This window comes from Gavia stellata, chromosome 1 (genome assembly GCF_030936135.1).
Source record: "Gavia stellata isolate bGavSte3 chromosome 1, bGavSte3.hap2, whole genome shotgun sequence".
Classification (NCBI taxonomy): domain Eukaryota; kingdom Metazoa; phylum Chordata; class Aves; order Gaviiformes; family Gaviidae; genus Gavia; species Gavia stellata.
In genome coordinates, this window is record NC_082594.1 from 105,003,642 (window position 1) to 105,075,730 (window position 72,089).

General features: G+C 41.0%; 1 protein-coding gene across 1 annotated transcript; it reads left to right on the plus strand.

Annotated features, from left to right (window-relative positions):
- The first annotated feature begins 13,413 nt into the window (after positions 1-13,413).
- Positions 13,414-54,238, plus strand: ADAMTS5 (ADAM metallopeptidase with thrombospondin type 1 motif 5). Its single transcript, XM_059819631.1, has 8 exons — positions 13,414-14,364; positions 25,860-25,992; positions 40,495-40,662; positions 46,763-47,046; positions 48,293-48,476; positions 48,928-49,103; positions 49,956-50,131; positions 53,647-54,238. The coding sequence occupies exons 1-8, from the start codon at positions 13,414-13,416 to the stop codon at positions 54,218-54,220; spliced, it is 2,646 nt and encodes an 881-aa protein (XP_059675614.1). The 3' UTR covers positions 54,221-54,238.
- Positions 54,239-72,089: the final 17,851 nt, after the last annotated feature.

The window sequence follows — 72,089 nt, forward strand, 5'->3', positions numbered from 1 at the left end:
AAGAGCCCTTGATATGGCTTCTGGGTGTGACACGTGACTGCAGGCAGGGGGTTTCTGCTTGTTTTTCTTCTGATGCAAGTCTTACTTTTTTTATCTGTAAAGTATGTGCAGTAGGAAAGGAGTCCTACAGGCTTCGGCTGAGGACTGGATTTTGTCCAGGCCTGAGTGGGCACAAAGGAAGGGAGAGAAAGACGGGCCAGGGGTGGGGGCTGTTAGTGAGCTGCTTCATGTTCGCGGGGGAGGCTGCTCGGTGCAAGGAGGCTCACTGAAACTGGCGGTAGACTAAGCATCGGTTCTGCAGAAAAATCTGTTGGGCAAGAGCAATGGTTATGCCACATGCATAACAGAAAGCAGAAAAACACGTACTCCCTTACATGTTTTTCTTCTGAGGCAAAATTCCTCTGACATCCACGGAGGCAACACAACTCTGAATCACCTGAGGACTGAGGTTTACCTACAAGGCATCATCTCAATCCAGATTATTTCAAGGGCTTTGATATTAGCTCAAACACAGAACTGAGCTAACATGTCTGCAGGACCTCTAAATTAGAGCTGGCTCACATCCAGGCAGTTCGAAGCATAAGCAAAGGAGCCTCAGGTCTGTCTGAAATGTCTGTATAGATGGATTCTCAGATAGGATGCTCTGAAGTGTTGCCTCTTGTGGTTACAGTTAGCATGTGGGTGGCTGAGTTCTCTGAATCACACATTGTAAAAACAGCAGTTTGACAGTTCCATTAACAATATAGATGGGTTTGGTTTCAGTATGAAAACCCATCTTTTTGGAATTCCCCAGATCTGAGGAATGGGTTGAAGGCAAAAAAGAATCCGATTCAGAACTTGAAAGGAATTCATGTCTTTCCCACAACATTTACTACTGGGAAACATTACTAACTGTTACTATAAGAGCTATTGACCAATAACTCTCCTAGTGTTTCCCTGGTAGCCCAGCAAAGTGTAAGTAAAAAGGCTGGAGGATGAAAGTGTTTTGCTTTCCGACATTAAAAAATAAAATATACATGCACACACAGTGCCTTCAAATCTGCAGAAACAGTCTGAAATTCAAAATAATGGCAGAGCTTACTAAAATTCATCAGGACATGTGAACTGAGGGTACTCACACCACAACATAATGAAAGCCATCAGAGCTCCAACTTCATGTGGCTTTCACAGACCCACAGCATCTGCTTGCTTTGTTTTGGAATTTTGCCTCTGCCCCACGCGAGTCACTGCTTCAAGAGAAATATGTAAAGGAGTCACTCTGGGTTTACAGAGCAGGAACAGCAGGAACTTCTGAGCTGAACTGTTCCAGGTGCTTGTTAAAACAGGTTTAGCCAAATGAGAGAAGAGAAAGGTCCATGAGGGCTATACTGCCAAGAACAGACGGTCCAATATGCCACTGCCTTGCATTTTGTGCAGTCACTAATTTCCTCACGTGCAAACTGGGAGCAAGACTCTGCTGCATCATAATTCTTTGGCTAGTTATAATGGGGACTATTCCATATCACTGTAAATGAACATAGAGGTTAAAAAAACCCCAAAAGAATATAGGGCCTCACTCAGCCTTTACTTCCCAAGGAAAAGTACAGCTTATGCGCAATGATATGCATTAAGGCTTTTTGTCAAGGATATGCAGATTTTCCTCACACACTAAATGCTTTCTCCCTAATGCTTTTCACTAGAAATTGGTCTGAACTGGACCAATGCGTGGAGTGATGAGTTAAAGATCACACAAAAGTGTAGGCAGGTGTTCTAAGTAAGAGGGAAAAAAGCCTGCAATGAGAATTTACCAAGAATAGTTCTTCAAAAGATGCAAACAGGAAAAGACAGTGTTTTTTATGTCTCTGAAGTACAGGAGGGAGATGCTATCTGAGCCCTGTAAGTAGAAATGTGTATGAGCAGACAAAACAGATCTGGAGTGAGGTCACGTCTTTGTCAGTGCCACTCAGGAAACCTGACTTCACTCTGTGGGACCCCAACAGTGGTGTTCTAGATGGCAGCCCTGCGCCTGAATGACAAACACTCAGCAGACAGAGGATAAGAAGGAAGTGACTATATGACAGAGAACTATTATTCAGCCTTATTACAGTGTAGTTGCTCAGTGTGGTTCATGTGGATTTGCCTAGGCGTAGAAAATATGCAACAAACATTGACTTCATTGGAAACTGATAGACCTCAAAGTGATTGTAACGAAGTGCTCATTATCAAGCAAGACTTTTCTGCTGCATACCGAAGAACACAATTCTTGGCACAATACAATTTAATATTTTTATCAGTGACCTGGAAATAGACATAAAATCATAAAATAAGTTTGGGAGGCAGTCTAAGCTTTAAAATGGGCTGGACACTGACATGAAGAATTTAGGATTTTGAAGAAATAAGTATTGAGCAGAGCAGTACACCTGGAAGCAAAGTCTGTAAGCCATGACCTTAGAAGAGGAACATTCTCTCCAGAGAAGCAGGGACTCTGCAAAAGCAAAGGGAGAAGCTGCTACTGTTAACCAGCTATTGTGAGTTCCTGGTGTGGTGCTCTGCCCAACAGAGTCAAGTCAAGTTCTACGTGTATTTTATGCTGGCATGAGCAGCATTGCTTTGTCCATCTGCAATAGCCACAGCTTAGAGAGAATTTTGATAAATTGAAGGAGGCTAAGACGAGGACCCTGAAAATGACTGAAATACTGAAAAATAGATCTTTGCATAGGCACAAGGTCCTTAGTGTGTTTTAGCCTCCCAAAGAAAATGTTAGAGTGGCATGGCTATTGTCTATAATTTTACTAACTAGGAAGAAGAAGTAGCAGATTCTTCAGACTAGCAGGCAGAAGTTTAACAAGGTGTGATGGCTGGGCACTGTGGCTAAATGAATTCAGTTTAGAAGTCGGATGCAACTTTTTGACAGTTAAGGTTAATAAGCATTAGAACACCTTACCAAAGGTTGTCATTTCTTCCCTGGAAATATCAAAATCTTGGTTTTAATGAGTCAAGTGGGTCAAGCTGAGTATTTTGGGTGTGAACACGTGGCCCTTCTCGAGCCCAAATGTACATTGACTCAAAACTTTATTTGCACACTCCTGCACATACACCTGGAGGCTCAGGTTTGAGAGCTTCCGAGCCGCAGCAGGGGAAGAGGCTCAAGGACAAAATACCCCTTAACATCCTTCTGCCTTCCCCCTGCCTTGGGCATAAGTCAGTGACCAAAGAAGAAGGTGGCAAGGATGACAACAGGCTGACTTACAGCTGCCAAACATAAACACAGTGCCAACACTCGTCCTTCCTCACACAATGGCAACTGGAACCTTGTGGTAGACCAGGTGATTGCACTGGTCGGTTTTCCCGGATGAAAAGGGTGGGTTTTTGTTGGGAAGGGTCATGGGTGGGACAGTGTTTTGTTATGTTTTCTTTTAAACATGTCACCATATGGTTTCCGTGTTTTGAAGTAGTGAACTCCTGCTCTGTGCAAAGGAGAATGGTTTTCCTACACAAGGGATGGGTGAGTTTTTATGAACCATGGAAAGTCATGCTGTTCGTTGGCAAGGGCTTGAGTACACACATTTTTCAGTTCATATTGGAGAATATAAAACCCACTAAACATCAGGGAGGAAAGAAGGTTGCCTGGTGTGGTTATGATCTGGACCATGACATGCACATTTCAAAATGTGCTCTTGGGAGAAAAAAAATCTGAAAATATTACAGACAAGGGAGCAGAGAAGCAGAAGGGTTTTGAGAGAGAGTAGGTAAATTGGGAAACAGCCTTGAGGCTATGATGAAATCTCTGCAACTCAGACTACATAGGAGAGCAAAAGTTTGGGGTCATTTAGAGGTTTCTTGCCCTGTTCTCCTAACACCTTGAAAGGTAGGCTACCTCCATGGGTGCGTGTGTTTTGTATACTGCTTTGTAAATCTATTTCAGGTCACAAAAGATAGGAATGACATTTTATAGCATGATGTATAGCAAAGGTAGCGTTGTTGTCTAGTGGACCTGCTCTGGTTTTTCTCCAGCTGAAGATCATGATAGATGGATTTTGAAAGGACCAGTTGTTCAGATCAACTTAAGATCAAGCTGTTCTCTGCTCTATCTGTATGTTATACCTGCTAGGCACTTCATTTGTTTATTTCTTTGCAAATTTCTTTGCAACATGGCTGCTGAAGATTTTCAGGACTCATATTTGATGATATTCTGGGTGTCCAGTAAAGAGGGAAATAATTTCCTGTGGTATATTGCAGTATCATGTAATAGAGCTCCAGGGAGATTTACCCATTACTTTTAAACACACCCCCTCCCGGAACAATGGTGAAAATGGAGTCATGATACTTAGCGATTTCCACCATTTAACTTCCTGAAATGGAAACCATCATGAAATACTATGCACGCTATAGTACCGTACGGTCAGGAAAACTAGACAAAGTCTTCCATTGTACCAGTCTGGTTGTTATGGGAGAGGATCTGCCTACTTTGGTGTAACAGGATGTACTGCATATTTTGTAGTTTTGCCCAGTGCTCCAATCCCTGTGGGCTAAACCTTTTCAACAACAGCAATAAAAGAAGAAAAAGACTGAGGCCCTTCTCTTATACCACTTTTATTTTAGGGGGATATTAAATACAAAGAGTTTCACTCTCGGTGGAAATTGTCCAACTGACTCCAGGATACTGTGTAATCATTAGGAACTGGAAAAACTCAAACTGCCTGTCTGTAGTGGCTTGGATAAGACCTGCTGGGCGCATTCCAGAAATGAATATTGCAGCTGTGATGAGACTTATGTTTGGTCTCTTCTTTCAGGGTGAATTGTGCCCTTATGCCCAAGGCCAGCATAAGCCTTATGCACCATTTGAGGCCTATTTAAGCCCTTAAAATAAGACTAACATAGCATTTAAACGTTACATGGACCTCCTGGCCCTTTTGACAGAAGCACGTGCATTACAAGGGATGTGCTAATCATTAAAGTGTATGCTTTCCATTGTTAAAGACAATAAAATATATTCAGAAAACTACCTCCCTGTCATACATATGAGTTCTCTTATAATTTCTTCATACAGCATCCTAGCCTGCAAAAGTGTCTAGAACATTTGCATCTGAAAAGGAATGTTGTGTAGCCTTCAGCTGACACTGCTGCCTGTTCGTGTCCTGATGTTCCTCAACAGTAGTAGCAGGACTGTCTGCTCTAGGAAGTAGTGCAACTGGATAGGAGGAGACCTGGACAGCAGAACAGTTGGTGCTAAGGATGTGACATCCACTCCGTGTGCCTTCAGGTGGATTTATGTGGTTTAGCTCTAGTCTACTCCTGTGCCTTGTATGCCCATGGGAGCATATCTTCTGGTTTAGTTTCACAGAAACACAGAATCACTAAGGTTGGAAAAGACCTGTAAGATCATCAAGTCCAACCATCAACCCAACACCACCATGCCCACTAAACCATGTCCCGCAATGCCATATCCACACTTTCCTTGAACACCTCCAGTGATGGTGACTCCACCACCTCCCTGGGCAGCCTCTTCCAGTGTTTCACCACTCTCTCAGTAAAGACATTTTTCCTAATATCCAGCCTAAACCTGCCCTGGTGCAACTTGAGACCATTTCCTCTAGTCCTGTCGCTAGTCACTTGGGAGGAGAGACCAACACCCACCTCTCTGCAACCTCCTTTCAGTAGTTCTAGAGAGTGATAAGGTGTCCTCTGTGTGTCCTCTTCTCCAGGCTAAACAACCCCAGTTCTCTCAACCACTCCTCATAAGACTTGTGCTCCAGACCCTTCACCAGCTTCATTGCCCTTCTCTGGACACACGCCAGCACCTCAATGTCTTCCCAAAGGAATCCCATTTGGGTGCTCCATGACTCCTACCTGGTGCAAACCAAAGCACAGTAAATGGAGATGACAGGGAGAGTCACTCCAAAAGCACATTCATGACCGTACGCTATATGCACCCTGTGCGCACCTACATGCCCTCTTAGACAACATACGAGACAAAGTGCTCACAAAATGCTCCTACTTGAGTATTGACGTTACAGAAGTATCTGTGGGGAGAACAAATTGCAATGTCTTCACATTTCCCTTTCATGGCAAAGATTTCTATTTCAAGAGAGGACAAGCCAGGTGAAGCTTTGTGCCAGGCAGTGGTGCCACCTGACAGCGTTCCCCCCGGCTCCTGCCTCAGAGGACCTGCAAAGTTCTCTCTCCCCGAGATTCAGGGCAACCAGGATTCAAATGGAAAAATCTGTGCACACGGCAACCAGAACTTGATATCTTAAGTGGTGCAGCGTGTGTATTAATGCCAGGTGAGATCTGGCAAGTGAATGTTTGTTTTAAATTTCTCTTTAATCACTCTTACAGTTTTAACTTTGAAGTCTAGGGAAGTACATTTTCTGGTTTATGCCTCAGATGACATGGAAAAAGATATTCCACCTACAGTACTGGAATATCATTTATAGATGTGTAAATTCATAAAGCTGTGCCTCTAACAGTCTTCCTGCATGGAACTATCCCAATTTGCATCAACTCAGAACTTGACTAAAAAAAAAGAACATTTGAGGCATTTCTTTTATTGTAATTGCCCCAGTATTTCAGATGCAGCTATTTCAGAATATATGCAAGAACATATATCCAGCCTATGTGCAAGAAAGAATAAACAAGATTTGGGTAGAAGTGAGGGGAGGCTATTTGCCTGCTAAATCAGTATTGAATTAGTTTTTGTTTAGACGTGGCTCATGAAAAATTTTAAGGCACATAGCTGGCTGAAAGAGTAGATTCATGAATGGAGCTGGGAGGACAGGGAGAAGCTGAACATACAAATCTTTGGAAAAATATTTAAAGAAATAATGATAAAAAGCAGTAAGGTTTGGAGGGGTACAAGAATACTTGGATTTATTCAAGTTCTGTTTTTCTACTACAGATGTTCTGCTAACTAGAGCAGAGATGTTCGGAGACCACATATTGGCTGTAAAATTCTAGGACTGAGATTAATTAAATGTCTGCTGCTCCTCATACAAACTAGACTCCAGAGTTTTTCAGGCCTTCTAGTCTTCTGAAAGAACAGCTGTAGAATACATCATGTCCATATCTTGCACTCTTAAAATGTATTTTTACAACAAGTGTCATTTTTTTATAAGGAAAATTTAAAATCTTACCCTTCCTCTGATTATCTTGCTGCTGTTCAGAAAAAAAAGGATAAGGGTCCGATACTTACTATACTAACATCTGATACTTCCTGCATAACACTGCCTCCACCCAACATGTGTTTTTAAACAAAATTCATAGTAGGTTCAGTGGTCACAATTATTCACTTACGTTATAGTTTATGTGAGTTCATTTCTTGCAACAGTTGTCGGAAGGTGAGGACCCCATTCTGATCTATTCTCTAGGTCAATACCTAGGAAATATAATTTGTCATTTGCACCTCCTTTTCCTCCTGACTGGACAATGTCATAGCTTGTTTTGATCAGTAAACTCACCCCTCCTCTAGATCCTGCTATGCAGGCAAAAGGTATACTTTTATTATGTGATATATTTTTATATGTGATTAATCTTGCAGAAATCTCTTTTCCTCCTCATAAGTGGATACCCTAACAATTTGATTTCTAGCCAGGCCTCAGACAATTTCCTATTTTAATTTGATACGGTACCCACAAATTCACAATATTCTTGTGTTGTTACACTAAAACAATACAGCTATTTAAACAGTGCCCAACCCAGCTTTAACACTATCCCCCTTATGGTTGCCTCCTTAGCTTTTACAGAAAAATGAAGCTGATGTCAAATGTAAAATTTTCAGCCTGCTGGAACTGTTATATACTTGATACATTACTTACACATGCCACTTACAAAAACACAAACCCCAAGCCAAAGGCGTCTCCTTCGCTCCCACATGGCTGTAGTTGAAGAAGATGTCATTGACCATAAAGAAGCAAGTAAAACATTTTGCCTTAAAGCTGCAGTGCTTCACACCAAAAAGACTTACATTTCTTACCGAATATGACTGCTTTAAGTTCATGATTTTATTGTAACAGAATATACTTTTATTCTAAACCTGGCCAATTACAACAACTATGGGTGGTGGTCATATGCAGTGGTGGCTTGTGGAGGGCACAAAGGTACAACCTGATTAATGTCATCTAGGAACTTGCGCACTGAGGAACAGCCTGTGTCTTCATTGTGAAAATATTTTTTAATTGTTTTTCTGAGATAGATGTTACTTGACCTTTAAATAAATAATTTAGGGCCTACAAAAACTTTGGACTGGACTCCTTAGAAATGCCAGCTGTGTGTGGAGGAAATGCCAGCCATGGAAATGAGAGAACGTGCAGCCCACAGCAGGCTTCCCGCTACTGCCTTTGCCACATGCAATATGAGAAGGATGAAGAAGTTAGCTCAGTCTCCAGAAGCACTCAGTTCCCGATGCATCTGGTAAGACTGGCAGGAAGGATACACCAATAATGGTGATGTTGGCTTATTTGTCAACCACAAATCTATTTCAAAATGAACAAGCAAGTTAGAGTCAGTCAAAGTGACTGCCAGGAGGTCTCCATCTGAATGGGTTTTCATAGCATTCAAGCCACGTAAAGACACATAGTCCAAATAATGATGTTGATTATGCTGCTGTCCTAGGGTGGGGGTCAAAGGCTGTATAACTTATTCCAAATGCCAGTATATCTGGTCCTTTCCAGAACACTAACCAAAAATATTCATCTTAAAGAGTTCTTTGCAAAATTACTTATGATGAGTATTTTATTTAATAATGAGCACTTTAGAAATAAATGTCTTCAGTGGTTTTAATGCATGACCATAGGAAAGCTTTAAAACGAATAGACCTGAACATTGTAATCATAATGTTTTTATTGTTAAAAGTGCTGACAAGACCAATAAACCACAGTGGATTTGAGAGGCAGCAAAGTATCGCTGATAGGTTGCTGGGGGATAAATATTCGAACAGCTTCCTGTTGCAGGCAAGCTTGATCTTACTGATATGCATATTAAAAATGTCCCATAAAGTTAATAGAGGCTTTCAATTCTCTGGAGGGACAAAGCTGCCCCATGTTAAGAAGCACGTTGCTACAGTTAGATTCTTAGATAGGAACTTACCCAAACCTCGGTCCAGTTCCCAGCTATAGGCCTGTGTTGATCACAAGTCTATCAAATGTTGTTTGGTTGATATTACTTTAGAACATGTTGAACAGGCGATTTTCTTGGGTTTGATTGGATCTTCCTATAATCTTATAGAAAAAACTAGTATCTCCCATAGTAATTGCTATCTCCCCTGTGCAATTACATTGAAATGTCAGACCATGTTAGCACCAGAACAATAAAAGCTGAACAGAATTTTTTTTTTATTTCCAAGGAAAAAAGAGTTAAGTTAATGGTGAAAGACGGGTGGTGTTGGGTAGGAAATCTCAGCTAGGCCTTGACTACTATCAGGGGGCTGTAGGCAAACACAGGACTAATTTGCTGACACCTTGGATTCATGGTTTTCTACGCCTAAAACGTGACTGAGAATTGAAAAAGAGGTGATGTAAAACGGGACCCTTCTACCAGACAGTTTGAAGGACATGTGGATAAAATGATTAGCAACTTTGTCGTTATTTCCATGTCTCTCAAGCTATTCCTTCATGTGAGTGTGAATGTTTAGAGCAGTACTTCTTGTGTGGCTAAAATACTCTACAATCAAGAATCCCCAGCTACTGAGGCTGTTACTTGAAGCATCCTAAAGGTTTTAATGGACAAACCCAGAGGTGAAATACAACCTTAATGAAAGCAGCTTGAAGCTCCCAGAGACTCAAGAGGACTGCGTCTTTTTACATCAGGATTGAATTTGTTCCAAAGTGTACAAAACTTGTGTTGTGCCTTAAAGCTAGTTGAGAATTTGTGGCTCTCTGTCTCTCAGTTGGGAAAGGTCAGCTTTGAGATTTCCAGGTCAGAACTGTTTGACAAGGATTTAGTGTCGTCCACAACTTGGGACATGCTAACAGGCTTTCTTGTTTAAAGGCAATGCTGTAACTGTAAAAAGAGGCTAAGAGGGCAAAACGGGGAGGAAAAAGAAGATGGATTTGTTTAAGTGATTATCCTTACACTTCAAGAGTCTCAGACTAGAAGAGGGTTCCTCTTGTTGTGTGAGGCATGACTGACCTATCTTTCCATTCTTGCACTGCTGAGTTAGTACAGTTTTGAAATGTAAATAGGAAAGACTTCATAATCTATGGGGTAATCTGCATGGGCTAATTTGTACCTTCCTGGAAAGTCTAGATCCTTGCTCAGTGAAACAGGGCATTGTGGAAGCTTAGCCAACTTTTCCTGTCATTTGGGAAATCAAAGACAACACAAGAGACGAGCAGTGAGACGCACCATTTAATTACTGCTAACCCTTTTAAGCATTCCTGTTTTTCCTAGGCTATATGGCTGGACAGTTGGAATTATGCTGTAGCATGGGACAGCATTACACTGGCCTCTCGTGTACCATATACCTTTTCATTGACAAACTAACACTTTTTTAATGAGAGTTTCTGAGGTTGTTATCCAAACTACATTCCTTATCCCAGATCTCATCTTCAGCACCTCTCCCAGAGGTACCTGGGAGTTTGGACCCAGACATATATGCGAATCCAGGGCTTGATCAGGTCCCAGTGAAGTCAATAAAAACATTGTTGGTGCTGAACAGATATCCACTAGGCTCAAATGAAAAGTAAAAGCCATCCAAGACAAAGTGGGAGACAAATTACAGGTTCTTTTTTTAATCAAAATATGCCGCCTTCTTCTCTCTCCCTCCCTTTAATTTTTTTTTTTCGACTGTCCTAACTTTATAACTAGTTTAAAGTAACTGAGAAAATGTTTGAATTTTAAAATGTTGAATAGTCCTGGACCAATGCCCAAAAAATGTCACGTGACCTTCCTGATATATAACTCCTAATTTTGGAACTTACTGATTCCAGTCAAGAATTTTTGCTGATGATAAAGTACTGAAATGTAGAATAAGAAATACCAGGAGGCTGAGAAATGAACTTTTGTTCGCAGGTATCACCACTTCCAGAAAAATGGAAAGAGAAAAAAGAACACCTGCAAAACTTCGGTGCATTAAACATTTCATAAGCATAACCTCAGGGTTATGTTAATGTAATCATTTACATGGGAATATTCATTTTTGAAACATTTGTTGCATTAGTTAACCTGTTCTTTACGGAGTGTTAGACTCTCGAAGCAGCCTCTGGAAGCTACAGAGGCGGGCGCTGGTCTGCCACTCTCTGCGCAGCCCACCGCCACGGGCCCGATTCTGCGAAGTGTGACAGAGGTGCAGGTCATTCCCCTGCGACAGGGTGGCCGGGCTGAGACGCTGTTTGCGGGCCAGGGCGAGGCGGAAGAGCTGCATCCCCCTCGGAGTCCTGCAGCTAGAGAGCACCTGTTCCTGGCGCCCGTCTTGGGACGCGGGGAGGAAACACGAGACGGCAAGCGCGTTTGTTTCCCACCCGGGCGTGTTTGACCCGCTGCGAGACGAGGCCGCCGGTGACGGTGGGTCGCGTACCTCAGCAGGAGGGAAGCCAGCGGAGTGGAGTCGGACCCCGCCGGGTCCCGCTCCTCTCGCCTTCCCGGAGCCCAGGCTGCCTTCCAGCCCTTGATCTCGGCAGAGAGTGAGCTGCCTGCCAATCTCCTCTCACTCTGCGGGCAACGTTAAGGTGGAAAGGGCAGATGAAAACGTAAATGCAGACATCTGCCCTTTGTGGTGTCCCTGTCGGAGCGCGAAGCGGGGGAAGGAAGACGAGGGGACAGGGTGAGTGGATGTGTGTGTCAGTCAGCGGGGGGATGATCCAAGTATCTGAAGTCATTCAAAAGGTCAAAGCAAGCATTAACTCTTCCCCGCCCTCTCTCCTCCTCGGGGGCTCGGGGGAAATCACAGTCCGCCCAAACTAGATGACAGCTTGCCGGGACTTAATGACAGGCTGGGCGCAGACGAGCCGCGGCCGCCCAGACAAAGGGAGGAAGTTTGGTGCCGCCGCCGACCCGAGAAAGGTGCCGGGGCAGGGGACGAGCCGGGACACGGCGGGCAGCGGCGGGGGCGCGACCCCCGCTCCCCCCGGCCGCCCCACGGGCGCTCCGCATCACCGGCGCCCTCGGGAAAGCCCCGGCCGCTTCCCTCCCCTCCGAGAGCCAGGCGTAAACCTGCCTCCTCCACTGAAGGTTGCAAGAGGAAGGGCAGCGCCAGGCAGGAGAGAGGGGGAAGCGGGCAGGACGTGAGGTAAGCGCAGCTTCACCGTCCCCGGCCAGCGGTGACACCTCAGACCCCGGGTGACTCTGTGGCTTTAAGCGATTCCAGGGAAATCTTGCGCTTTCCATACACAAACATCTTTTCTCCCGGTCTCTCTCCCCTCCCCGGCTTCCTCCCTCTCTTCCCCTCTCCTGCCTCCCTCTCTCCCGCTCCCTCTCCCTCCTTTTCTCCTCCCCCCGCAGTTCCCCCCCCCCCCCTTTCCCCCTCCCCTCAAGTTTCTCCCTCTGTCTGATTAAATGAGAAGGAAGTGTGGGAGTGGTGGTTTTGAAGCTCTCCCTTTAAGAGGCAGCCTGCAGTGACGAATTGTTGAAATTGCCATTGCAGGATGGCATTCCGCTATAAATTCATTGTTCCACCTCCTCTCATCTTCACATTTCTCTCCCTTCTCCTCTTGTTCACATCGACAGACTGGGGATAACAACAACAACAACAGAAAAGATACAGGGAGGGGGCTTTTACAAAAATCCGGGACGTTTTCCGCTTCGTGGGCTTTTTTTTTTTTTGCCCTTTTTTTTTTTTGCCTTTTTAACCATCTCACCGGAGACGATCGAGGCGGTTTTTGGTGCCTGAATTTCTTCTCTCCCCTTCTCCGCCTTCTCTTCAAAAGAAAAGGGGGCAAAAGAAGGAAAGGGAGCCCACCGGAGCCCGAGAAAGTGCCGAGTCGCAGCAGACCTGCCCCCTGCCCCTGCTGCTGCTGCTGCTGCTGCTGCTGCTGCTGCTGCTGGTGATGATCCGGTGACTACAGCAGAGAAGTGGAAGAGGAGTGGGAAGTGCTCAAACTTTTCTACTTGCCGGGTCCGAGCCTCCTCTCCTCCTTTTTCTCTCTCCCCACCTTTGCCTCCCCAGCAGCAGTGATTTGGGATTTTTTGCCTCTCTTCTCTCCTTCCATGTGCTGCCGGCTCTTCCCTGCAGAGAAACACAAAGTTCACACGCGAGCGGCTTTTGTTGACATTTTTTTCTCTCCCACTCACACTTGACTCGAGTTTGGGAGGGAGACCTTGCTTTTTCTTTTTTTTTTTCCTTCTTTTTTTTCCCTCCTTCCCCTTTCTCTCCTTCCCTTAACTACGTTGCTGCACTCCGCCGACCGGCTCTTCCCACCACCCCCCCAACTCTTATTATTACTATTACTACTACTATTAATTACCACCACCACCGTGGCCGCTCCTGACGGCGAGGCAAGCATGCTCCTGAGGCTGGTCTCCCTGCTGCTGGCCGCCCAGCTGCACCTCGCTCTGGCCCAGCCGCCGGCACCTGCCGACGACCGAGCGCCGCCGCCCCCCGCCGCCGCCCCGCCGCCGCCCCGGCCCCGGCCCCGGCCCGGCCCTCCCCCCGGGCCGCCCCGCCGGGCCAGCGGCGTCGTGCGGCGTCTCGACCCGACCTACGCGGGGGGCGGCAAGGCGGGCTACGTCCTCTACGCCGGGGGCCAGCGCTTCCTCCTCGACCTGGAGCGCGACGAGGCGGTGGGGGCGCGGGCGCCGCGGGCCGGCGGGCCGCCGCGCTGCTACTACCGCGGCACGGTGGACGGCAGCCCGCGCTCCCTGGCCGTCTTCAACCTCTGCGGCGGCCTCGACGGCTTCTTCGCCGTCGGCCGCGCCCGCTACACCGTCCGGCCGGCGCGGCGCGGCGGGGAGGCGGCCGGCCCGCGGATCTACGGGGAGGGCCCGGCCCGCGCCCCGCACCTCTTCCGCAGGGACGGCTTCAGCTTCGAGACGGTGCCGGCCCGCACCAGCTGCGAGACCCGTGACCCGGCCGCGGCGGCGGCGGCGGCGGCGGCGGCGGGGGACGGCCGCGGGCGGCGGCGGCGGCGTCGCTCCGTCTCCCGGGCCCGGCAGGTGGAGCTGCTGCTGGTGGCCGACGCCTCCATGGTCCGCAAGTACGGGAAGGGGCTGCAGCACTACCTGCTCACCTTGTCCTCCATCGCCTCCCGGCTCTACGCCCACGCCAGCCTGGAGAACCACGTCCGGCTGGCCGTGGTGAAGGTGGTGGCCCTGGGAGAGAAGGAGAAGGGGCTGGAGGTCAACAGGAATGCCGCCACCACTCTCAAGAACTTCTGCAAGTGGCAGCACCAGCACAACCGCCTCGATGACGACCACGATGAGCACTACGATGCCGCCATCCTCTTCACCCGCGAGGTAGGCATCGCCCCGACCGACGGCGACTTGGTGTCCCTCAGACGATGTGTCGTGGGCTGACTGGGCTGTGAGGAGGCCACCCTGGCAGCCCTCCAGCCACACTGCCCTGCTTAGCCCGGTGGTTGCCTCCCCGCTCGCGCCTTTGGCCTTTCCGTTGGGTGGCACTGCGTCTCAGGGACGGGCACCCGCGCACACAGCTGCCGGGGTTGGAAGAGGGGTTGAAAACCCAACAAATTGTGTATGCGTTTGTGTGTGCCCCGTCCCCTGCAAGGTCATCCCCACTGTGGGTACGCAGTTGTTCGTGCCAGTGCAGTGCTGCGACTCCTGCCAGGGTGGAGAGGTGGTAATTTGCCTGATTGAGGAACTCAGCTGAGGCTGCCTAACTTACCTCTGCCTGAGAGATGACGTTGTTCCATCTTTCTCAGTGAGATGTTTCACACACGGCCTCTTTCTCACGGGGGAGGTGGCCCAGGCAAAGGGCTGATAGCATTCCCTAGCCTAAGTCAGTCCCCAAACAAACCTGCTAGTGAAAATGGTGGAAAACACCTTAAAAGTACACGCGACTTCCTTGTTGAGCGCGTTGAGATGCTATTTCCAGCGAGAATAGCTCCGCCACACTGGAAGCCGGCCGCGCTTGTGGTTCAAGGGTAGGACGTAAATGCAAACCGCAGGTAAACAGAGCTGCAGAAGTTGAGTGAGTTGGGCTGGTGGTAAGGGGATGCAGTCTCTTTCTCATTCCCCAAGTGAAAAATGGGTGTCCTGACCAACTGTAGGTTGCATCCAGATGGTTTTATCTATGCGGAGCTGTGCCTTGCTCCCTGCCTGGCTGTTAATTAATTGGATTGCCAGAGGTCGTTAAGGGACATTGCTGCAGTAGACATGTGGCTGAGTTTATGCAATGGAGTTCTGTAAGAATATCCCTTCAGCGGTTTGGGTTTGGTGTTTTCTTTTTTTTCCTTCCCCAAGTATGAAAAAAATAACTGCATGACTTTCCGTTCATTTGAGTCCTCCTGCTTTTCTACATCATAGGAGCCTGCCAAAAAGGATGCTTTGGATGGTTTGTGGGAGGAGTTGCTCCAGAAGGGGGGAAAAAAAGTGCTTGGCTTGCTTTTATAGCTGTAAATAGTTGAAACATTAGGTTCTGTGTCGGTCAGGCATCACTTGTACAGCAGGAGCCTTTTTTAGCAGTTTAAAGCCCATTGGTCCAATTTGCAAGCTTTCATTTTTTTATCATTATAATCTGAATGAAAGCAGGCTACCTAGGCTGGGTCAGAACGCTCTTGCTTTTTGCTATAAACATCCTTTCTAATGGCTTATTAATTAAGCCTGGGCCAGAATCCATCACTTTTCACTGAAGAGTGTTTTTCTCTGCCAGTATTCCCATTTATTTCCCTGGGATTTAGTACGATTCAGAAACTCTGAGGGTGGCAGACTGTGAATCTTAACATCAATTATTAAGTTAATTTGGATTGAAATAGGATGTGAATTTAAAGTGCACTTGCTTTACAGATGTTTATCTGTAATGCTTTGCATGGATGCTGTCCTGCCAGAATAAGAGTGTGCTGCTAATCAGTAATCCACTTTCAAAGACTCCTGAGCAATGCATCTTCCATGCGTAGGGTTACTTCTTTTGGATGTAAGTAGTACCTAAACTAAACAAAATGTCACAGTTCCTGTGGTCTTTTTCCACTCTTAAGATGCAAATATTGCATGCCCTGTTACTTAGGGATGCCAATGCTTTGCAAGAAAAAAGCACAGGCTTTTGTTTTCTTGGTTTATATTTTAACACGTTTAACTATGGGATTAGCTCCTCAGTGCGATTCAGTATAACTTAATCTGCTTTAATCATTTGCTGTGTGCACACGCACGTTGTTTGGCATTACATTTCAATATTTGACTCAATAAGAACAAGACTGTAGTTTCTTGCTACATGTGTTCATGATGTTCTTTGCAGGGAGTATGTGTGAGTCCACACGATTTTTATATGCTTACACTTGAAATGTCAACATGAATCTATTTGCTCCTCTTGGAATGTAAACACGAAAAGGGTTAAAGGATGAAAAAGCAGTAGAGATGTTTCTCGGAGAAAACAGCCCCACTTTGAACTGAAGAGAGATTTTTTCCAGTTTAGCTTTTCAATGAGAGTGGCAGGAATTGGCAGGAGGATCCAGCTTTTACAACTATGTTTTGAACGTATGAAGTACGTTGCTTAGCTACTAGACGCCAAGCCATGGCTGCATGTTTTGATGGGCTCTGAGTACCGTCATGCTAATTTTTGAACATCCAGATGTCTTCTTCTAAACGGCTTGTTTTTTAGGCATGGGGTAAATGTGTGAGGTACATTTTCCGTCTTTGTTTACTAACTGAGGCCACCTTGAACTTTGTGTCTCTGTGTCAACAGAATAATATTTGCAAATCGTTTGTCAGCCAAATGCATGTCCTCAGCTGTATGTAACTGTTTATATGTAGCTAGAATCTAAATTATGCATGCCTATTACCATACAAGTCTCTAATACAATAACTATCTTCATTCTGGAGTGACATTTACTTGGATGTTATTTTTGACACCAGAAAAGGCTGTCTGAAAAGATAGTAGCTTTACTCGGGTTCCTTATAAAGGAAGAATCCAGTCAGAATTCAGCACCATCGCTTCCTCCTCTTCTGTTGTCATTACTTGTTTAAACATAAATTAATAACCATTGATAAACTAAATGTGGTGGCAGCTTTCACTTACTATAACATTAGTACTGGCGGTTCAAATTATTATCATCGTCATCACTCATACGAGGAAGTACTTCCCAAGCAAAAAGATTTTTACAAGGAGATTTACTGATTACAGATTAGAGCATCCACTCACTTTTGATCATAATCTGTATTTAATTTGATAAGGGCTTTAAAGCAATCATGCTGCAGAGCATAGTAAATGAATATGAACATGAGTTCAGTTCACAGACAACTGATGTTAAAACTATTTTAATGCTCTGTATTTCTTATCAGTGGTGGCAAGGACCATGTAACTATCCATTAGCTGCAGTGAATCCTATGTTTACTCTGTAACTGCAAGGAAAACTACAGTAATGGGTCTGGTCATTATTATCACCTGTGTAGGAGAGTGTAAAAATCTTCAATGGGCACAGACATTATCTATCACTAAATATTGCAGAAACGTAGTTGGGTTCCACAGTTATTGAATTCCCAAAATCTAGTAAGGAGAAGTATCTTTTCCCAGTGGCCTCAATCTGTCGTTTTGACCCACAATGGCCACTATCAAGCCTGACAGAGATCTGATTTGTCAGTACCAAAAGGTGATCGCTTTCTAATAAATCCTGTGAGACCTCTCATTAAGGCGATTGGGCTTTAACAACCTTAGAGAATACTTGGGTTCCCTACTGTTCGACTACTTTGTGGTTGAGTCCTTGACAGCGGCTGTAGATTTTCGGGCCGCATGCATCCTCAGAGCATCCTCCACAGAATACGATGATGCAAGGATTCGATCATCTGGTAGCCAGGTGAGTCCTCTGCCCCGTGCGGCAGTAGAGGAGCGGCTGTGTGGTGGGGAGGAGGAAGAGCTTGTAAAGCCCTCTTCCCCTGGAGATTAGCTCGCTTTGTTCTCAATGGCAGTGAAGCCAACAGCAAACTTAGAATTTAGTCCATTTCAGGCTTTTTTATTGTCAACAGTTCTTGGAAGCTGGAAGCAGGTATCTTCAGTCTTCAGGTTTTTATGGGTGCAACAAAATACTTGCCAGATTATTTGTCACAGTAGAAAAACATATTAGACGTGACTTGCAAACTGCACTTGAACTCAGACTGTTCTTTTCTGAGGTCTAGCCTGCTCTGCAATTATCCTCTAGAATTCATCCAATCTATTTCATTAGTGACCCTTAGTTAAATTTCAAGTGAACTATTGAATGCATTTGGACAAAATCCAGTTCTCTTTCTTTCCTTTCCCCCAATTCTGAATCATGTGAAAATTAAAATAGATATTTCTCACAGTAGATACAGGCAACAAGAGCAAGAAAAAATACTTTCCTAAGTGCTTGTTAGCATCATCCGTGATAGTACCATCATGCCTGGCTCTAACAAAAAGTTCATGCTAGAGCTAAAGGCCAGTGTCCTGCCTTTTTCTACACAGTAATTATACGGGTCTTGTGTGTGTGATTTAGTTTAACTGTCAATCTGACAGTGCTGTTGAAATTTAACAGCAAGCTTTGGATTATCTCAGCTCTGTAGATGATAATTTCATTGTGTGGAGCACATGCTTTCTTTGGCTTTCATTCTTTTTCTTTTTTTCTTTTCTATCTTACCAGCTTCCCACAATTATTATCCCATATGAGTAAAACAGGTCACGGTACCAATGGTCAATAGAATATATTTCACCAATGTTTATTATTATTACTCTGAAGAAATTATAATATGATGTGTCTACCAGTTTCATGGCGTTTTCACCAATTTTGTTGCAAATCTAATACATTTAGATAATGTCCCGGGGGAAAATAAAGTGGGACATAATTTGTGTAGCAGAAGTAGCATGATTCACCATAATCTACAGAGATGGTGTGGAGTTTCCCCTCAGAGGAACTATGGGTTAGGCAAGTTAAATCACACTTTTTTCCTTGATCACCAGTCACCCGTTTCATAACTGAAACTTTGTTTCCCCTTCCCCTCTCCATGCAGAGTCCAAATGCTTTATGTGTGTTTTGTCAATATTTTTAAATAATTGGTGGTTTGCATAATGCTGCTTTATGTGCTTTAGGAAAAAAAGAAGTTTTGTTAATATGTACATTCAAAGCATAAAAGCTTAACAGTTTAAGCTCTAATACTTCGTTGTGGAGTGTCCTTGGATGACAAGTGCCAAGGGGACCCATACCATACAAGGGGAGAGTAAGAACATGCCTAAATATCGAGTCTGGTGAGGAGGTATTTCTGAAGCCAGCAAGTGTAGCATGCATGTGCTAAACTTAGCCCAACAGGACATCACCCATACACTGGGTTTTCTTGAATTTCACCTTACCTAGAATTCAGAAAGGCAGTTCTGTGCGTTTGAGATTCAAATGCCCAAAACTCAGGCCTGTATTTATCATGGTAACCCAAAAGGAAGACAACCTCAATTTTTAAGTTAAACTACTGGAGGAAAAGATGTGATTTTTGTTTTGGTAGGTATGGCAGGTATCACCACTCCTGTGGTAACCGGACTTCTGCCTTTCCTCTCAAAATACGGCCATGGGAGGACCAAGCAGTATCCCAGTGAGTCTTACGGGAGTCCTTCCTTGCTTCACAGCAGTGGCCAGGCCCTCTCCACAGTGCCCTAACCTGGACATCCCCATGACCGAGACCCACCAGTGTCTCAGGAAGAGGACTTTTCACAGCAGGCTTCCTCCAGAGCAGCCTTCCATCATTTTGGCTTGTAAAGCCTCTCTTTGAAGTGTCCCTGAGGGGTGTATCAGCTGAGGGGTAAAATAGACCATGCCCTAATTATTTTTTTCACCAGTTAGCCCTTATTTCCAGTATACCTTTTGCAGTCTGTCCATTTCAGCCTTGTGCTCCTTTTGCCTTCCAGAGATCATGCGCTCTTTGGGTGATACCCGTAGTCCTTTCTGTTTGGGTGAACCTCACGTTCCTCTAAAAGTGCTGTTCTGCGTTGCTGTGACATTAATAAACTTTCACCCACTTAGCAGAGGGCGCGTGGAAGGGTGGATGCCTGGGTCCCGAATACCGCCTGACCCCACCCTCCCTTCACAGGGCTGCGGTGGGAACGCTGCTGCAGGAAGTCGGAAAATGGTATTTAATTCCTTCCTCTGCCTGAGGGATTTTAGGTCTGTATCGCCCACCTCCCAGGAGAGGTCCTTAACCGGTAGGTTGTAAGCTGTTCCAGGTGTTAAGGAAACTTTCCACCCCTCTGACCAAAGCTATGTCACTGTTTAGCAAGTAATTCAAGATTCATATGGTGAGAAGGAGAGAAATCGTGACCTGAAGCCACTGACTGGAGCGCACCGCTTAGAGCAAGGCGGTCTGGGTTGCCAAAGAACGGAGAGAAGAGTGTTTCTGTAATTTACTGAAGGACTGTTCAGTGTAAAATACAGAAGCAGGCTGAGGAATAGGGACCAAAAATTAGGTCCCTTCACCAAGCGCCATAAGCACTAACTGCAGCCTGGGCTAGGGAAACCTTTGGCACATGGGCTGCAACAGGAGAAACCACAACTCCCTGCACGCATGGACACATGCAGACCTTCATTGTAAACCATAGTCTGGTGTAGACCGTAGACCATAGGGCGCTCTCCTAAGAAACGTGCTTCTAAGTGTCCTCATCCCTCAAAGGAATGTGAAGCTGGATCACCTTCTTACTGGGCAAAGGCTTTAACTGATGAGCCATTGTAAAGAAAGCAGAAAAGCAAGCGAATAAACACACAGAGATGTAAGAGCTGTTAGCTGTGCTTTAACAGGTGATGTGCAGCTGTGCCTGATAGAAAGCCTAATCCTGTTGGTTTCTCGTACATCTGATCTGAGAACACCTGTAGGCTTGGCTTCCCTCAAGGGCAAAGATGGAGAAACATTAAGCATCTCAACCCCAATCAAGCTTTAGTATAAGCGAAGTGCTAAGCTGCTTAGGACTGTAAAACTGTGGTACTTTGGGGCCCATAAGGTCACAAACTGAAAGTCCTATGAAGGGTAGATAACTCAAAGACCGGAGGACATGTGAGCCAATTTTGTTCTTCTGCCCTTATATTCCACCAAACCGTCTGCATTAGTGCTTAAATCCTGTTTTGGATCTGGTCCATGGGCTCTGACCTAGTATCAGGTTTCATTAAACGGTTTATTCTTGTTTTTAAGCCTACTGCACAAATCAAAGAATTTCAGGTAAAATAAATTAACTGCTCCAGCAGGGTGCCACGACAGTTATCTTCATTCACAACAATGCCATGTATACATGGCAAACAGCCAGCTGCTCTTGATGTACTTACGAATGCCAAGAAAAATTGGCCTTTAATAAGCTGTCTAATTAACTACTAATCTTATGATGTACAGCTCAGTTTTCCTAAGCTTAAATCTTAACATCTATTGCCTCCTGTGTAGCAAATGCATTTCCTAGTCATTCTTCTATTTTGAAACTACTGTAATGCAGATCAAGGGCCAGACTCTGCATTCCTTCTTTAGAAGTATCAAGAAACACTTACTCTTTGAAAGTTTGGCCACTATTTGGAGGCAATTGCGTGAGTATACAGATCTGAGTAAGCGATTAACTTTTTAAATAGAAGACACACACCAGACTGAAATAATAATTGGAAACTGATTTTAAGTATCATGTGAGTCCTCACTTTCTTAGTGCTTTAGCTGGAGTATGGAAAGTTAAGGAGGCTCACACAGGTTTTTTAGATTGCATCATTACAGCAGGGCCCGTTTTTAACAAAAAAAAAATATTTTCAAGGGAAATAAAAACTTTTAATGTACTCCCAGAAACTTTACTTCATAGAAGTCTGAGACTGCTTTCCAAGACAGCCCAGGAAAACAAAAAATATGGCTATTGATGCTGGTAAAAAACAATCCATGGCCAGTACAGCTACAGGAGGTTTAAGTCAAAAGAAATTTTGCTATTAAGATTTCAATCAGTGAAAGTGTAAGCAGGCATGATTTTCAATCACGTCACTCAAAATCATGCTGTTGGGAAGGAGCATGTAGCTAGGGAATGGTGAGTTGACCCAACAGCAAACTTTTCAGAATATTTGTTTCAGAGATGCCACTTGGTAGGCTTCAATTATGCATATAGTATATACTATGTGATGCTATGAATAGAAATGTACTAAAGTTCAAACATGCAGAGGCAAGAGAAATAAAGAATAAATGAGACTACAAGTTGAGAATGTAATCAAGCCAAGTCTTCAGTAATCTGCCTAAGTGATTATTGTCAATGTCAGCATTAGCTTAAAAAGAGCATTCTCATGCAGTTACTGAGGACTGAAGTCTGCCACGCAAACCAGAAGGCTCAGCACATGCTCTCTGTTCAAAGTGTAGCCAACGCATGCCCTGCTCTAGCAGCAGATGGGCAACCCCTAGACATCCCTCCCCAATAACAACTTCATACAAAGAAGCTAACGCCAGAAACTATTTCCTGTCCTTGTTTCCAAGCTCCTGTACAAGCCTCCTCCACCGCTGCCCAGCTGGGATTCGGTGGGCGGCTGCAGGGCTCCCCACGCCGCCTTGCTCAGACTGCTGGGGAGGCAGCGCGGATGTGGTCACAGAGCTGGCTGAAGGGAGTGGGGCTTTACTGTATCGCTGTCCGCCACTTTCTGACCACAGTGTGGTTGCTGCCCTCTGTTCTCCTTTACGGGGATCGTTGGTCCCACACCATCTGAGGACAGCTGTTTTCCAGCTGTCAGTGGGGTGTTGGAGGAGCTAAGTAATTTTACAGATGAGCAATTTGCAGAATCACTTCTTTTCTGCTGTGGGATTCCCTAGGAGCAACCTTTAACTAATACAGCCTTTCAAGAAATTCATTTTATCTGACCCGAAGTTAAGGTACTTCATAAAGAAAGCGTAAAGCCTGCTTTGTTTTGTCTAGACAGCTGTTATGCAAACGAGCACTGCCTTGAGAGTTGCTAGTGGGATGCTGAGGTGTGTGGATATGTGTCATAGTCTGGGAAATTACGGAAATGGAGGAACAGCGGTTTGATGAAGTGGCTGGATTTCTGAGGAAAACACAGGCATGCATTGTGGTGCGATGTCAGTAACACGTAACACATGAAAAGTAACCAAACATCGCTATGTCCATTAGTGCTTGCATATCTACATAGCTATTTTTTTGATGTCTAATGAAGGTGGCGTAACGCAATACTGTGCATAGGTTTCGAAATTTTGAGGGTGGGATTACTAACCAGCCAAGAGGCAAAAGGGCTGCTTACGGTTAACATCCCTGTTGTAATTTTCCATACTCCACACATCCCATCAGAAATAACTCTAAGGAAGTTTATGAGATTGCCTGTTTATAAAGATTGTATTCTTTTAATTATACTTGTGTCATCAAATCCGGAGAATCATTGTGAGGTCTGGTTGCGTCTGCTGGTATAGCTTCATAGCCATATCACTGGCATAGCTTCTTCTTGTATGCAAATGGAAATAAATCATGTACTGGCATAAGACATCTGTGTGCTGATACAATTGTGCCCACACTGGGAGCAGTACTGATGTAAGTATCTATGTAATAATGACACCCAAATACAAGACAAGACCAAATGACACAGAATCTGCATGCAGAGACAAGGCCTGAATTAATGCATTTTATACTATTATTGGCACTGTGAATCTGAGAGTAATTTAGACCTCCTCCAGTAAGCTGCTTTCTGTCTCATTTACGTGCTTTTTGGTACTTGTGTAAGAACTTCAGTTCAGCTGCTTGTGTGGATTCAGTTCAGATTGCACTAGTATAAAGGTATCTTACTTCCTATACAGCTTACACTTACTTATTTAGACCATGAAAAGGTATTTTTATCGGTACTATGCACGTGCATTTTTTCTGAGTTTTGTTACTCATGCTGCTGTAGGTAAACCACTTACAGATACATTTACATAGAGTTTACTCTATGTAAAATGCACCCTTATACTGAAAGGTCGAGATTCAGAAGTGATATATAAAGGGCTAAATGGATATGACCCCAAGCAAAAGTAATAGGAGTTTAAGGATTGTATCTTCCTTGTTGAATATGCCCCAGATGTTTGATGCTCTCATTTAGGGTCTCTTCCAACATTGGTCCAGAGATGCCAAAAATGATATGAAGTTTATTTGCCTAAATAAAACTGGAACAAAATTGCATTTCTTTTAAAATACGTGAAAACAGGCATCCTTATTTTGTACCTTCCCATAATCCATGCAGAGCCATAAGCAAAGTCTGGGGAGCTAACTGGATGTCAAGGGTGGGAGCCAATGGTGTTAGAGAGAAAATTGTCTGCATGTTATCTGCATTGCTACAGAATGGAAGTTTTTCTTAAACCATGGATTATACCTGTGAAAATTTGGGAATTGAAATACCTTTGAACTTTATTCCTTCTCTTCTTCTGGGGCTGTTTTCTTCATTGGTACTGCGGCATTTAAATCTTGACGTTAAGTAGCACCAAGAGTGCACTTACTGAAAAGAGTTCCCAGACACCTGGAAGCCAGAATGCTCCTGAAATTCTTGCTCCATGTATGTAATATTGCTATGTAATTTTATCTTGAAAATTTCTTTATCTCATCTTGGGGAAAAAAAATACACTTTTTTGGTAAAGAGATGCTCTGTCACAGTATCTGTGAACTCAGTGTGTTTTTCTTTGACTTCAGTGGGTTTTGAATCCTGTGTATTTTCAAGTTTGCCTAATCCGTGAACATTGTTGACCTGAAGCCTCATACAGGATGTCTGTTATTCAGATGGATTAGTTATGAAAGGCTTCATAAAAGAAAGTCATTATAAAAGGAGATCTGAAGGGAAGGAGAGAGTCTTAAAAATGAAGGGGAAAAAGGTACTCTTTGATCATTTTGATAATAACATTTGATAATACGGTCATGCCTTGAAAATTACTATTTCATTCAACCACAGTGAAATGTTGAAGTGTTCCAAATAGCATGGTACCTACTTTTCCTTCTCAACCAAAAAAGCATATGTACATATACACTCAGACTAGTATTCTTCCCTCTGCTTCAGCAGTAGCACTGAAAAGTTACTGCTGATGATTAAAACACTATGTCTGACCAAAGCTGCCTTCATCATTATCTTTATCATTACCATCGTCATTATCATCCTGGAACGGAAATAAAAAAACCTAATGCTACCTGCATGGTTTTTGGAGACACCCTGTATCTACAAGTAGGAAACATGATCAACTTGTTGTGCTAGTAAGACTTAGGAATCAAGGAATTTTACAGTCTGTCATATCACTGACTCTTTAAGCAACCTCTGAGAATTGCTTAAATACTTTGTATAGTGGGTAATACATTATTAATCATTGTACTACTTGACAGATGTGATATGTGGTTTAATATATAACAATCTCATTTCTCTAAATGCAAGTCTAAGACTTGCCTTTGGAAAAGAAAGGTGATCTCTGCTTCAAGGACTGATCTGGAATCTGAAGCTTTCTCTCCGTGCCTTGGTTCACCTTCTGTAAATAAAGAGAATATTCTATTTTTATTGTCAATGAAGAAATGCTTCTACGGCATGTATTTTGAGTACCTAACTCAATGCAAGTTTGAGCTTCTGTATGCATTGCAGAAATACAAATTTAACTAACAATAATTAATTACAGAATGTATCCAAATCCTGTTAAAGTCAATGAAAATACTCCCACTGGCTACCAGGGGTGGGATTGGGTCATCGTGCTTTTAAACTGCATTGACATCTTTAGATGGAAGCTTATATTGATGTTTTTATCCAGGTTCTGCTGTTTGCCAAGGGCTGGTGACTTTAACCTGTTGTTACCTATGGGTGTAAACATTTATTTTAATGATTTTTTCTTTTTTTCTTCCTGGGCAGGATTTATGTGGGCATCATTCATGTGATACTCTGGGAATGGCAGACGTTGGGACCATATGCTCTCCTGAGCGCAGCTGTGCAGTGATTGAAGATGACGGCCTCCATGCAGCTTTTACAGTGGCTCACGAAATTGGTATGCAGTGCCTTTTCTGTTCGCTTGCCAAATCAAACACTTGTAACAGCTGCATTAGTAACCAAAATACTTCGCAATTAATTCCAGATTTCCCCTGGTCCAGATACTCACTTGGGGATTAAGGCTGTATACATATGCACTTCAGGGTTAACTAATAAGGGATCAGAAGGCAAGTGAAGGCTCACAGTAGGTGTTTCCTTTCTGACAGTGTCGTTTCTAAGCAGTAGTTGAAGTGAAAATTCAAAGGCTGCTGCTACTGTCCAAAGATGTCAATACACGACCCTCCTGAGAAAGCATTTGGCCCATCTATGGTAATTCGCCTGCATTTAGTGCATAAACAGTGGAAAATAACTCACCTTTTTGAACTACTTGCATGCTCTACTGTTACGAATCTTTTTCTTGGGACAATGTATTACCTGCAGAGGAAGGCTTTTGTGGAAAAAACCAGAATTCTAATCTTTTCCTAAGTGTATGGAAATTCAACCTTTATGGTAAAATATGGTACTAATGTGAATCCTGAAATAAGTGAAATAAATAGTATTTAGGTGATAAAGGTTTGGTCAAAAAAACTGTTTAACTTTGTTTCAGCTTCCACCTTAGTGGACAGCAATTTAATGTAAGAGGCTTACATGTACCCTTCAGAAGGATTTAAGATAGAATTAGTGACTGAAGAAAGTTTGTATTCTGGGATATTACATCTGTCATGATATATTCCTTCAGAGAGACTGCTGCCATCTTAATTATTTTTAATTTACTAATGTTTTGCGAGCTGTGTTCACTGGGAATACATTTGGTATGAGGGCTATTCGTTTTGGTGAATGAACAGCAATTTAAAAGCGGTGAACAGTCTTTTTTTTTTTTTTTTTTACCATTCTTGGAAGGAAATAACAAGGAAAGGAGAACTTTCAGAGAGAGCCAATTTCTGAATTGCCTTGTACCTCATGCCAAACCAAAGTAAAGTTTGCTTTGGGAGTATCATTGCAGTAGTTCAATTTTCAAGTAGCTAGCAGGTAGAGCCCAAGAGTTGTGTGCCTTAGATATACATCTGGCTCAGCAACCGGAGGTCACAAAGTATGAAAAAGCAGCTGGCATGTCAGTGACCTGACCCTTCAACGATCAGTGAACCTAACCCTACTGCTCTTCTGGTGCTACAAAGAAATGAAATCAGTTGTGGCTGGAGAGGGATCATGGGTTGCACAAAAACATAAAATGTTGTGGCAGAATCAGTCCCCAGAACAGAAATTTTATTTTAATAAGCAAGAATATAATTATAAAAGAAAAAGCCCTCTGAAATCACTAATTCAGAGCATTTGGAGACAAGTACAGCAATAACTGGGACAAGTAGATAGACTGGCAAGCTTAGCCTATCACTCAAAGGCCAGTCTGCTAGAGGGACTGCTTGTATCTTCTTGCATCCAGAAATGATGCTTACTGCTGAAGATTAGTGGGCATTGGTGAGTTTGGATGAGGGACTTTCTTGTGATGCCGGTGTTGATATATCTGGTGTGTGAAGAGGTGAGTAATGTGTCTCGATCACCATTTTTCAGCAATAAATACATGTTTAAATAGATTAAAAATGAAAGGACACAGATCAATAAAGATAGGGATGAACAGTTAATATACATATTATTACCTTGAATTCCACACAAAGAAAATGTAAACAAAAGTGAATTATTTTTAGTGATTTAGAAGCACATTTTTGAAAAAGAGCCATTTTCATACATAGACGTTTACGGGAATCTGTAAAAGCTATAATTTTCAATGTAAAAAAGGCATGAATTGAAACGAATAAATAAGTACCCTAATGGACAAAAAAACTCTAGTTTGAGGTTGTTTAAAATAACATCCCTTTTTTTTTCTCCTTACCATAAGATTTAAGAAAGGAGGGGTGTCAAATCACAGAATGATTTTTGTGTGTGTGGCCTGAAGTGGGAGAAGTTGAGAAGAAAACATAGCTAAAATTGCTGAAGTACTTACATTAAATTAAAGGTCAAAAAAGGATGAAAAATAAAAATGTGGCATGGATACCCTTTAGTTAAGCACTTTGGGGAAAGCCTTGCTTTATTTTATTTGGAGACCAGATTTCTTCCTACAATTCAGAAGTCTTAAAGTTCCCCTTGTCCTGTGGGTAGGGTATAGTTTTAATTTTACAGTGGCTTAGTTACTAGGTGGAATTCACCTGGCAACACAGGAGATGCCCTGCAAGACAGAGGGGATGCTAAGGGCTCTAAGCCTAAGCTGCTCCTTTCTGTTGTAGGAAGAGCAAGGTGAGCCGCTAAGTGAATCAGAGTCACTGTCTGCAGTTTTTTAAATAACCCTGCTGCGTGTGCATACGTCACAGATGCAGCATCATTAACATGGACTTGATCCGGAGAACAGCTGTGTGTCCTCACTTTGTCTTCCAAGGGGATCTGAATGCTCTTGTTTCCTCTCTGAAGGATCCAAGAGCATTCTTGAGGATCAGATTCTTTCTCTAGAAGGCAACCAAAGTAAATGGAACTGCAGCTCAACCAAACAGGACGATGCACAGCCCCGGGGCTCAGTTTGGATACGTGCATAGGAAGCCAAAAAGCAGCCTGCTACAGAATAAAGCCTGCCGCTTCTGTTGCCAGGGTTTCTACTACATTATGTGTTAGATGTTTATTTTATTTCTTTCAGGTAAAATAGATGGATTTTGACCAGTGGTTTTTGAGGGGAAGAGTACGAATGAGCAGCAGTAACAGGCAAAATCTCCAAAGAGCTGTAAATGAGAGCACAGAAAGAAATAGATGCAGTCAAATTCTTAGTACAACTAATTAGCTGACAATTAAGAGGTGGAGATCCATATATAAAGATTGATGATGTAGGACCTGAATCTTTCCTGACTTGTATGTAGGAAAATCAGGAATAATTTGTCTCCAATGTCAAATGCAGAAAATGAGGATAATGCAACAAAAACCAGGAGGAAACCTTGTAACTTTGAACATGGTAATCCAGTTTCTCTTCAGAATAAATCATAGCCTGTCAAGACATCCAGCCACTAATGGTAAATCCATATATGGTTATTTTCTAGCAGGGGACATGCTGCTATCAGTTTGGACAGCAGTAGCTTTGCTGTCACAAAAATAGTCTTCTGGATTCTTGCCTGAAATCATCAGTTCAGCTGCATGTTGTGGCATATAGATGTCTTTTTTGACTTTAAGCAACTCCTTCAGCTGTGCCTCCATAGCTTTGCAGGGATATCTGAGCTAGCTTAGGCCCAGTATGTAGACATTCTCCAAGTCTTCATTATCATCAACCTATTGTCTGTAAAAAAAGATGTTTCCTTATTTCATGCACTTTCTCTGCTTCACAGAGACACCTGGAGAAAGGCGCTAAAGAACCTATGATTGCTCATAATCTCAACATTTATTTAATATTTTTCATAGGCCAGCACTAGCATAGTGCTTCTCCATATATACCTTATTAAAATAACCACCAGGAAACAAAAATAAGTAGATTCTCACTCTAATACTCTGGACTTTTGGGTTGGAGATTTGTTGCTTTTACAGCATTGAACTATAAGCCAACCTTTGCATCCTGTGAAGATAAGCATGATCCAACACCACCAACAGACACAGTCAATCAATTTAAAGTCACATTTAACACCTCTTGCAACGGGATATATCCAATATATAACAATTCCTTGTTTAGTAGCCTGGTGTTGCATTTTGTGATGCAGTCATGGTCAGAAGTTTCTGCTGACTTTGACTCTTCCTATGCTGGAGTCCCGCATGCTTCAGTACAGACAGCCCACCATCTTAAAGGGTTTGTCATCTACAAAAACAAAAATTAGAAGAGTTCAAGAGAAAATAAGTGGAGCTACTGCTCGTTTTATCAATATGTAATTTCCCAAAATCACAAAGGAAGTCTCAAGGAAAGCCAAGGATTAAACTTGTCTCTTGAGTTTCGATCTAGTCCTTAAATACAAAACCATCCTTCCTGCAGTCTTTAAGCAGGCAAAGCTCCAGTTTAGTTCAGTGAGAGGTATATGGGTCTAATAACTTAAATTATATGTATCTTTATTATTTCCATCAATCTTGAGGAACTTTTCTTTTTTCTTTTTTTTTTGAAGAGGAGATACAGAGAAAGCGCTGCCTTTGTGCTCAGTGGTAATGTTCATTTGACCTTTTGCAAAGTTCCTATTTCTCTGTTATGCAAGCATGCTGGCATGCTATTACTCCTTCTATCCTCCTGAGTAATATGGTTTACTGATGTTCTTTCCAAGTATTTTATTTTTAGAATATATAGCTTTAAAATTGCTACATGGAACTAATTAAACCTCTGTTCATTATCTTTTATCTTTTACATGTGACTTCAGAGAAGGGAAGGCCAAAGAGGGGCATAAAAGCAGTCTTCAAATACATTAAAAAAATTGTTGCGAAAATTTACGTGATAAATCATTCTCCATGTCCACCTGGGACAGCGCAAGGGGTAATGGCCTTAAATTGCAGCAAGGGAGATTTACTTTAAGCATTAGCCAAAATCGTCTAACCAGAAGGACAGTTAAGGGCAGGAATGAATTGCTTGGGGAGGCTGTGAAATCTCCGTTACTGTAGGTTCACAGGAGCCGGCTGGCTAAAACAGCTGCGGCTTTGGGGACGCTGATCCTACCTTAGGGCGGAGGGATGCACAAGATGGCTTTTCAAGGTCTCCTCTCAGCCTCATTTTCTATGGTTATGTGAAGTTACCACAACTTCCTCCACAGCTATACTGTGTAACACCTAAAATCAAGGAACTGTACAGAAACTAACACTAGAAAATAACATGTTTAATACCAAATCTTTTTCAGCATGCCGTCATTCTGTGGCATCTGCCACCACTGAGGACAAAACTATTGCAAGCGCTGTCAGCAAAGTGTAGTGCTTTATTAGAGAGAATAATTTAATGCAAAGAAGCCATTTGAGAAGTGAGGGTCCCTCCTGGGGTCCCTACTCAGGTGGTTCACTGAAACACATCAAAATACCATTTTGCTGAATTCTGAGTGGATTGCAAGTATTTATTCAGAGCCTGAGCCGGAATATTTGAATTGTAGGCCTCTGTAGAAAGAGGGCTATGTCTACCGTGTCTAACCTATGTAACCTTTATAGCAAACGGTATGATTCTGACCCTTATTCAGAGAAAACTGCAACCAAGAACCATGTGTATCATATTTAAATGGTAGTCTTGCTTTTGATGTCCATAGAAGAGTCAAAAAATACTCTCATTCCATATTTTACCACATGTGCTCATTTTGTATACACTCAGAAGTAACTAAATACAGTCATCTTTTCTTTTCCACTGCTGAACATGTAGCCCTTTGATTTCAAGGCTGTCAAGATAAAGCAGATAAAGACAAGCTTCAGACTTGACAGGTACAAATCTTTTGTAGCCTTTCATTTCAAGGGGGATACATTGCCAAGGGCACAGAATTTCATAGGCACATGAAAAAATGGTGACGGTTGTCTGGCTCTCGTATTATGTTTCTTTCATGACAGACGAAGTTTAGGCAAATATCCAGGTAATCGTAATTAGGCAGATTTGCTTTCCTAAAAAAACAAAAAAGAGAGAGAGAGTACACTCATCCAAGTCTTCTCTGATGACATACATCAGGAAAATTGCTTGATGGCTTCTCTTTGAACTTTTTTCAAAGTTCTATCTAAACTTCTGCTTGCAAAAGCTCTTGAATTAAGCCCTCCTGAACATATACCCTTTGGTTAAGAGAAAAGATGGGTCGTCAAAGCTAAGCCTTCCCAAGAGGTGAAGGGTGGGGCAGAAAATTTAACTGATGCTTCAAAAAACAAACATCAGGTGTACAAAAGGTTGCTGGTTAAAATTTTGGGTAAAAATTCTTGGCTTGCCCAACAATATTTTGATTAATTTATAATGTTGTATGTAATACATAATTGTTCTACCTGCAGCACACGTGGTGCTTACAACAAACCTTTTTTAGTGAAGCTGAGGCAGTTTGTATGGAAAAGTGGAGAGATCACAGAATCACAAAGGTTGGAAAGACCTGTAAGATCATCAAGTCCAACCATCATCCCAACACCACCATGCCCACTAAACCATGTCCCGCATGGAAGGGGGAAATTGATATGATGTAGAAAAACTGAATCCTCAGGTTCTGAACATGCTTGAGCTTTTCTTTATCTGCCATGTACTTTTAAGGCTGAGTAGATTGGGGATCTTTGCCTTCTTAATGTCTGTGAAGCGATTCTGATAGAGCAGTGAGGAGATGGGGGGCCAAGTTCTCAACCAGAGACTTCAGGAAGTAACTCGGACACAGCACTAACATTGCCCGAGTTTTCAGAGGTTTTCTGGAGTTGTGCTGATCTTTGTGTACATGTAACCTCATGAAGAATTAGATTAAACAAGCACTATGCTTTGAAAAGCTGCTACAGATCCTGAAACACTATAACTTAAAGCCAAATATATAGAGTGAAATACCAGTATCTCTGCAACTATAAGGGAATTGAGAATGAAACTGTGTTTTGCCTAATATTTCAGAACAGTAATTATCAAGAATTATTTTAGGGACATGGTTTAGTGGTGAACTTGACGGTGTTAGGTTTACAGTTGGACTCAGTGATCTTAGGGTCTTTTCCAACCTAAATGATTCTATGATTCTGTGATTCTAAAAGTCGTCCACTTCAGCTGTGTGTGCCTGAACCCTCAGTCTTCCAGACTGCAGGGGAAAGTAGGGATTAGTTTCCTCCTTGGCAGGTAAATATTACCAATACGATCATGTAGTTTTTGTGCAGAAAGTACTTCTAGTACAGAGGGGAAGGCAGAATTACCCAATAAAACAGGCAGCAGGCAATGCAATTTTTACATTCTTGCACTATCTACTCTCCCAGAGTTTATTCATTTACCATGAACTACCATGAATTATATTCTTTGCGAGTTACTCTGAGTTGGACAGATGTGAAATGGGTGTCACCATCTCCCACTTTTTCATTAAAATTAATATTTATCTTTTACATGCCCCATTAGTTAGCATAGCAGATGTAGCGTGGACCTCCAAGACCACATCTTTTTAATGATGATTTGAGTATATATGGACATGGTGGTTTCTGATTGCCTAGTCTGCATTGCCTGGACATAATGTTGCCTTCAAATTGTCTGCCTGATGGGGGTGATGTATCTGTGATCTCCCACAGAAGTCTGTTATAACAAGCTGTTTCAGCAGAAGTTTGTTTTGTGTAAAGTCTGCAGGACTGGTGTATGAATGTCTGATTGTGACTTTTTTAAATGTCTGCTCCTAAAAAGAAGCTGCACTTCAGACTATTGTTTCATTCAGTCTGAAGAACTCTTTTAAGCCAGAAATATTAAAAACTGCCTCGGGGCTGGAGATTTAAAAGAGAGAGTGATTTTTTTTTTTCTTTTTTCTTTCGTAAGTGATGGATAGCAGTCAAAGAAAAGAAAATTGAAAGGAAAGTTCAAGTATGAAGAAAGAGGAATAGCCAGTTTTATATTCTATGCATGTTTTTGTAAGCTTGTGTAATTCAAAACTCTTCTGTTTTATAAAAAAACCCAACTTTATTAATCGTTATTGCTTAGATCCATCATTTTTTATGCAAAATTCCCATGACTTAAAGAGGATTTCTGAGTGATATCAGTACGCAGTTAACGAGGAGTCAAGTACTCGAACAAGTTAGAAAAACAGCACACTCAGAAAGAAACGGTTTTGATTTAAAAGAGTTACCACATGCAATCTTTGTTTAGCAAAGGAGAGAGCGAGAGGCTCCTGCAGAAGGAATGGGCTGGTGATTAGACCAAGGAATGTTGAGCCAGGAGCTTCCTGAATCCTCATCCCGTGAGAGCCAGTGACTCACTGGGTAACCCTGGGCAAATCACTTGACCTTCTTTTGTACCCCAGTCATCCCCACTGAAAATTAGGTGACAGGCATGACCTCACTGAAAAACACATGCTTCATCGGAGCTGAGCTTTTCTAAGAAAACAAATTACAATGCCTGCAGCATTTTTAGCATGCTGTGTCACTTTGCATGTGTCCTGTGGTCAAATTCAGTGCAAGAGCTGTACTTTGACATGCTGTTCAGTTCAAGCACTAGAGATCTGTGTATGTCCATAAACAAGGTTGTTGGTTTTCTTTCCAGAAGAGCCACCACAATTTGTGTTTTAGCAGAAGCTGGGTTTTACTTGCTGTACACAGGGGCCGCTTTTTCTTTTCTTTATTCCTATGCTTGAGATACCAATGGAAAATAAATGAGATTAGCGTAATTAGAGCATGCTGTTCACTCAGAGAAACTCTACAGATAGTCTGGCAACATATTTTAAGAAAATTCAGAAATACCCAAACTTCCATTTTACTTCCCAGCACTCCTGGGAAGAAAATAGCTACAGCGTGGTGTGCTTCACCACACATCCAACATAGCTCTGATGTGCTCCTGATTTACCTGCAGAGCTCTTTGTGTCCTGATATTTAGAGAGGATGTAAGTTTTAGCTGACTTGTCGTAATTGCTTTGGAGTATTCCCACCTTATATTAGGAATATACACCCCATTCCTACAAGGTGTAGGAATTCTTTTTGAACATATTGGGGTTATTATTTCCTGTTGGGCTGTAACGGGTGTTGGCTTTCAGTAGTTGTTGGGGTAGGGAAGTTTGTGCAGTGCCAGGTCCACTATCAAGAATGCACACAGTGTAGGTGAACTGGGATCCAGGGGCTGATGACTGCTTGCAGATGACATTCCGAAATACATTAGGGTTCAAAGTCTTCAGGTTGCTTCCATGCTACTTTCAACAGTTTACTGTTGTAGTCACACCTTCTCTCACCTCAAGGGGAGAAGGAAGGCTGTGTAGAAAGGCTGTCAGTCCATTTAGCTGGTTGGTCTTTTTGCTGTTTGGGAAGGAACCAATTTACAGGAAGGCTAGCTCCTCTTCACTTGCACGAGGGTAAACCCTGCCTCCTCACCATCTGTTTCTTTTACCATTTTTTGCATTCCTACAGCATAACTTAGCTAAACACCATCCTGCTGGTAAAATTACATTATGTCATTTTCACTCAGTGGGAACTGTCAACACCAGTAAGATGCTTCATTAAGTAGAAAACATCAGATGATCTACTAAGCCATTCTCAATCAGTCATCATTTTGCACAGCTGCTGGGAGCCTTTTTTTTTCTTTTTTCAATAGCCTGGTTTGAAGTTCATAGTAGTACAAAATGTTGTGGTGCTAAAATTGGCATAGTTTCTAAAAGCCTTCATTATAAGATTTGTGTTCGTTAAGCCTTTGCTTTTGCTCAAAGCTTTTGCTGGAATTATGCTTACATACAGGATCACTTGAAGGATCACCTGTCACTTTCTCACATTGGTTCTTATGAAAGGAAGCACCTCACCAGTAAATTCCAGAAAGCACCCTAATGTCCTGAGCAGTATGTGGTAAATACCAGCATGTTCATGCATGTGAGGGGGGTGTGTGGGGGGGAGACTTTTCACATAGGAAGAGAAAGGTCCTTTCTTTAGTTCTTGGATGCAAAAGGGCAAAGCGTGCAGGTGTAAAAGTACTTTGTTGTTCCCATTTGTGTGCTAAAAAGAGCATACATTAGCTAGACAGTATTTAGAGATTACAGATCACTGTGGTATTTTGAATTTTGATTATTTTTAATGGAAGGCAAAAACAGTTTTAAGAGTCCTTGGAAGTTTGTCATTTATTTTACTGTTTTAAGCCTGGTCAGAATGCCTTAAAAGCCAAAGCTAGGATGGAGAGAGATTTAGGTTGTGATACGTATTAGGAATTTTAGTTCCATAAAATTCTTTGAAAGTTGCATTCACAGTGTTTGTAAGCATACATATGAAGTTAACTGGCAAATCAGTATGGACAGATAGAATCCATGTATTTAATGTGAACAGATACTAGCCTCACTAGTGTCACTGGTGGTTAATTTAGAAGCTCAAATACTGACAATCAGAATTATATATTTTGGAAACTATTCGCTACTTAGTACTGCTTTCCTTGTGATGATTTTTTAAAATTATTTTTGAAAAATTTAAAAATAACAAGAGAGATTCACAAATACCTTGGGAAGTTTCTCCTCAAAAAGCCGAAATCTGCCAAGTGAGTGACTTAGTTCACATCATGCATTAGAACAATGGCCTTATTTAATATGACAAAGTAGACACTGTTAATGAGGTATGTCCTCTGTTTACCCCATTTATCACTGTAAAGTATAGAAGTTATGCTGCTCTCTAATTAAAGGTGAAGCCAGTAGCTTGACACTTTCCAGAAGATGACCCTGTTTCAGTTTCCTGTGCTTTTGCCAAAGTATTTGGGATGAAATGTTCTGTGCTGAATAGTCGCCTGACAAGCATTTCATTTTATTTATTTACTCTGAACTTCTCCACAGAGACTGTCCAGCCATTTCTGAGAGGGAGACTAATTTGCAATCATTTTATGGAAAAATTTGCAGTCTCTCTGCTCAAAGTGAAGAGCTTGAGATTTCGCTGCTAGCTTTCCCATATCTGAAGGATATTCATTTTATGTATCTATGGAGGAGTATTCATTTTATGTATCTATGGAGGTGGAAAAAAGAAAGGAAGAAGGACAACTTCAATCCACAGCTCAGCGATTACATTCTCCTCGGAGTCAGTGCATCTCTCAGAGTAGAGAGGGAAGAGGGAAAAGGGAAGAACTATACCCTCTTTAGGCAGGGAAACCAGGAGCAAGCTAAAGCACAGTATACTCCCTGGCTTGCTTCAGGAGCATTCGCATTGCTCAGCTGTAGGATTTCCACAGTTTAATGTGGTGTGACCACATTACTCTGACAGTAGGTAGTCTAAGCTGAGATTGCTTACAAATCGCACCGTGGGAGGAGCCGGGGCTGAAAAACACATGTAGGAAAGACAAAGAGGTCTTTCCGAAGCCAGGGCTGATGAAGTTGGTGCAAGGAGGAATTTACACAAAAACTATGTTAAAAGAATGTTATATGTAGCAGAGAAACTCGGAGATGTCCAAGTTGTAGATTCAAAAGCATCAGCATTAACAGGGCCTGTGCATATCTGCACTGTATTAAGTCATTTATGATGTGCTCATGTGGGATGTCTGTCATGTAAGATGACCAAAGTCACAAAAGGTGAAGTACTGTTATGCAAGAAAGGAATTAATACAGAGAGCAAAGTTATATCTTAAATGGGTGGAGCGTTGCAGAGCGGTATCAGAGGGTGATAAGGTTAAGAAACTTGAATTCTGCCCTTCAAGACTGAATCCTTCACATCACAGAGTTCTGGGTAGTTCTGAATGGTGCTATAAAATGTTGAGCACTCTGAAGAATTAAGTTCTCAAATTGCTAGTTTGCACCCAATTATTATTAATATCCTTCACTGAGCATGCATCGTGTGCCCTGTGATGTTATTCAGCCAAACTTTTTGACAATCCTCCAGCTTTTGTTATTCACCTAGAGCTATTTAGTACCTTAGAAATGAAACTCCTGTTCCACTGACAGAACCTCATTACCTTATTTCACAAGCATGCTGCAGTGAAGTAATTTCTTGCAGTGTTAAAAGTGTGACCATTCATGGGACATTAAATACAAAAGCATTGTTCCTGCAACCTTTAAGCATACAAGTTGTCTCAGAGAAGGTGGCTGTAGTGAGACTTAGGTCAACCAGCACAGTGTTTTCATGATTGCTGCGCTATTTTTTTGCAAATATTTCTGTATAATCGATAGGTAGTATATGCATATTCAAGTGCACAGATTCAAGTAAAGTACAAGAAACTGGCTGAAACTCCTGAACAGCTCTGCAAAGCAGTGTGTGTGCAGTCCTGATTTAAATGGAGAGCTGTGCTGTGTATTGAGGGGTACGTCAACAACAGCCAGGGGATGGGGCTAAAGCCCTCTCTAGTAAATGTTCGATTAAGTTAGCAGAACACTGGTGAAACTTGCTACAAGGAGTTATTGAATGTCAGCAGAAGATGGTTCTAGTTATATTACTGCTAGGCATGTGTTGAGGTTCATTAACCTGTCAGCTCTGCTCGTAGTTCTCAGACATGAGGTGTGACCTGCTGCCCTTCAGTGCATTAGCACGGATACAAGCATAGAGATAACATTGTATAGAACGGCAGCCAAAAATAACATCATCTTTGCGATTACTGAAGACGCTCATTGTCAGTGTCTAGGACTTCGGCAAAGGCAGAGGTAGTCCTCATTGGCACAGTAGCTGCTAATTCATTGAACGCTTAGCCTGTGACACTTCCACAGAATTTGCTCTATAGATTGGAAGGGATGCACTGATTATTTGGTTACTCTGTCAGAGAAATGTGTCTGCTTGAAATCATAATCTTACTAGTGAATTACTTTGCACAACACCAGCATTTGGCTTAAATAAAACAAAGATGTTGTCATCTCTTGAGCAATGTTGATATTACACTATATCAGATTGAAACTTGACATGTACCTACTGATACTCAGTTGTGTCTCAGCGCAGAATAAAAGTAGCATTATCTGGCCCGTATATAACAAGTATTGCCAAAGGAAAGTGGTTTTACCTGTCAGAAAAAAATAAGCACAAATCTTGCATATAAAACACAACGGTAATTAGACATGCCTTCAGGATGCAAGTTTGATTCATTATGTTTTTGCAGCAATGTACTTGTGATACAGCATTGCAATAGCAATTAGCAACAGTAGTAACAGGGAAAGAAGTATTAACTCTCATCACTGTTAACCCAGGTTCCTTCAATAAATTCTTACTAGCATTTATAATACTACAGCACCTTTTATTCAAATAGTAGCTGTATTTGAATGATGTTGGTAAACGTGTGCACATCAGGGAAAGAGAGAAAAAAAGAGAAAAGCCCTCTTCATTTTCCTTCCTACGTCCCCTCCAGTGGGAATTCAGTAGGTGTAGAAGACAGACTGGCTGTTCTCAGTGATCACTGGTACAACTAGAAGTGATAGATCAAGGTCCTCTTGTCATTTTTCCTGTAGCTTCATCCTTAGGTCGGGAACCCAGCATGTGAGTAAGGCTGCCAGATGATACCTTGGCTTCTCTCACAGGACAGAAACCCTAATTTCTGACCTCCTGCAGCCTTAACAAAGGCTTCTGGTCAGCTAGCTACTTTCCTAATCTCAGATACAGCTCGGCAGCGAGTGCATCCCCCAAAGCAGATGAAAACTACATAACAGCAAGTTTATATAAGGCAAATAGGTAAAATTTGCTGATTTTCTTCTTGTCCAGCCAGTATTGTAGGTCTTATTATTGTTATTACTATTGTCATGCCTATTACTATGGATATCAGAATATGATATCCTGCCGTCAGTGTCCCTACTTGTGTCACCTTACAGCTAGTCTACAGCAGGTACACCAAAACATTAGGCCGATGGTACGTAGAAGGCTTTTAGTTACTGCAGAATAATATAGTCTGTCTCTCCAGCTGCTATTTGAGGGCATCAGGTTTATTTCTCTGCAGTAGCTTTGATGGGTCATCTTTGTCCGTATTATTAAAGCACTCTTGGTCTAGCCCTGGATGTCTGATTAATCATCTCCTGGCCTAGGTTGAAGACTGTGAGTGTTAAGTTCAGGCTTGAGGTCCCTGCAGCTTTGGTTCCCATTCAGTCTTCTACCTCTTGGATAGTAAGTTGGCTGTGAAATAATCCTGTGTGGGTATGGAAATTAAAGTTAAAGCTGATGTTTACCGAGGGAACAAAGTGTGTTGCCTGCAATCTATTATTGTTGCCCAGAGACTAGAGAAGATGGGCATCACTGATCTACAGAAAAGATTGCTGTCGCACTTATAAGAACTCATACAGCACTAGACTGAAATCCCCTGGACATGAAGGATTTTTCCAAGTTCTATCATGTTCTGCTTTGTATGCACATTGTTTTGTGTTCTGGAGTATAAATATCCAATACCATATACATTTAAAAATAAAACCCAGCAAAACTAAAACCCTAACCAAACCAATACTAAAAAGCACTCTCCTACAAAACGAAACTCTCTACATGGAACAGACTATTTGAAAACATTATTCAGATTGTCTGATGTATTGTAGAGGGTACTCACACTTCATCAAGGAGTGCACTTTAAGAATTTACATACAGTTTGTTTAGTTGCTTCATAAATACTAGCATTTTTGTCCATTTAGAAAGATATTGTAGCACCTTCCTAGACAGTTGCAGAACATCTTTACAGAGTGAAGTATTAGTCTTTCTTGTTGAAGATCATTTGCAAAAACAGTAAGAACTAAATTGTTGGCTAATACAAATGACTACAGTTGAATTTAGTCTTCATCAGGTTTCAATTAGCACAGTTTGATGACATGTCGGCTGATGGCATTATTTCCTTGCTACATGTAATGGTGTAAACTGTCACAGCTTTTTTGTCTTCAGGCAGAGATACCACGTTTCAAGTGGCCTGCTTTGGGCTGCTGTTCAAAATTTGAGAATGAATCATACAATTCATTTTACCTTGACTGTGAGTTCCAGCTGGTAAACTCTGTTATGGATAGTCATATAATTTTATTTATTTGTTTCATTTCTATAGGGCACTTGCTTGGGCTTTCCCATGATGACTCCAAATTTTGTGAGGAGAATTTTGGCTCCATGGAAGATAAGCGCCTGATGTCCTCCATTCTGACTAGCATCGATGCTTCAAAACCCTGGTCCAAATGCACTTCAGCAACTATTACAGAATTTTTCGATGATGGCCATGGTATGTATTATCACACTTTGTGTCAGCTACATGTTAGTTTTTACCATGATCTATTTTTTTAATAAGAACTTCTTATACCAGCTTGTTCAGTCCTTGCTCATCTTCAGGACTATCTTGGAAGTGCTTGCAAAACAAGGCAAAGGTCTAAAAGGCTGGCAGAGTCTCACCCTCCCTTTGCATGGCTCAAATGCAAGAGAAAAGAAAGAGATGATGGAGTGTGTGTTGGCAATAATTTGGTTTGGAACATGGAGGGGGTTTTTAAAAGCATGAAATTAGTCTTGTCTTCACAAATGCCACAGATATGAGCTCAAAGAGTACTTTAAACAGAGGACACAAGGAAATGGCATTTTCCTCACAGAAATGAAAATGGGTGATATGGTCTACGTAGTGTTAGACTACAGCTATGAGCAGAGTGTATGTGTTCTTGTTACCATTAATGAAATTTATTATGTTTATAATGCCATTATATTTATTACATTTATAATGCCATTGTATTTATTATGTTTATGTAGAGAGACTTTAAGCAAGAATTAAGACTGCTCTGAGCTGTATATGATAAAAGATTACTTTGGCCCCAGGAGCTTACCTTCCAAGTCGTGTAACTAATATTTGTTAAATATGTCATTTATCCTTTGGAGAATAAGTGCAAAACTTTCTTTTTCCAAAAGTAGTAATAAAAAAGCATAGTCTTCGCTCTTTAATGAATTTTAAGGTCTTCATTGTGCTCCCAAAGCAACTGCAGTTCTTAAACAAACCATTCAAATTCCAAAATGCTGAGATAAAAATGACATAATTGAGTGAGTGGATCAAGTTGTTATGGTAACCGAAATGCTGATGGATAAAAAGTATGGAATGTCTGCTGAATGTAAAGGGTTTTTTGCTTTTAAATAATTTTGTCGGCTAATTTCAGTGCTCTCTGAAATATTTCCTCCTGTTTTCCTCTATTGGAGAATTGGCTTCATTTTTTCTCTCAATTTTATTAGATCCATTAATCTGTACTGTCTTGTTTTATGGTCCATATTGCTCTGGCATTGACTTAATATTACCAAGTTAGTTTCCACATATGAAGAGAACTTTCCTTTTTGAGTTCAGTTACTGAGGTACAGTACAGTTCACAGGGGTGAAAAAAAAGGGACCTCTCTTGCCATCCATGAATGACCTCTTAGAGAGCGCAAGGAAAGCTGAACTACATTTCCTCTTCTGTTCCTCTCCTGCTGCAGGCGAGTAGAAAGGTTGTTCTCATTTTTTCCCTTTTGTTGTGACCTGACTTCTTCTCTTTACTATGCATCCAGCTAGCCACTTTCTCCGACAATAAAGCAAGCAAAGGGAGCATGTCTCCCACCCACCTCACCTTTGGCTTGTTTGTACCTGGGGGGACGCTTGAAATTTGGACCTTTATCCATGAGCTGGATCCAGTCTCAAATGTGAAAGTAAGGAAGGGCTGTAACAATCAGTCCTACAGGTCTAAGAATATAACTCTGTCATTTTTTTTCAGTAAAAGTAGGCAGGAGCTTCAGATCCTGCAGAGCTGCATTATGGTCTCCTTGTTCAGCATGAGTGCTGTTTTCCTGTGTACGAAGTTTAGCAGTCCTCAACTGCTGACACATTTCACAAAGTCATCTATTCTTTGCTGCATGTAAAGGGCTTACGACCTGTCAGTCTGTTAACGGATAGGTTAGGGTACATTGCCCTTTCTAATACTTATGAGTAGTTATCACTCAGGCATGTAGTCTCAAAGAGTTATGGATGTGATGAAATAATTCACGGAAAATTTGAACCTCTCGTCATAGAGGTCCATAGTCCTCTGGGAATTAATTTTATTACTGATGCAATTGGTGTGATTTCAAATATACAATGTTTAGGGAATCTCTGATCTTGATAGATCAGGCCTTCAGAGACCTTTTCTAAGTAACCATCTTCCTTTTCTGTTGAAGTTTATAATTTTTCAGTTATTTATCTTAAATCAATGATTTGTCTTAACCGAACACAAACACTATCTGTGAAGTAGAAATAGAAGTCAATTTAAGTATTGCAGTTTCTTCAAATTATTGTGCTGAAAGGACATGCCTTATTTTAGGAAGGGAACTTCTGGTTTTATTTTCTTCCAGCCAGTGAATGAATCCATAGCTCCATAATTCCCATTTGTAATGTATGCTGAGTGTATCAGAAGCCACAGGATCCTAGTAGAGCATGACTCTGCCTTTCAGACTGCTTTGGGCTGATACTAAAACAGGGCAAACGTGCCATATTTACATGTTTCCTTCAGAATAAGCATGTCTGCTTTTTGGCTTGCTCATTTTTTTCCTTAGCTGGGGCAGATATACTGTCACGTAGTTGCAGTGTTTTCCCTCCCTTTTTGTTTTCAAGAAGGTGCTCCCCTGCAATCTTCCTGTAGAAAGAAGAAAATCCTATCTCTCTCAGGTGCTGCTAGGCAGAGAAAAAAAACCTTAACCATTCAGGTGTAATTCTGAGCAGTGCCCCAGGCATAATGTAGACGAGGAAGGCACAAAATAGCAGTTGCAAGGAAAGAATAGAGATATTCATATGCCAGGCTTTCTTTTAGGATGTTTGTGAGAGGGTTTTGCATAGTCACAGGAAGTTTTTGTGGGAAACACTGAACAAGAGGAGACACTTCCATTCTCTAATAGGCAGCATAAGCAGTTTGCACTGGGCTTTTGGTCTGAGAGGGCATGAGCTTATGAATTGTGCTTTGTGACAAACAGGGCATGGCAGCATTGGTGCGGGGAAATAAATTAAGTGCTTCGTCTGCTGCTTCTTATGGCTAAGCATAATGAAATGTGAATGAAGTCCAGAAGTTTTTTGGATCTGTGAGCAGTATTCTACTACAAAAGAACAGTAAATGTCTTACCAAAGCTTTAAGTAAGTTTCCCATATAGATTTACATGTTCACCCCATACTGCTGTAACAGCAAACATCACAGTCCTGACTCTAATTCCTTACCATCACTTTATCAAGTACTGATGTTCCTATTTTCTAAATTTGGAAAGCAATGTTGGAAAGCAGACTCATCTTATAAAATGTGGGCATTTACTGTGTAGGTAGCTACTCCTAAACTGGGTATTTAAGTTCCCATCGTAGTGCAGAGGGGTCTAATCAATGGCATCAACGGTTTGACTGATCTCATGAGTTGCATTAGTGGTGCTGAATTACACCGTAAACTTGTTTGCCTGAGTAGTGAAACATCTGACAGCTGACTGAATTGCAGACACCAGCATTACATACAGTTAAAGTCAGCTAAATAAATCCCAATATAAATGTCTTGTCTAAGGTCAACCAGGAGGTCTGGGGAGGATCAAGGTGCTGATTCCCTGTCTCCTGCGGCCCACTCCGAGAACTATAAACATCATTGTTGTGATATCACCATTTGTTTTACATTCATGAGATGACCCCAGACAGCAGTTTGACGTTTAGGAAGAAAAGACTGAGTTAGTGTCCAGAAGACAGTAACATTTATTTCCATCTGCTTTTAGCCAACCCTCTTCTAAAGTACTAATTGCCTTTATTGTCATGCCAACCACTAAGCTGTGGTATGATTGCTTGCGATTTATTGTGTTTGTCAGAGTGCTCAGTGCTCTGTGCAACCTGAAACAAGGACTATTTCTATTTTAATTCATTTATATCCTGGTTATCTGCTTCCTGCACAGATCTTATTCTGCCTTTTTTTCCCAAGATACATTGCACATAACATTGAGGAGAGATTAATTAACACTGTCATCAGACAACAATGTTGCTCTATTCCAGGGCACACAGATGTTCTTTGGTACTTAGGACAAAAAATGGGAATAGCAGCATGTACATGCTCTGTATGTTGCAGTGTAATGTGAATTGAAGCTCTCTCTGCCCCTCTCAACCAGGGGGCCCAGGGCAAACCATTCTCCAACTTCTTAACTCTGTCTTTTCTGACCATTACAAGTAGGAGGTTGCACCAGCTGGTGGTGAAAACACCTGCACTTCATTGCAACATGTCTAAACATGGATTACCACTGCTACTATCTATAAATGTAAAGATTTACTTTTTTTTTTCCTGTGGGGAAGCCTTAGGGGTATTTCCTGTCTTCAGTTTTGAATTTATCATGTAAGATCAGCTGCAACACCTGGCTTTATAGACATTATACGTGTTTCCTCAGAGCAGTATTGGTTAAGGAGAACTTTGGATCTCATTCCCCTGTATTCTGAAGGGGAAAAATGATATATTTGCTATGTAAGCTTGTGAAACCTGTTTGTTATGCACATGTGAAAGATATTCAAATGGGTGTTAACTAAAATGATTGACAAATCAAGTATATGCAAGGATGTGACTTTTTTTTCTTTTTTCTCTAAATTTATATTTCCGGCCATGTCAGTCATGATAGATCTCAGTGAAGGGGAGCAGTGTCTGTCATGGCGAAATTATGTGTTATTACAGTGTTTTAAAATACTGAGTAATGGTTGCACTTGGGAGTTTGATAAGCACTGCCGTATATATATAATAGTGGTGTATACCACTAAATGTTGAAATGCTAGTGCCTTCCCATCACCACCCTAACACTGTACTAGCTTCCTCCCCCATCACAAGGTACATGAAGTAGGACTTCCGCTGTTCTTTGCTTTTATGGAGTGCATTTTTGACAGCAACTTTTGCCAATGATGTCCTTCTCGGAAACCCCAGAAAAAAAGTCTGTGCTTCCTCACTCTTTGCCGTGACGTTATATTTTACACTACAACAGGCTTTGAATGCTAGGGTACTTTTAATTATCTTTATCTCATGGCACTCAGCTCATCAGTTAACATTGGCACACCTTGTCTTCATTAAAAAAGTCAGCATAATCCAGAGTAAAGATAAGGCTAGAGTAAATCAGGGTCAGCAAAGGACAAATGGAACAAGTTTAACAAGACAGAGAGTTTTTTGGTAGTAAGTGATGATGCAGAAAGAATTTTTGGCTGATTTGGCTAATTGGCCTTAGTCTTTAGAGGAAAAAAAGAACAGCTGCAGTTAAGTGTGTGTTCTGGAGGGAAAATACAAGCCATTGAGAGATGGGGCATTTGGCTTGTTTAAATTCACTGCCATAGCTTGAAATTCTATTCCATTTTTGTGTAAACAGTGAGGATTTTATAGATAGCCTTTTTACACCCATGATCCAACTGAAGAACACTGGTGTAGGTTCCAAAGTGAAGTAAATTGTGGTAAATTATTTTGGCCAATGATAAGTGAAGCTTGCCCAGACCACATATCCCTTTCATGAAGTGTAAAAGACATTACACTGAATAGTTTTGTGTGTCAACAACTAAGTTTTTCAATAGTAAAAAAAATCTATCAGTAGATCCTCTAGAACCTAAATGTGAATTCTCATTTTTAGAGTGCACCAGACAAATCTTGACCTCTGCAATATATCTCTAAACACATATTCAATTCTTTATGTTTATGCTGGTTTTTTTCTTTCTGTCTGCTATTTATGTATTTTTGTATAAAATGGATAGCCTTCTTCAAACTAATTCCAGAAGCAGCCAAGTACCGTTCCTTGCAAGGAAAGCCCAGTCCAGATTTACTGCCAACATTAGTGTTGATATGCAGCTTATATTTTTCCTTTGATCTGTTGGGTTTTTTCTTTTTATCTTTTAAGTGCCTCATTGGCTATGAGTCTGGTTTTTGTGATTTTTGTGGCATCCCTTTAGAAGGTTTACCATTTCTGACATCCTGTCTCAAAATTCAAATGACAGCTTTGCTTACTTTGCCATGAGTCTTGATCATTCTTTGAATCACAAACTCATAAATAGAGTGGAATGTGTTCAGAGTCAATTCAAATAAAGGAAACCAGGATGAAAGGCCAAAGAGACCTGAGTAAAACTCATTTACATCCTCAAATGGGAAATAGGCAGCTCAACACCTGGTGCACTGCTGGGTGAGAACACAGTTGCAATAGTATGACCTTGTCCAAAACCTGATGACACCTCAGAGAGCCTTTCCGTTCGCATCAGCATCCTTTGAGTGAGGTTCGCTGTCATTGTCGGTCTACCTAATTTGAATGACAGATTTGCAGCACTGCAGAGAAAACTAGGAAATGAGTAATAATAATAATAATAGGTTGGTTTGCTCTTTTAGGTAACTGTTTGCTGGACCAGCCAAGGAAGCAGATCCTGGGCCCCGAGGAGCTTCCGGGACAAACCTACGATGCCATTCGTCAGTGCAAACTGGCGTTTGGACCCGAATACACAGTGTGTCCCGGTATGGATGTGTGCTCTCGCCTCTGGTGTGCAGTTGTGCGCCAAGGTCAGATGGTTTGTCTGACCAAGAAGCTGCCTGCTGTGGAGGGAACACCATGTGGAAAAGGGAGGATCTGCCTCCAGGGAAAATGTGTTGACAAAACCAAGAAGAAATACTACTCAGTAAGTTACCAGCTGTGGCCATAGGGACTTTTAGAAGGCATGATCCTCAAAGGCACTGATTTTTGTGGGAGTGACAGGGACTTCATGGAATTCAGATGCCTTATTTTTTAGCATGTAATTGGAGTGTTATTGGTGAGGGACATAGGAAAAATGATGCTGAGTTTCAAGAAGCGTGTTTTCTTCTTGAAGTATGAAAGCCTTCATTCCTAGAAAACTGGGAGCATCCCTTCAGAGTAGAGGATTTGCCCATTCAGTAAGTCAGGTCTCAGGACATACAGAAAGATTGTTAAGGACCTATTCTTAGCTTCCTGACTTCTTGGCAATGGACTGCGAGGTAAATTAAATCTGTAAATTTAATTTACAGCCCTCATCTGAAAGGCCCCAGGACCCTAACTGTAGTGAAGAGAAAGGTGGATGAAGTTCATTCAGAATATAATTTCTGGAGCAGAAAAGTTTGTACCTCCAGTGACAGAGTCCCCTTTGTCAACTTTATACATCTGAAGAGTCCCCAGGCTCATGAGAACTGTCAACTGCACAGTTCAGATACCTCTAAATTTACTGGGTAGACAGTAGCACTGCCCATTCTGTTATACCCACAGAAGAGGTATGGACTTGTAGAGCTTTGTGAAGGTATTTGCAAACTGTAAGAGTCATTCAAATCAAGCTACAGCCCTTATAACACCCTTTTTATGGAATTATATACTTCTACATGCTGTTGCAATACTCTTTCTAGGTAGCCAATTTAGCAGAGTTGCAAACTATTATCTGACAACTCCATCTCTTGCCAGTAATTCAGAGCAATACCTACACATCACAATAATTGGATTTAATTAATCATAGATTAGCCTTATGAACGTATTCTGGGAGACGAATCCCCTGGAGCTAGTTTAAGGGGCCCTATTGGTAGGAATAGCAAAAAATAAGAAAGCAGCACAAGAGACTATGGGTGCTATTTCTAGTGCATGGGTGTCTTCCATGAAACAAGCTGAACGCAGCTGTGCAGAGCAAGGCCTAGTATTGCCTTTGCATGCGCAGTGCCAAATGAGATGTCATCAATGTGCAGATAAAAGACAGAAATTAACTCTGCTGGGAGAAAGAAGGCTCCTAAGACCTGTTATCCCTGATTAAAATGACCAAGAAATCGCCTTCAATTGAGGAACACATTAGCAGTGTCTTTGAGATGTAGCACCTTTATTCACACTTGGAAGATATCCTTACCTCCCGCTGTTCCATATATATATTTCAGGCTTCAAGCCATGGTAACTGGGGGTCCTGGGGACCCTGGGGACAGTGCTCCCGTACCTGTGGCGGAGGAGTTCAGTTTGCTTATCGTCACTGCAACAACCCAGCTCCTAGAAACAACGGCCGGTACTGCACTGGCAAGAGGGCCATCTACCGCTCCTGCAACGTCGCACCCTGCCCAGCAAATGGTAAGTGCCTTTGTGCCAAAGTGCCTTCGTGCTCCAGCGTCTGTGTTCATATATAGTAAATATTGAACATCTACTGTGAAAGGAAACAACAAAGGTCCATTGTAGTTTCTCCGGAATGTATTTACCAAGGCAAGACATTCATCATTAATACAATACTGTAATTCTTCCCCCATCCCCACCCGGATGCCATACAGAAAGGACACTTGAATGAAAAGACATTTCAGTCCTGGAAAATGAACCGTAATGCAAACTTTAGTCCTTTAATGCTTATTATGTCATGGGAAGATTTCCAAGCTAAAACAGTTGAAGGATTTGAAGGCCAGTTCTAAGTAAAGAGGTGAAGTGACGTAACTTAAAAGTTATGTAAAAAAGAAATTGGAATAATAGATGGGCATAATGATATTTGCAGCGTGGTCTGAAATAGTCACTAATGATGTGAATAATTCTACAGCTAAATCTTTTCGACAAGAGCAGTGTGAAGCAAGGAATGGCTATCAGTCTGACGCAAAGGGTGTCAAGACATTTGTTGAATGGGTCCCCAAGTATGCTGGAGTACTTCCCGGAGACGTTTGCAAGCTCACCTGCCGAGCCAAAGGAACTGGTTATTATGTGGTATTTTCTCAGAAGGTAATGGCATCTCCAATCATGATTTCATGCTCCAGTTTAGAAGTGTCCTGTATCTTAGGAATCTTTCCTTACAATAAGGGAAAAGAAGTTAATAATATGATCCAAAGATGTAACTGTGTGATTAGATTTAATGGTTTGATCCACTGGTTATATGTTAGGACCAGAATTGGCCTCTAAAATGAGGTAAGTTTTTTCACACCCCAGTATGTGGATTCATGAATAATACGGGCCTCTTAGTGTGCTCTGCACTAGTTTGTTTTCAGTAATGGACAAAGGGTTTTCTGCCTGGAGGGTCATCTGTCATTCTGGGGTTTTCTGGAGGAGAAAGAGTACTAAGAGTAGAAGAATAAGTTTTATCCTGAATTATGTTAAGGGAGTCCAGAGTAACTGTTATGGAGCCACTTAATATAGAATAATTAGCCAATTAGTATAGATGTGACTTGTGGTCAGTTTGTTCTATCAGATGCAATTTGAACTGAAATGTCTCCCATGCTTATACTTGCAGTTTTCTGTCTTTAAATGTTAGTGAAGGTAACATTTAGATGTAGATAGCTCAAATGCAAGGCTATCTACAAGTACTGTTATTGTTATCATTAATAAGCTGTGAAATCATCATTAAAGCCAGGTTATTTTAGTGTCTTACAGCGGAGTTATCTGTCATTGCTTTCAGCCCTTTCCTAAAGTTCATCTGCTTTTGTGTTGGCAATGTTAGAGAAACTCAGTCTGGTCTGTCAGGGTAGGCATTCTGTTCTGAGTAGGTGACATAAATAAGTAACTGGGTTTTGCCAGTCGGATTCACAAAAGCAAATCTTTTCCATGGTAGTATTAACTAACAGTCATTTGATTGCCTAGGTAACTGATGGTACTGAATGTCGACCATACAGTAATTCAGTCTGCGTCCGGGGAAAATGCATCCGAACTGGTTGCGATGGCATCATCGGTTCAAAGCTCCAGTATGACAAATGCGGGGTGTGTGGAGGAGACAATTCCAGCTGCACAAAAGTCATGGGAACCTTTACCAAAAAGAGGTATTGATCTTGAGTATTAGTAAATGTATCTTGTTGTGCAAATAGTAATTCTGCTATGTGCTTGCTTTTTTTCTGTCTCTAAGTGCAATTTACTTTCATATGAAGATTGTGCAAAAAAAGTACATTGCCTGTGCTTTACTGCACTTCCCAGATGTTTACAGCTGGCCTCTTAACATTACCCTGAAACTGGCAAATAATGAACTAGCAAAACAGTGTACCCAGTTCATTTCTGACACAAAGTGCCAGTGATACAGATGAGCACCCCATTAACAGGAAGTCTGCCTAGAATAAGGCATAGCATCTTGTGCTATTTGCTGCTCTTGCTGTGTCAGATGGCTTGTGGGCTCTAGAGGAGAGAGGAAAAGGAAGAGAAGAGTGAATCAGAAGGTTGTTGGGGTCAGAATAACCTGGGTATCTCTGAAACTCTGCATTTCCCAGATGTTGCTGTGTTAGCAAGTTACTCACTGAGAATGTGTTTCATCTCATCTAATTTTGAAGGACAATGAGGACATCCCACCTGATTTAGTGTAGTTAGTGGAAAGAAGCAGACAGCATGAGAGCACAACTGTAAAAGTCTTCCTTAATAGCTAAGAGGGATTATACCCTAAAAATACCTTTTCACACTGCTGAGTATATGTGGAGCTTAGATGACTAGTTGAGATGTCAGAAGTAAACATAGGCTTAAGCATGGCGTTTGCTATATCCCTTCATGTCCATTGGCATAATATCAATCTCCAGATGGAATTTTTTTAAGTCAAAAAATTTATAGCAGTTATCCATAAGACATTTTTCTGTCAGAGTTCAGCTTTTAACTCTAATAAAACTTAATACAAGTAAAATAAAAGGAGCCGCCCCCATGGTTTTTCCTGACCACATTGAGGGCAGCAGTAAGCTTTGTGCTGATTCACCAATGTCAAGGACGTCTGCTTTCTGTCTGAACTCTTGTTTCCCTCCCTCTTCAAGTCTTAAGATTTATAGAAAAATGAGGTTTTTAAATTATCGTTTATATAGATTCCAAGGTCTCAAAGGACTGCTGTAGTGATCTACACTTAGAAACTTCCAGTTGACAATTTCTACTCAGTATCTGTGACTGCATTAGTGTACCATCTTTTAAAATGTACATAAACTTGATTTTGTTTTATAACTTCCAGATTCTTACATAGCATATTGAAAGCTACTGGAAGTTGAAATCTGACTCCCAAAATGACCTTTTATTTCTATACATTTCAACATACTGATTAATAGCAGTCAAAAATGGCTTTGAGAGTGAATTTATTCTAAAAATAAACATAACTAATCTTCCTGGTAAAGCAATGATTACTCACCTAAGGATGCCAAAACACCTCTGCCAAAAAGAATGACTTTCCATCCAAATTAGTGATTATATAAACCAAATCTTTTCCAATTTGTAAATATTGAAATATCTGGGATGTCTAAATGAAGAAGACAGTGTGAGATATACTTCATGTGATTCAGTAATGATCCTTGTGCTGGAATCCAGGCTCCAGCTAAAATGTTAAAGGGACTCCATGAATTTCAGTGAGGCCAGATTTGTAGCATAGATATACTTGGAAATGGAGAGATTCTATTATAATTATTCCTATGAAGTTACCATCTTACTCCTCAAATCATGCCTTTAACTGAAATGAGACTGGTCAGAGAGTAAAAATATTAATTCAACCTCAATGCATTCAGAAAGTTGCCCCATTTAGAAAGTAATAGTCAACCTGTAAGTAACAGTTCTAACTTGATTTTGATTGAATTTTGGAGTTAGAAGGATTTATTTTTTACTGGAAATATTGTTTGAGACAATTCCCTTATGTGAGTAATTGAATCTAAAACAAACCCTGCATTAAAATAGTGAAATCTTAATTGTCTGTAAACTGTTTTTACATAAGAAAGGGCAATGTCTGTAGTAAAATTATCTTTTCTCCGCTGAAAAATAGCAGCTCCTGCATTGCTGTCCATTATAAACCAAGCTCTAGCAATCTGTACATTAAATGTACAGGGAAACTATTAAATGTACAAGGGGAAACTAGTATTTCCTATTGCAGACAATTGCCATAACAACATTTGTTTGTACTTTTTTCTTTTAAAGCAGTCAAAACATAATCTTCTGGAAAACTTGCTTCCTAAGAACTTTTTTTAAAAGGCTGTAAAGCCAAATTGTCAGAAGTTGGGAAAGAGGACAATTAAGGCTGCATGTGCTTCTTTGTGCACATGGAGTGTTACAGTTCTTTGTGCAGACAACTTGAATTCTCCAGCATTGCTTTTAGTTCTTGAACAAATGATTTTGTAACTTTAATAACATATTTTAACAGAGTTATTTTGGCAACTGTTATGTACAAATATTTGTGCAGTGCTGTAGAACAGAGTCCCCCCCAGCCTGTTTCTCGCACCATATTCCTTCAGCTTTATGGAGGTGCTACATCAGTATAGTTTTAGTTGTCCCATAACTACTGGAAATAGCAGGGGAATAGCACAAGCGTTTAATCTGTAGTCTATGCAGTCTCTACTTATGCAGCCAAAAATTCTCAAAATTAGCAGTCTGTTCTTTAAACAATCCCAAAGGAGACCCCTTCACTTTTATATATTTTTAGTATATTTTCTCATTCCTATTTTTCTAGAAGTTTCAGCACTAAACTTTTCAGATATGAGATACTTGCAGAATGGTTTTGTCACAGGTTTAGAAATGAAAATACATGTCTCCAAAGTCCAGCTAGTAGCTTATAGTTATGTATAGTCTTTACATTTTTTCTATATATCAGTAAAGTTAAAATAAATAACATACTTGAGATAGTGGTAAGTTCCAGCACACTTGCAGGTTTTGAATACTTGTCACTTTCAGTAGAAGAGTTAAATATCTTTTCCTAAATCTGATTTACGATACTTCATAAGTAGTTAATGGAGAGAACTCCGTGATGGTACAAATTAAACATTTGGGTGCACCTCCTATTAGACACTTGACAATTAATCTTCCGCTTTATGAATTTCAAAGTAAACAAATTTTTTCTCAGTGATCAAGATTATTTTTAAATGTTCCCAAGGTACCTCTACCCAGCTGTTACTCTGCTCATGCTTTCCTTAATCATCATTATAGGAAAGACAGCAAGAAACAGCTGTAACCAATGCATATCTCATTATCTTTTCCTTGGCAGGCAAAGCATGCATCATATTTCATATCTCACACCCTTTGTTGAAATATATAAGCTATCTGTTATTTTTCATTCCTCTTGTATCTGACTCACGTAAAATTGTTACCAAAGCTAAAGATTAAGCAATTTGAAATAAGTGCAGTAGAAATTTCTTCAAGAACATAAAGAACAATACAACAGACAAACAGTGGAACCTGGTTAAATTAATCTTACATGTGCCTCAAGCCAGATGGGTTCAGGGCCTGAACTAAAATGAAGCAAGATGCGTCATGCCAGTGACTTCATTAGGCGTTGCAATAAGACTTGAGGCTTATTTCATGCTAGCTACTGAATACTCTTTTTTTTTTTAACTTCATTCAGCAAGGGCTACACAGATGTAGTGAAAATCCCGGAAGGAGCAACCCACATCAAAGTTAGGCAGTTCAAGACTAAGGACCAGAGCAGGTTCACTGCCTACCTGGCCCTGAAAAAGAAAAACGGTGAGTACCTTGTCAATGGAAAATATATGATCTCCACTTCAGAAACAATCATTGACATCAACGGGACTGTCATGAACTACAGCGGCTGGAGTCACAAAGATGATTTCTTGCACGCAATGGGACACTCTGCCACGAAAGAGGTTCTTATTGTGCAGATACTTGCAACTGATCCAACTCAACCAGTGGATGTCCGCTATAGTTTCTTCGTGCCAAAGAAGCAAGGGCAAATGACTAACTCTGTCACCAGCAGTGGCAGCAGCAGCAGCAAAGTAACTCCACAGCTCATGCAACCCCGCTGGGTTACGGGGCCGTGGCTTTCTTGTTCTCGAACATGCGACACAGGATGGCACACCAGGACTGTCCAGTGCAAAGACGGGAATGGAAAATTAGCTAAGGGATGTCTTCTCTCTCAGAGACCATCAGCATTTAAACAGTGCTTGTTGAAAAAGTGTTAACCTGTGGTTGTGATCTTCTTTAAGAGAGGTTTGATTAAGCCATTGTTGATGTACTGGTATTAGGTCTGCCCAGACAGAGAGAAGCAAATGCTTCAATGTACTTACAGTCTCAAATTATGGGCAGAATCTGCCTATTTGGACCAAATGGAAGATGTGCACTGCTTTAAATAATAGTAGGGTGATCTTAATATGTCAAAAAACTAAGCATTAAAGCTGTTATAAGCCCTCTGTGTCTGCAAAATTATAAAATAAAATAATGCAAAAGAAGAAAAACTAGTGAATGGAGGATCCTGGGATATTTGAAGGTTACAGAATCATCTCCCCTCTTTTACCTACCTCTAATACAGTATGTCCTTAGAAAATGTCACATGTACCCATGATACCACAGTAGCTTATTTTATACTGTTTTGTAAATATCTTTCATTTGGTATGTCACTTTATATCTCTTGGTTCTATTAAAAAATCAAAAGACAAACTACATAAGCGAAGTGATTGACCAAAGTATATCTGCAGCCCTTGTGGACTTGGTCCAGTCTTCAGAAAGGGCTGCAGATTTTTTACTGGAAAAGTAAGAGCTTGCTGCTGGTTTTAAAAAGTAATGTTTTGGTTTTGACAAAAGGAAACACATTTTCATGCTAAGAACTTCCTGACAGCAGATCATTAGTCTATGACAAATACTGTGTTTCCACCAAGAAGGAGCATTGCAGGAGCTTGCAGACTAGGGATCCCCACATGTACATTGCTCAAATACCAGCACCATCAGCGACTCCTCACCATGTATATGTCAGACACACACAGAAGGAGGATTTGGCTGCTAAGAGGAATTTGTGTACACTTTGCTTGTAAACCTTCCACTAGTTCCAGCAGTGTCACAGCTTGGGGTCCTTGTTGTCAATGAACAATAGCTGCTAGCTTCTTCTTTCCATAATACAAGGCATACTGTATTTTGTAGAAACTAGTTAGAGAACCAAAAATTACAGGTAAGATAATCAAGTGTCTTCTAACTCAGATATTCTGAGGCTGTGTTCAACTGCTTTCTCTGTTATTTTCTCTATGGCTTCCACCTTGAATCTAACAATGTGTAATGTACCTACATCTTTTGAAGAGGCTATAAAGGTCAAAAAAACACAGCAAGCAGTTAATATTTTATCACTGTTTTGTCCATCGTGTCTAACTCTGGTATTCATCTTACCAGCAAAAGTTTGAAACTATTTGTCTTTTTTGATTGTTCTGTGTGTGTTTTGGGGTTTTTTTAAAGCTATAGAAGGCGTTCATATTTTGTGTATCTACCCTGTTTGGGAGGAAAAGGGGTCAATAGGAAGTCAAACCACATCAGGATGTGGAGGACTTGCCCAATATCAATAAGACTGTTTCCACAGTACAGGCAGTAGCTGGCAATAGTTTTTGTTGGCAGCAACTTCTGAATCTCATTATTGTCTCATAGAAGTTCTGTGACCAAGGATGGGCATTTGACCTTATGCAAGTAACAGGTGGAGGCCTGAGAGCACTCCTGTGAAAATTGCTTCCTTTTATATCACCAGTCTTTGAATTAAGCCCTAAGATAACAGGTACCGAAAGAAATGGTTATAATACGCTGATGAAAATAGAATCCCATCTGTCTTTTATTCCTTCGTTCATCCACACAAGAGAGTATGAGGCTGCAGGAGGATTTTCAGACAAGCCTCACAGCTGTAAGTCAGTGGTACTCGAGCACTGAAATACCCCAGGGTCTTCTGAAAATCCCAATCATGAAATCAGTAGAGAAAAATTGTTGGCGTGTGTAGCAAGGGCAGGTCTCACTCCAGGCTGACACAAACATGTTTTTGCAACTGTGGCATGTTTGTATGAACTCTAAGAAAGCATGTGATGATTTCAAAACAGCATAGAATTGCTACATCTACAAGCATGAAACCTGGAGAAGTACCTATTTTTGTACCCTGTTCTAAATAAACAGGAAGAGGGGCAGGGCCTCCTCTGTCCAAATGGATTACCAACGAATGTTACTAGTCACCTTCAGCTTTCAGGAATGGTGTGGCCTTATTATTAGGAGTAGTCCTACACACAGTTGTGGATCTCGAGGAAAATTCCCCACTTAATCTGTGATCCCACCGTAAGAACTGAGATCAAGGCTCTGAATATTTGCAGAGTTCTGGAAAGTTAAGATTTATGCCTTCTCTATCTTATTAGCATAAGATCACTTTGAAGTGTCTTATTTTCCTTTCAAGTAATCTAATTTTTATACTTATATATGTATTACACATGTTCTAGAACCTCTCAAAAAAGTGCGTAACAAACAGAAACCATCATGAGAGGAAAAATGAGACTTAATGTGTCTAAGCGTAAACTTAACATTTATTTCTGCATACAGCTGCTGTATTAAGTGGCATTTGTTTTTCCTGTGTTTTATCATAATAGAGGCAGAATGTGCAAGTATTTGTGTTTGCATCATAGTGATAATTTATTATGTTTTGAACAGGATGAGTAAGGCTTTTGGATGCTATTCAGGCTCCAGAAGAGTAATACCATAGGCGGGTATAAATTTAAAGCTTCCTTAGATCAAGAGTATCTTTTTTCAAAGAAGGAGTTTATTTATAAAAAATAAAAAAATATGAGAACAAACCACTATAGTGATTTTTCCCTTTTCACCAATGTAGTAATGAAGCAAATTAGCACGAGCAAAAAGCAGTTGCCTTTACATGGTGAGAGGGCAAAGGGGACAGGCAAAGGAGGCAACCCTGAAAGTGTAAAATAAACTAGGTCAGCCGGCTCTAGTTAACACTTGCTTTTTAACTGTCCTTTGTAATCAGACTGCAATTCCAAACCATGCTTTTGTCAGTCATAGCTATCTCGTGTAACTGATGAATGAAAAATTGGTGCAAGGTATGTGACTTTGTCATTTCAACTTCTGTCCTCAACTAAATTCCTTGTCACTCACACTGTTACGTCATTGTTTACATTACTACTGAGTGTTGCTAAATGGGATTCATAAAATGCATCTAGGGGATAGAAACCCGGAGTATTGCTCTTTGCATAGAAATAAACAATCCTCAGTGTTAAATTCACTGCTGACTTTTTGGGACACATCTCCAGTGCCCTTAAGTGGAGTTGGACCCCTAAGCATCGGTGGGTTTTAGAGCATCTGCTTTTCAAGTACGACGTTCTCATTAGGAAAAAGCCTATCATCTTTGGTTTGACTGTATACAAGAAATGAAATTTAGCTGCCCTCCTGTGGAAACAGTTTTATCACAAGGGGGAGAGGGAATATTCTTGTGGATTAATCACAATTGTAAAAAAAGAAAAAAAAAAGGCAACATAGCACTGAAAAAAATAAAATAATTTATTGTTTTTACAACTGGTATGTGAATGGATGTAATGAATTTATTTATTCTTATTTAACAAAAATACCAATTGTGCAAATTCTATATTTAAAATGTTTTGCTATCGTCTCTGTTTCTCTTTCTTGCTCTCTTTTAATTTATGCTTCAAATTTATGTTGAAAGTACGCTTTGTGAGTTTACATAATGTATGGCACTGGTTATTTTTGTATGTTTTTATTTAGAAAGCTTTCTGCATGAAACAGGGGTATATGTGTATACATGTGTGCGCACTGTATAGATGTATATTCTTTTTCTGCCACCATCTTTTTCTTAGAGAAGTTGTAGATTTTTTTATTTTGTGACACCTCATACTCCAAGCTCCTTGTTACCCTTCGCTTCTAACACCTCTCAACTAGCAATGCGTAAAGGTCTCTGGACCAAAAAAAGCCATACCAGCTCCTAAGGAAGTCAGACAATGGACTTGCTTCGCACAGGTGCGTGCAGTTCATGCTGCATGCCTCAGTGATTTACCACTGAAGCTGGTAGGAGTCTACCCTTTGCTTCAACGGCGGCAAGTTCAGGCTTGTAAATGAGAGTCCTCTATATGTGAATGAAGTTTCTCTGAGTTGTCAGGGTGGCAAGCGAGTCTTCTCTTATGCAGCTTCTTATGTTTAAGTGAAAACACTACAGAGAAATTCTTGTGCGCCTCTTTAAAAATACAGCTGAAACAATGTATGATATGGTTTATGAAGACTGAACCATTAAAAAAGCTACTTTTTCAGTCTTTCCACCATTTATATACATATATAAATCTGTATATATGGCTATAAATAGTCAAAAGCCCAATTTGGAAGGCTTTGCAATGTTTTACTTCATTGTGTTCTAGCTCTTTACACCACATCAGGCAAAGTCAGATGCAAAAAGGCCAGCAAAGCATGCGTTCCCAGTGTTTCCTTGAAAACAACAATATCTGTTTGCTTTCACTTTTCATCCAGTCCAACTACTGCTGAACTCAAGGGAACTTGGATTGGGTCCAGTGTAAGGAAAAAAATGCAATATAGACAAACCTACAGCTTTTCTACAGTCAGTTTATTTAACAATACAAATGACTTCTGTAGCTACTTTACCGTAAGGGCAGTACTACAGACTGCAAATAATCTATTTCAAACCCACATTCACACAAGTTAAATTCCAGCTCAGCCTCTCTGCCCTGTGTCTGCTGCTGTCCAGGTACTACCAAAGAACTAGAGCCAGCCCCAAGGCTTTAGATGAATTTGTGATGGCCAGTGGGCAATGCTTCCTCACTTAAGACCCACTCCAAAATGCCAGGGAATGGCTATAAGCCTTGACTTTGACCATCTTTAGGGCAGGCTTTAAATGGGATTTGTAAGGATGGAACATCAATAATCGTGGGTTTTCATCAATATGTTTAGGTGTTTCTCCTCATGCTAATGCTGTACTTTGTCACTGAGGAAGGCGGAGCCTATGGCAAGAGCCAAAATCAGATTCTCTGAGCATGGGCTGCAATTTTCAGAAAAAAAGTTGCTGGTTTGGGGGGCTTTGTTCCTTTTTTTAATTAAGTGATTAGTTTTTATAGAGTTGCCAGAGTGCATCATTGTATTCATACTTGTCATTGGTAACATTTTCAAGAGGGTTTTTTACTGCGGGTACAGTAATACTAGCTTGTATAGTAAAGCTAGTTCAACATTCTTGTTTTGTATAATGTTGCAAATGCAAATATTTCTGGTTTATCATGTGTACCACTAATGACTCAACATGAGAGAAATTGTCAGGTCCTCAGCTGGCACCACAAAATGTAGCTTTGGGGTTTAGAAGATTTTATTGCAAGTGTAAGTTTTCAGTGATAGCATACAAAATTTGAAATGCCCCAAACATATTCTTGGTCTTCCAGGTGAGTGGTGTAAGAACTTATCTCCAGACGTGCCATACCAAACATCTGCTCTGCACACTGCAGAGTTGCAGGTCAAAAACAAAACTCACAATAACGTCGTTTGCCCTGAAAGCTGTCTGTAGAGGCTCATGGTCACTGTAAGGACACTAAAATCATTTCCACGTACATCAGCCTTGCATAGTCCATGTTGAAACACATATGTGGGCATATGTGGAACTCAACTGGGGCTAAATGCAAATGCGTATTTTTTTGTGTGTGCATGTATATACATGTATGTATATACACAAATGAGTATTTGGGTCTTCATTACTTCCACTCACAGGGCAAAATAGTTACACCGGTTTTAGTTATATCTGTAAATTCAGAGTAACTTCATTACATCATTTGGCTTTGCAGGAGCTGCTTCAGACTTATACCACTTTAAGTGACAGCATAATTTATCTTTTAATTTATAGGAACTGGTTTACACAATTTATTACATGAACTGTGAAATTTTCAGATAGTTTATCATATGCAACATACTCATTGACAGTCAAGCATATATGCATTGTTAAAATCCCACCAGGTACAGGAAATAATATACTGAATTCAAGTAAGTTGGAGACAGAGTAATACTCCTGTATAGCAATAAATCCATTGAATTTTTATTGCCAGGTCATCTGCCTAACATCAGATAAGATAAAATGAGAGAGGTGTTGTAAGGAAGACTAATGGAAAAGCACAACGTTTGGTTTTGCTCAGTTTATTTCATGTGCCTCTTTATACACTCTATTGGTGTCAGCATATTCTGGGAAGTGTCACTTTGTGCATTACAGACAACTTGGCTGAAATACCAGTACCCTTTGAAAAACCAAGATGTGTCACAAAACTTTTTTTCATCCTAGTATGTGTCTAATCGAAGAGAGTTAACATTTTTAGAGCACTACTATGTCAGTCAGTTTACATCATAAATAATATGTTATGCAAAATATAAATTCATTTGATCTGAATTGTACAAGGTCTACACTGTACTATGACACATTGAAGGCCAATATTTTGTTTTGTAAACTATTACGTATGTATAATTTACCAGTTGTAATCTTAAAACATTTGATTCTGTGATTTCAGTAAAAGTAATAAATACAAACTGTATCATAGGTCCAAAATACTTGTTCTATATGGTATATATGTTCTATATGGCCTACTGTTTGCTATGTGTGCCCCACTAGAGACAGACGAGCAAAAGAGATTGAGCTGATCCCTACATTAAGGCGTATTCTTTCTATATGTAAACATTGCACTTTAGTTGTGGTGGCGTGGAGTTCTGTCAAAGTGTTTTTGTGAGTCACGAATTATAACAGGAAAGTGCAGAAAGCGGCATTCAGTGCCTCTCCAGAGCCTTAGACAAAGTTCCTGTTTGCTGCAGTCCAGAAAGATGGTATATACCCGTGATCTCCTGAGCCTCCCCAAAGCCCCCATGAAATCCATGGGATCTGTCCAAAAGCAACATCCTGCAGAATTAGTGGATTAGATATTCAGAATGAGAGTCATAATTAGCCAGATAAACCAATCTAAGAGTAGTAAAAACTTGCCAGAATGGGTAATGGAAGTGTACAATGTGTGCAGAAGTGGTGGTACAGCATCTGTGTCAAAGGAAAGATAAAAGCAGTAATTAGGGAATTGGGCGTTGGGCTGGTGAGACAGAGTTGTATACACACTCCAGTTGAAGTGTGGCTTTTAAGATGCATTATTACCAAGATTTACTTTTCTAATAGAACCGTATTATTATCCATTATAATTCAATTTTCATGCTGATTTCTTGCTTATCCTTTCTCATTCCACAACACTAAGTTGGAGTTTTTCTTGTTCCTGAAAATGATGCTTTCTTTCCAAAAGTGAAAGCAAACTCATCCTGTCTAAATCTTACCCCATGTGAGTGTCTAATCTATTGATTGCTGGCATTTTAATGACTTTTGGATTTTGACTTTTTTTTTTAATGTGGAGTTTTTGCTTTATTTTGATTTTCAAATTGTAAATGAAATTGATTCTTATTTACAAAAACACTTTATATATGCCTAGGAATAGCTTTTCTTCCTAGGTTGTTTAGACAACAGCAGTGAAGCTTTACAGAGCTGCCAGTACCTATAGAGAGGCCCAGGGTCTTCAGAAAAATTTGTCTAATAATCTGTTACACTACACATTACAAGAGAGCTGTCCTGGTGCTTGGTACAGTATGTATCTCTATATATGCACAATATTACATATTTGTAATATTACTATTACATAGTCTATATATAAAGATGTTTCAGAAAACCTTGCTTATTTATTTACACTAGATGGTTATAAGACTGGTCTCTGCCCATCAGAAAGAACACAGTGGTCAACATCAGTGAAGGGTGCAGTGAAAAACCTGTGCTAGAAGGCAGTTTTACCATTTATCCTGCCTAAAGGGTTTAGGGAGATGAGTTACCTGCTGCACTCTTCAGTAAAAATTGACTTAACAGTTTTTCATCTCTCCCTGCACCTTCCCTCAGCCACAATGCTGGGGCAGAGCAAAACCTCTACCAACTCCTTGTCTCCTCTTGCCCACCTGCAGATAGAAATAGCAGATATGCAACTATGCCACAACTTTGGCCTCTACTTTCAGATATTTTTTGTCTCTTAGAGAACTCCACAAGTGTTAACCACCTCACCTCCTCTGTATTTTTGTCTGCATAGCAAGCTGCAGTGTCACTGAGTAATTATGGCAGGTCCTATCTTCCCAAAATTCCATTTTTATTTCCCATCTTGGAGTTTGCAGTAGCTCAGAGAAAGCCGTTACTGGGAACGGAAATCCATTCGTATACAAATCAAATAGCGCGGAGACAGCAGTGTAGACTTTCTCAAACGTCCAACGCTGTCATAATCCCATTACTGTGCAGGGACTGTTCTGTATCAGGAAGATGAACGCATTCTCTCTTAATGTATTTTCCATCTCTTCAGAATGTGACATTTCACCTCTTCAGAAACTATATGTAATTACATGTGAGGAGGGAGACTTCTATTCCCAAGGCTGAACATGTAGGCCCAGATCTCATTTTTAGGTGGGGATGCAAGATGGATTTGATCCAATTTCAGTCCTCTAGCCGAACTGATCCTTTTTTAAAAAAGGCAGTTTTGGAAACCTCAAAATATATCCAATAGTTAAACTAGAAAATGTTCAAGTCTTTCCACATTGCTTACACCATTACCTCACTCTCCTGTGCTTTGTGAAGTTTAAAGTCATAAATTCATCATACTTGGACCACTCGGCATTCTAAGCTGACCCAAAGATAGGGTTGAAGAGAAAATGTGTGGGAAAAATAATTTAACAAAACCCAAGGAAAAATTATTAGTTTTCCATGCTTGGAGGACCAGGGTGCCAATGTCTTTGCTTTCCCTTGATTATTCTGGGAAAAGTATGTCTAAGTGAAAGCGCACAGACATTTTCTTAAGCAGCTGCTCAAGAAAGCTTTGTTGTAGCAATCATGTGCAACCTAAGGATGAGTTTATTAAAAAGGCCATTGTGACCATTGCCACCATAGTCTCACTGCTCCAAGCATTGCTATAAAATACAGTAAGACAGGATAGTCGGATGAAATTCTGGAGAACACTTTTGTGTTTAGGTATGGGAGAGAGGGATGCCTCAGAAGGCGTAAAGGGTAAGAAGTGTTGCACTCTGTATTAGCTTTAATGCATTTTGCCACAGGAATCTCGTAAGCATGTATTTTTTCCTACCTGTAATTTGTTTCCCTGGTGTGTCTTTATTTTTTTTCTTCCATCTATTCCTCTGTCTCAGTAAGACTTTATCTAAAGGCCCAAATCTGAAGCATAAAAGCCAAACCTTCCCGCACATCTCTGACTGCATAAGCCTGAGTTCTGCTAAACAGACTCACGTTAGCAGCAACGCGTCCCAGGAAGCCACAACTGCTGCCAGATGGGCGCTGAAGGACTGACGTCCCCTGCCCTTGCAGTTGCCAGGAGGAGGGCAAGGGGATGAGCCCTGCAGCGCCGCACGAGAGCCCTGCTGGCACCAACGCTCAGACTGTCTCGAGGGGTGAAGCTGGCTGAACGTTCAGACTCTGCCTATGTGCAAGGACCTGCCTACCTGTAGCTCATCTGAGCACTTTGCACAGGTGTGCATCAGAAATTAGTTCTTTTTATAGCACTGGCTCTGCTAGTCGCCTTTTTTCCCCCTTACACATTTGTGGTGTTATTTTGAGAGTGCAGTTAAAATGGATTTTACGTTTTTTTGCTCTGGAGGCACTGAGGCACTTACTCCTTTTAAGCTTTGAGTTGCTGTGGTAGCAGGTGTTATGCCTGGGCCCTCCGCTGATGGGAGCTGGGTGTTCTCATGCCCATTGATACTTTTGCTTATCTGCCGTAAGGATTGAAGGCCATATGCCCCAGTGAGGTTTGCAGATGTAAATTCTGCCCTAGCCGTGCCGGTAACCACAGAAGGGCTGTACACATGTGTTAGTGCACATAAAGTGCACATCCTTGCAAAAATGTGCAAATTGCCCTCGACTGGCAATCCAGCAGAGGCCCACTGGAAACCAAACCCGTGCAGCCATAAAGCCGTGAAGGTACCACAGGGAAAGATCTGCTTGGTAAGCAGGTAGGCACCGGCACAGTGAACATCGCTACGGTCCCGTAGTGCCTGAGAGCATCAGGTAACTCACATCTTGAAATAGTTGAAAGCTGGCAGCAGGCCACCTAGGCAATTGCTTAGATGGCAGCTACCCAACAGGCTGGCAAACAAGCTTAGTTACCTAGTAAAGGTGGTCTGTAACTAAAGGGTAACGAAAATTATACTGGAAACTTTCAGAGCACTTTAAAGTGGTCAATTTAAGACAGGGCCCTGCCCACTGGAAGTGGTCCTTTGCTGAAGGCCTCGCTGTACTTAGGGATAGTTTTGTCCAGAAAAAACAGTGTTAGATGCATTCTGTGTGGGCTGGGAGGAATGTTTTCACACTGATATTTATGTGGCATGCTAAGATCTGACAGCCATCCAGAGGGGTTTCGGCCAGTATTTCATTTTAAATATATGCTGCACACAACCGAATAAAAGCACGTGAACTGGCATTGCTTCTGAGGGGTAAACCAAATGGCAGAGCGGCTGCAGATAGCGGAGACAGACTCCGTATGGTAAACCAGCGGCTACAGAGATATAGGTTCTTGCGACAGGAATTTGAGCTATGAAAGGATTTAAGGGGAAATTACCAACCAGTCTGGCATTCAAATGCCAAAATACACAGTCAGACTCTTGGCCGTACAGGCATGCTGTAATGCTCTTCAGCTTCACTTCAAAGGCAGAAGGGAAGTTGCAGGACTTCTCTGTGTAAACCTCAGCCTCTTCATGTACGCAGGAAATCACCATCAAAGCGCCTGCCCTTCATCGGGTTAAAACGGAGCGGTGAACTGAAGTGTTATATATGAAGAACTTTTCTTTCAGAGGAGTGGAGAAAGAAGCAAAGGATGTTTTATTTCCCTCTCCGTCGAAATAATTATTATTTTGGGATGAGTTCATTGTGTATTTTTGGCTATTTTTTTCCCCAAAATAGTTTCTTAAGGCAAGGCAGAGACACAGCCAGAACCTAAGACAAGTTGTGAGGTTACTGCGGAATAACTTTGCCTCCAAAAGGTCTCTGCCTGCCTCAGCTTGCTGAAGGCCTTTCCAGTATGACTCCAGTCTCGGGCTCCTGTTCCCCAGAGCCTGCACCTTCTACCCTGGGAGACATTTCCTTTGGCTGCATTCATAATGTTTATTTAAATCACCACCTGGTTTGTTTGCAGAGCTAGTCAGATTTCTAGAAATATGTAAAAGAGGATGCTAACAACCTAGTAGATTAGAAGAAAAAAAAAAAAAGACATTGGCAAAAAAATTAGGAGATGTCTCTACTTCTTATTTACAACTACAAAAGAAAAAAAGGGGGGGAAGCTCCAATAAGGAAGAGTATCTATGAACAGTATCTTTTCTATCTTGAATCTGGATGTAAGACATCATAACCAGGCAGCATTCAAAAACTTTGGAAAACTCAGGGAGTTAATTTGGATCTTGTAGGAATCCATATATTGGGGTAAACTTTAAAATACAAAGCAGAATAGCTAAAATAAGAGAATGGAGTAGCAATAGAGGAAAAATGCTTTACTTCTCAGTTAGATACAGCGAGGGACAAGAAGTGACTAAGAAGGGAGCTCGGACAGTTTAGGATAATTGAAACTTATCAGATAAATGCAAGGAACAAAAATTTTGTATTCTATAAAGATAAATATGGATTTCCATTAGAACTAGTAGCTGAAGACTTCATAGCCCAATTATTTATGAGAATGTGGATATTGTTACTAAAAAACTGAAGATTGCCGCCCAGATGGTTTTATCATTTTAAGCCTTTTTAAAGCTTGAAATAAAGTCTTAGTTGATTTATTTAATTAGATATGCCAGGAGGTTCCTACTCCTGCATGGAAGCAATTGTAGCTGTAATATACATTACAACGCACAAAGGGGTGGGAGTGAATCAGTCATTCCTAATGTACTCCCTAATGTAACACTTGTGTTTAAAGCAAAGCGTTAGTAGGTGGACTAGAAAGATTCTTCGATACATGTGCTCAAGTCAGTAAGATGTACCATAGGAAACACACCTCACAGACAAGGGATTTAGACTGAAGCTTGATTAACAAATCCCTCAAGGGCTCTTGGTGTCGTTACACGAGAGAGACGCTGGCTGAACGAAATGGGAACGTGGGAGCACTTCTCCTTTCTGTGGGACCAGAGTAAAGGTCCCGCCTGAAGGTGCACCATGACCATGGGTTGCAAAGGCTCGTTGAGGGACACTCTCACAGGTGCCAACCCCAGAAATTTGTCAGAATGAAGGGATAAAGCCTGTCTGGGAGCCAGTGTTTAAGCAGGGATATGAGTCCAATTCACCTGACTAGTTCAGTAAATGTCCTGTGAGTACATAAATAGCCTGGTCATTTGGGACACATCTCAAAGCACTGCAGGAAAGTAGCTAGAGGACCACAAAAACTATGTTGGTATCCATATGGCAATAGACAGAGGTTATTTTAGCAGTGTGAAATGTTTTTTGATTCCAACAGCGCACAAAAAAGTGCCAAAGCAATTTGCCAGTGACAATAATCTGTGCTGTAATGTTGAGGATGAAAACCCTTCATCTGGGTTTCACCCAGTATAAACCATCCCTGGGTCTACTCCAGTAATATTCAGTGTTAACCAACTATATCTGGGCTTTTCATCTGAGTAGTATCTGTCACTTGAATACAGATAAATATTAAATTATGTCTGCCCTTAAGGCAGAGTCCTTAGTGTTGACTTAAAATGTAACTCATGTTTCTAAATCATTTCAGTGAATTTGTAAATCCCATCCTTAAAGTTTTTGAAAAACATATATTATTATTTTTTTAGTCTGCTATTTAACACCATAGTGTGATTCTAGCCAAGCCCTGAAATCCCACGCAAAGCAGATTATGTTCGGTTCTCTGGCTGCCTACATATTTTCCTCCCCTATGTACCTTACAAGCCAATGCCTGAATATAGCCCTAAAATCATATCCTTAGTGTACACCCAAGAGACCACATTCAGTATCCTGTCACCTATCATACTGAACTGATTGATTCTACCAGGGTTGTTAATAAAAGCATAATTTCAAAAATGCCTTTTTACTTAAAGCCTCTTTTTTTTAATGGTATAGTAGTTATGGCAACTGCTTCCTGCCACCTCTCCTGCCAAAAGCCACAATCCATCCATGAAAAAGAGCTCCTCCATCCAAACACATTTTTCAGTGGACAGCAGCATTCCCTGGCTAGAGCACACTCTTCCCTTCCCTTCTGGCAAACTGGAAGCCAAACAAAATCTGTAACAAATGTGAGCTGAGAGTGAGGAATTAAGTGAACTTCTTTCAAATAACTTTGTATTTTTACACGTACATGCAAGAAAAAAGAAAAAAACTCTCGGGGAGGGGCGGGGGGGGGGGGGGGAGGAGAAAAAGCCAGCCACCCCCCAGGGCTGTTCAATGAAAGAAAATGTTTTCCTTTCTTAGAATGCATGTTTGGGATTCAAACTCTCTTAAAAGTCTTGGCATAATAGTAATTAAAAAATTGGTGAGTTATTTCCCCTTCATTCTTAGTTTTATTCTACAGTAGAGGTCAGTGGCAGGATTTGTTAAGTCTGGTGTATTTCCTGCATGATGATCAAAGTTTGCTTTATGAATTTGAAAATAAAATGTCCCTATTCTTTGCTAGTACCAAAACTCTGGTTCTGTGAGTAAGCTTTTCTGGTCTTGACACAAAATAATTCTTAAATTTCCTGTTTGACAACATGGTAAAGCTTTTAGAAAAGCTTTACAATTATTTTTATGGACTGTACTTATAAATATCTTTTTCCCCTCCTTAGGCTTAATTCCAACGCACAGTTATATGGAGCTTGCCTGTCTTTCCCTTGCCCCATTGGCTGTGACCTTTTACCCACTCAGAAAATAATTAGCACATTTTCCAGCAGATAGTTGGATGATTTCATGCTTTCTTATTATGAGAAAACATTGTAACACACCACATCAGCCAACAGTCTAATGTGCTGCTCTTTCAAACCCCTGTATAGCGAATGAATAGGAAAGTACAAGAATGTAAAAAAACTGAATTAATCAAGAATTGCGATACCAATGAGATGAACAGCCACTTACAAAGCAGGAATTCTCTTACAGACTGAATTGGGAAGTTTTATTAAAATGCAACACAACCATCATGATACAAGTCACTTCGAGATTGTTGGCTGATGTGGGAAGAAGATAAGGCTCGAGTTCCACTACTAATTAGACATTGCACACATTGTGATCATTAATAATTTCCACCGCAGTAGCTTCAGCCTACAAGATATTTTGCAAACAAATTGCAGAGACACGGTGTAGACAGTGTAAGCACCCAAAAGTACATACGGTACACAAGCCTGAAATTATGAAAAACAGAGGGGAGGGAAAAGCAACAGCAGAGACACAGGTCCAATCCAAAATTGGGAGGCTGATACTACTACAGTTTTGCTTCCAAGCTTAGCAACGGGACTGCATCACCTAATATTCTGTGTTAATGCAGTTCTCACTGATTAAAACCCTTTTTCTCCCCATGAAGTACCTACCTTACTGAGATTTTTGCCTTCAAAATTATTTTCACTGTCTCTGTGCAAGTGATGTATTATATAGCTATGTTAGGCATTTTAGCTTCTTTTATACAATAAACATAGAGAGCTATTGCAATAGCACTTCAGAGTATTTAAAAATCCCTTCCCACTGGTTAGCTTAATGGCAGGAGTCGTGAAGTGCCCCCCTCATGCATGTTTTTAGTGTGCAGTTGAGTTGTGTGGCTAATGCTGGAGTTACATGAGCCCTCTCTGCAGAGTAGTTCCGAAAAAGAGGAAGGCTGTACACCAACAGGGATGTCTGCCCCCTGCTTTTGTCTCTAGTTCCCAAACTTGAGCCAGCATGCATTGCAGCAACAGGAGAATGAAAAGAAATGAGAAGAAAAGGCAAAGCATGTATGTATAATGCCACAAAATAAAATGAAGTTACTGTCTCCAAGGATTCACTGATTAATTCATTGCTTGGATCTTCTCCCAAACAAGTTAGGCTGGGTTGATCCAGGACTAAGTTAGCGAAAAGAAAATGTCGCCATTTGAAGCATAATCCTAATCAAATATTCCCAAGTTTCCCTTAACTGTGAAGTTGTGCTGCAAGATTTCAGAATCTGCCTATGCTTACGCAGGTCAAATGAAGCGGTGACAAACAAGAGGCACCAGAAGATATCCTTAACCCTGTTTCCCAGCTGAAGCAACTGGAAAACATAAAAGTCATAATTATGCTGTTTTAAGTCACACAGTGAGCCGAAGCACAGCCAGGAACGTACTGTGGGCTTCCAGGCTCCAAAATAGCGATATAAAACAACTGTTCCTGGGATTTTTTACAGCTGCTTTCGGCATCAGATTGACATTCTCGATTATTTTTTTCATTCAAGTCCCCTCTTGCAGCTGCATCCACAGAAGCAGTTCCCTACTGCAGACAGAAGCACGGGTCCTGCCTACAGCAACTCTTGAAGTGCCTTTAACTAGTCAGCCCAGGCACCTTTGCTAATTCACAGGGAAAAGCAGGCACTTGAAAGGTACAAGACTTGTGGCTTTTGCCATTGACCTTAGAGTAAGATGAGCTGTGCCCCACAGGCTCGTTTCTCTCCATTGACTATAATGGGGGTGGAGAGTGTCTAGATTATTAGGTGTGGAGAAGGCTTCCACCTTTGATCAGACAAATCCGCTCCTAGCCTCAGACTGCTCTACACACTGCTTTATGGTACAATGGTTCACTTCTGTGCAAGTTGGTCTATGAAGAGCAACGCTGCTGTCATAAATTATTCCAGTGGCATGTTTTCTGCCAGGAGTGTATTGCACTGTTCCTCTTACTAATTTTTTTAAGTCTAAATACATAAAACTATAGCAACGGTTTCATAGTCTTTCAAAAAAATTTTAAAAAAATATTTTGACACTGGGGAGCGGTTTCCTCTCATGGACTTTCAAATCTGCATCTGAAACAGTCTTTATACATGCCTTTTAGATTCAACAGAGAGAAAATGGGCACTTCACACATGCTATTCATTTCACCCTACCGTAGGTGTCCATAATAGGTTAGATGAATTGCACATTACAAATGTCTATTTCTTTCCAGTGACAAAGGGACATAGGGTTCAGATGTAGACAGCTACAGTGCAGATGTCCGAAGCTGAGTGAGATGAACCTCATTCCAGGTCTCAAAAGTGCTGAAAGCGCTTGGGAGCAGTATCCTGTTTCCAAAGAGTTTTCAAGTAAAAACTCAGTTCCAAATGGCTATAATTCTTTCCAAAAATTGACTAGATGAAGACGGGTTTGTTCTGCAGCTTTTTTTTTTTCACTGAGCTACCATTGTGAGAATTAGTAATGTTCCAGTTCAGACTCTCACCCTCCCTATCATCCCTCCTCCTTATGTCCTCCAGCTCTTACTTCACTGCAAAGTTATCTTTAAGCTTGTGTAAGAAACTAGACATCCTCTTTGGTATAGAAAATATCTGCAGTGAATTCAAAACCCCTCAGAATGTGAAGGTTATACATATTGCAATGATTGTCAGAAAAATACTTCGCTCCCCTCCCCCCAGCCCAAAATATATTCCTGTGGAGTGATCTAATTTTTACACTAAGACTTATTTGCAGAATTTTTTACTAATAAGAAGTTGTTTAAAATCAAATTATGAAGGCCTTGGAGAGACGCAAAAGTATTTGTTTAACTTAGCCTTGATATACAATATTAAAATTGTATGTTACTACAGAGCTTTTGAAGTCAGTTATTGAATTATATATTAGTACTGCTTATTACAACTCAGTATCCCTATTACACATCTAATATTGGTAAGCCTTTAGCTTCAAAAAGCTGTGACAGTGAGTTCCAAAATGTAACCATGAAATATATGGTAGCTTTCAATGCTATGCATTGTGCAAAATCTCTCAGTGAGTAGACCTCATTGCTGTGCTACAAGCACAAAGAGAACCCAGCTCCTCGCCCACTCATTGTGTGTATACTTCCACTATCTCTTCTTTTTTGGCTTCTTTACCCCATGGTGAATAAATGTAATCAAGCCAGTTGATGCTTCCATGTGTGCACAGTTTTTCCACAGGTGCCACTAAATTCTCTTGAATATTCTCCAGCTCATTCCGTGAATAAAATCCTGACATTCAAGTTTCTTTTTTTCGATTATAACCAAATAGTGGTTATAATATAACCATATTATAACCAAATTATTGTATGAGCCAAATGCCTCACCTGAGCTGTCAAAAAAAAGAAAAAACAAAACCCCCTCCCCAAATGTAAAACCTTTTCTGAGCTGATACAGTTAATTTAAATGCCTTTACTTTCATGACTGCCCAGAGCTATGGAGAGCTCAACACTCCATATGCATCCATGCTGGCTGTGGCAGTAAGAAAGGCAGAAGTGAGCAAAATACTAGACTCGTCAAGAGGACAAGCTTTGGAGAAAATGGTGAAAGAAGGTTTTGTATCCAGGCAGAGTTTACACTGCTCGATTCCCACTACATCTCTCCCAGTTCCTGGGAAGCTTCTTTTTTATCCTTCTTCTTTAGCTGCAGGTTTACAGGCAACCACATTCAAAAGAGAAACGTCATAATACAGGGGAATCAAATATTTGTGGAGGGCATCGAATCTCTCAACTCCTTTTGGTACCCAAATGATTTCTGCTCTAAGAAAAGGTGGCATTCTTTCATTTGTATCATTTATTATTAACATGTGGTGTTTGATTAAAATCATGGCACTGAAGTTATAGTAAAAAATTACTCCTACAGGATGTGAGGATTCCTCCTCCAGCACTTTTTGTGAACACTGTCATCTTTAGGGTTTATTACAAATTACATCCCATTACTGAGGTTTCAGAAGTTACAAATATGAAAGGGATTTTTTCCCCCTTCAACTATATCATCATAAAATGGAAGGTGACTAGTAGAAATGTGTCTTGTTCTTCCCATCGCAGACAACTAAGCTAATTTAAAAAGTAAAATAATCAGCCCTACCTATTAAAAAAGGCAGTGACAATAGGCCAGAGCTTCCCCT

Bases quoted from the DNA above. Each gene is read 5' to 3' on its own strand.
- ADAMTS5 (XM_059819631.1), top strand. From the start codon at position 13,414: ATGCTCCTGAGGCTGGTCTCCCTGCTGCTGGCCGCCCAGCTGCACCTC. The intron at 40,663-46,762 runs GTATGTATTATC...TTGCTCTTTTAG, and splicing joins ATTTTTCGATGATGGCCATG to GTAACTGTTTGCTGGACCAG. The intron at 47,047-48,292 runs GTAAGTTACCAG...TATATATTTCAG, and splicing joins CCAAGAAGAAATACTACTCA to GCTTCAAGCCATGGTAACTG.